The sequence below is a fragment of the Malaclemys terrapin genome, chromosome 12 (assembly GCF_027887155.1).
Source record: "Malaclemys terrapin pileata isolate rMalTer1 chromosome 12, rMalTer1.hap1, whole genome shotgun sequence".
NCBI lineage: Eukaryota > Metazoa > Chordata > Testudines > Emydidae > Malaclemys > Malaclemys terrapin.
Genome location: NC_071516.1, coordinates 5,139,070 through 5,200,017, shown reverse-complemented (window position 1 = coordinate 5,200,017; position 60,948 = coordinate 5,139,070). Strand labels below are relative to the sequence as shown.

The following is a 60,948-nucleotide window of genomic DNA, read 5'->3' as shown; positions in this document are numbered from 1 at the left end:
CAGCTGGTGTTAAAAGGTACATGACAAGAGCAAGCTATGCATAGGGCTTCTGATTTGAGCTTTTAGAACATCCCCGCTACAAAAAAATAATGGAAATTGGTGTTTATCCAATAATACTTGTAGCTAAGGGCTAGTCTGCACTCAGCTGTAATGTGGACTATGGGGGTGTGATTTCTAACACGCACTAATGTGTTGCACATCACTTGGTCCGGACACCTAAAGGCGGTGCACTAAACGTTCCCTAGTGTGCATTAATGCAACGCTGTTTGAACAGTACGACGGCAAAGTGCACTAGGGAACATTACTGTATATACGCCTCTCATGAATAATGTACATTCAAAATACACACAGCAAAGATAATATACATTATTCATTAGAGTATGCAAAGAGAAAGCCCCCCAAAAACCCAATTTTTGGACACCTCCATAAAACTCAAAAATTGCTAAAAATAACCCCCCCCCCAAATGAAATTAACAAACCCCCCCAAAACAGAAGCCCTAGATCTGGACTAACGCAGGCGCTGTTCTCAATGATGCTGCTGTAAATTCAGAGTAACTCTACTGACTTCCTGAGATCAGAATCCAGGCCTTGCTCTGCCCCACCACTACATACCACCAATGAGCCGTGTCCTGCACTTGATATCTGAGCAAAGCTTCCATTAACTCAGCTGCAATGTGGCCTATCTGGGTGCAAGATTTGGCTCAGGGTTTTTTGGTTCATGAGCTGATTAAGCACAAAATGTCATATGTTTAGGACTAGGAAGCGTCCCAAGGAAAACTGCAGTGTCAGGAAAACTGCCAGGGCATTTTTCACAGCCAGGATTCGGCCAACTGAGGTTTGAAGGCCGACCCCTTTCCTGATGGCACAGTGGGCTAACACACAACCCTACTGCCCAACAGAGAAGGAAGACCAAATTTCAGGGTATCTAACTAGATCTATGGTAAGCGGTGTAGCTTCTGGCCGGATGGTATCTCACGCAGTGCCCGTCCACCGAGTCCACATGACATTTGGGCAGGAAATGCGAAGTGCTGCAAGCAGCAAGTTCAAATAAAAGTCAGAAACTGGCAAAAAAAAAAAAAAAAAAAAAGTTTAATACTGTTATGAAAAAAATGACAATACTTATCTGGATGAGAAAATACAGCCAAAATGCATGGAGTGAACTCTCCTGCCAGTCTGTCTGCCCCCTGGATTCCAATCACAGCGGCTCCTCTCCACAGGTGCACAACCTGAGAGCCAGGCCTCCCCCCAAGATGATGCACTTAGTGTGTGACACAAAGGAAACTCACTTGGGATACAGTACACAATGGCTGGAGAAGTCAGAGAATACACGGTGTGGTCTGTCCAGGTTCGGCTGCTGCCGTCGGGCTCACAGACATCTCAACAGAACTGCAAGAGATTGAAGTTTAGACCCGGATTAGAAAACCCCGTTGCAAACAAGGGCCACGGGCAGCACTCGGGGCCATGGATCTAGCTGATAGTCTCCCTCCTCGTGGGGCTGGGGAATCTTGCACAAGCAGCATGTGCTTCTCCTGGAGTAGGGGGAACCTTCTCGTCTAAAGACAGGTGATCTCGCTAACTTCCAGCGTCGCCATTCAGCTCCCATGGCAGGGGAAGCTACAGGAGCAACCCTGTGTTAAAGAGGGTGACTAATATAAAGGAGGGGTAGAGAGCTGGGCATTAGGAGGTGCCACTCTCATCAGGGGGCAGGCGCCAGTGCTGTTGCTGTTCACCATTCACTCGCTAGCTAAGGTTTCTGCTCCAATCCAAGTCTGGGCACAGCACGAAGGGGCAAAAATGAGAGAGCTTTAAAAGCCTGAATAATTGTCACTGTTGCCTCCTTTCTATTGGCTGTGTGGCGGGAGGGGAGCTCCAGAGAAGTGTTGCGTGTCCGGCGACGGCATGGAAAGCAGTGCTGGTTCACTGGGGCTCTAACGGCACAATGGGGCCATGGAGGCTGACCTTGTTCTAAGAACGCCTGCACCACTGACCTTCCACCAGTGCCAGCATGTACGTCTGGCCAGGCCTGCAAAGTGACTGGCTGCAAAGACATCAGCCCGCTGTGTCCCAGAAGGAGATCTGTGCTCTATACAGCCAGCAGTCAAGTCCACCCAACAGTGACCAGAGCAGAAGTCCTGAGTGCTGGTCCCATCCCCACCGACTCGCTGGACATGTTACATTCTGTCTCTCCCTCTAGCCTGGTGTGACAGCATTTGCTAAAGTCAGTTGGGGCTTGGAAGGGGGCTAAGGATTTATTCCTAAAATGACAAACTACAGCTGTCGACACCACCTATCTTCATAAATTTCACACCCTCATTCAAACAAGTGTCATTCACGCCCTACCTTCCAGCGGTTCCCACACTCGTTACACACGACGAAGGTGGTCATGGGCTCGTCGGAGCTGCGGGTCTGCACCTGGGGGAAGGAGACAAGAAGGGAAATGGGAAGGAAAAGCCCCCATTTGGCCCTTCCAAAGAGATTCACGACAGGCTTTCCCTGGTAGTCCTCAAATAGCCTCTGGGTTCATCAGTCAGAACCCAGCCTGTGAGCCAGGGCAGCATGCACGGTCTGAGCAGGGAAAAGGAGCCTCACACTCCTATAAGTCTGATTAGTCACTGCCCTCCTCTCCCTGGGCTCCCATTCCATCACCACCGCTGAGTCCGGGCTGCAGAGCCTACTGAAAATGCTTCGTTCTTTAAGCAGTGAGTGCGATGAAGCAGGGTGGCCTTACGTCCCCTCAGTACCTGCTTCCATACTCAGGCCTCACACAGCACACCCGTACTGTGGGCACAGACCAGGAGAGCCCAACCCTGACAGCCCTGAAATCGCAGTGCTAGGAGCCTGAGAGCCTTCCCCAAATGCGCATGGAAATGGTGCTACCACGGCTACCCTGAACAAAGCCCTGATACCTCCCGGAGGCACAGAAATGGCTTCTCAGCTGAGTTTGGCAGCAATGCGGGCAGGGCATTCAATCGGCGTGAGGCTGCAGCCGACAGGGGAAGGGAGCCCACCAGCTGCCTTCCAAGAGTATGCAGACCCCGGAGAGACACTACGTTGCTGACATGTACAAGGAACACTGTGGCTGTGTGTCCACCCCAGATGCTTTTCAGCCACGTCCTCCCATCGCACTAGTCCCTGCTGACAGCAGGGACAGTGGAAGCTGTCATGGAGGCAGGGCACTGGGATTGTCACCATTGTGTTGGATGACTACCAACAGCAGGCGCTGGACAGGATGGTGGTGAAAACGCCATTTTACACTACAGTAGTGTGCCCACCATTGCTCTAGACTGGCACTAGCATGGCTTGGGCACACTTGGGGCTGGGCTAGTCCAAGGAGGGCATTTTCGTTCTGGTCATCACCATGGCAGCACTCTGCAGATGGGTCCCCAATGGTCTTTATGTGGCTGATATCTACTGCCATGAGGGATGGTCCATCTATCTCAATGTTTCTCAAACTGGGGTCGCTGCTTGTGTAGGGAAAGCCCCTGGCGGGCTGGGCGGGTTTGTTTACCTGCCCCGTCAGCAGGTCTGGCCAATCGCAGCTCCCACTGGCCGCGGTTCCCCGCTGCAGGCCAATGGGGGCTGCGGGAAGCGGCGGCCAGTAAGTCCCTCGGCCCTCGCCACTTCCTGCAGCTCCCATTGGCCTGGAGTAGCGAATCGCAGCCAGTGGGAGCCGCGATCGGCCGGACCTGTGGACAGGGAAGGTAAACAAACCGGCCCGGCCCGCCAGGGGCTTTCCCTACACAAGCGGCGGCCCCAGTTTGAGAAACACTGATCAATCTGCCCCCATCTGGCATGACACCCGCTGAAACTGATTAGTGTTAGTGCAGCAGGGCCTCCAAGCAGCAAGGGCTTCCGTTTTAGTGGTGAAAACACCAGTCTGATGCAGTCCGTTCCCAAAGCCAGTGGCGCTGGGTGCGCTCTAGCGAGGGTGACCAGACAGCAAGTGTGAAGAATCGAGGTGGGGGGTAATAGGGACAAAACCCCAAATATCGGGACATCTGGTCACCCTAGCTCACAGCTGATCCATTCCCATTCTAAAATCTGGAAAGAATCCAGGACATTCATGCTTTCAGTGCAGGCAAGTGCCTAAGGAAATTGCCTCTGCATCTCCCAACCCTCCAGCCACAGGTTTCAGAGGAAAACATAAAAAAGCACTCAAATCATTCTCTTTTACAGGCTAGCCCTAACTTCAGCTTTACAGTCTGCCAGGGCCATATTCTGTCACTGCTGCCTGCAAACTACCAATCTGGTTTGTATTTAAGCCTATAGGGAATCCTGGTATTTAACCCTATGAGCGCTGCCTCTGAACAGGCTTGTCAGACACAGGAACTTTACTAAACTCTAGAAACCAGATTTTCAAAGCATACAGGTGAAACTAGGTGCTTCCTTGCATGTCAAATCACCGCAACTACCTGCAAATCTCAGGTCACAGTACATGCTCCGGGATAATTACGGTGCTCTGTTGTGTAGTGACCCAACTGGCAGTCATGGTAACTACACACGCACATGAAGGGAGCACATTTTGCAAATACATTGTGGACTTAAACAACCCTGAAAAATCTGGTTCTCCTGGTGAGCTGCAGGATCCGTGCCACCTGACAGTGCCCAATCCCATGATGTGCCAAGGGCAGCTGGGGAGATGCTGAACATCATCAACTTCCACTGGTCTGACCGGAGTGGAGATTGCTCAGAACCTTGCAGGACGGTGCCCTTTATAAGCAAAGCTGGTGGCTAACCTGAGTGTAAGTGCAGTTCTTCTTCTTGCACTTCCCACAGGTGAAGAGGTCGGTCTGGGTCCCTCCCGTCCTAGCAATCTGGTGCTCCCGGATCGCTTCCTTCGTCATGGCTTTCCTGATTTCCTTCAGCTCGTTACTGGCCATTTCCTTTAGGACACAAACAAAGGCACCTCAGCTCAACTTCCCCACCACACTGCTGCCGGTCCCACTGAAGCAGAGGGAGAACACAGCCAGCAGGGCCGGATGGCTAAAGGGACAGATAATGGGCTATAGAGCCTCTCAACTATAGGTTACCAGTTCAAATCCAGCCTGTGTCGCCAATGGGAAGTGACTGGGATGTTCAGTCTAGCTTCCAGTAGACAATGTCCCCACCACTGCCTGGCCCCATTGAGTGGGATTCTCAGCTGAGAGGCCAAGTACAGAGCTGCCCATTTAATTGTAGCGGTGCTTTCTCCAGCCAGCATTGAGACCCAGTGCAGGGAAGCGCGTGCTATAATGCTCTGTGGATACACAGAAGGCTTCAATTTCCAGAGCTGTCCAGGACTAATCTCTGGCTCCAAACTCCTTTGAGTAACTAAAAAGCCCCCCCCCCCACAGATGGTTGGCCCTGAAATGCACATCAGTGGCTGCTGCTGCTCTGAACCTTAACAGAGCTGCCATCTTGAGAGCAGACCGGCTGCTACCTTGAAGTTAATCAACGGGACACGATCCCTTACGAATAATGCCTATGAAGGTTCCCCTGCCTCCCCCACTCCTCACCTCTGAGGTCATCACTGCGATCTGCTCCGGGGTGATTGCTCCACACAACACGTTCTTTCTCAGATCAGGGTTTTTGGAGTCCTTCAGGTTGGAGATGCGGCTCCTCACGCGGTTTTTGTACTTCATGTCGGTGTTCTTGACGTCTTGGTATATACGTACGAGGACAGTTAAGGAGCTACCAGGGGAATAATTAGCCCTGCCACCTACCTAGGGTGACCAGATGTCCCGATTTTATCGGGACAGACCCAATATTTGGGGCTTTTTCTTATATAGGCTCCTATTACCCCCATCCCGATTTTTCACACTTGCTATCTGGTCAGCCTACACCTCCCATTGCTCGGATCCACGGATCTCAAAGCACTTTCCAAGCATTAAGGAATTTCGCCTCAGTCCCCTGTGAGGTAGGGGTGTCGCTGCAGCCAGTGGACAGATGGGGACACAGGCATTGAGGGGGTGAAGTGACAGGCCCAGAGGCATACAGCAAGTCAGTGGCAGAGCTGTGAGTAGAAGCTGGAATCAGGCCTCCCAGGCCCACGCATTGACCAGCAGGCCACATATACTCACCAGGCCAAGGTTTTGTTTAATTTAACTGAACTCAAGCACTTGTAAAGGCCGGGTATTAATACTGGGAGACATGGGAGCTCCTTCCCTGCTCGCCCAGCAGGAGCTGTCAAATGTGGGCTGGGACCAGTGCTGAGCTGCCACCCTCCCCAGAAATAATTGCAAAGGGGTTCCCCCAAAGCCAGTTCAGGACAGGGAGGAGGGGAGAGGTCCCAGTGCTGCAGCTAATTCCCTTCTAACGAATGACTTCCCCCCAGCGCTGGAATGGCAGCGTGGTGGACTTAATCTCTAATTTCCACTATCCTCAAGTACCTCCACATGCTGTTATCTATTAGAGCAGCTAGAAAGCTGTGCAACCCTACACTAACAGCATGTAACTAACACCCACCCACCCACCCACACACACTGCTGGCACTCCATCTTCTCTGAAATTAGCAGGCTGCCTGACACCAACTGCTACATCTTGCCTGGCCCCTGCCCCATGGCCTGGTGGCAATGAGAGCCATCAAGGAGGTAAGTGCGGGGAAGTTGCCAGGGAACGTCTGTTGCACAGGAGGATGGGGCAATCAGGGCAGTACAAACAGGCGGCCATGCACAATCACGCCAGCGAGGGGGTCAGTTCTGAGTCGACCACAAATCCATCCAGGGGCTTCATCTTTACCCTGCAGCTCTGCTACTCCAGAACAACGCTGCGACCCATCATTACGCTCCATCATCCCAGAGCCCAGGCTGAGCGAGACCTTTGCACAAACAACGCCATTCGCCCCTATTTTCCTGCTGGCCTGTTAATGTCTCGCCCCCACCGGGGGTGCTGCTCAGGGAACCCTCAATAGCACAAGGATATATTCTTCAATCTGGGCAGAGAGGTGTTCACAGTCAGCACCAATGGCAACGTAGTCATCTGTAAAAGAACAACGAGCACAATTACTGATCCCTTTCGAACACCGAGGGAGACCCTGGGGACCAATACCGAGCTCTCTGCCTATCTCGACTTTCACATTCCCACTATCGCAGGCAGTGCCTTGGCACCGCTGGACACATTTTAAAATACAATGACAAAAACAGACAACCCCAGCTGACTTTCGCCCTCTGGTGCTCCACTGACTCCAATGGGGTGTCCAGAGCTAAAGCAATGTTTGGCACCCCGGTGCCGTAATACGCATTGTTTGCCAGTAACCCACACGATACCAGGAACTTATAACTTAGCCTAAACATGAATACACAGGGCCTGATTCGGATCTCACATTGCTGTAATCTGGCGATAACTCCACTCCGATCCACGGAGTTACACAGCAGTAAAGCTAGTATAATCAGAATCAGGCCTTCACTTTACTTATTCTTGGCCAAATGACCTGCAACCTCCCTCCAGCCACACCCTTATCTCCCCCCCGCTTCCTACTTGCTCTAATTGGAGCAAAGAGCTGGTGAAATCCAGTAAACAACCTTTACTGTATAAGGAACAGCCTGAGTGATGTAATGATTGTGTGGCTGGAGCCTGGACACGGCAAATGACCGATGAGCAGGAAGGGGATGGACAGCCATGGGTTGGGCTTCCTTGAAGCAGACAAGGGATGGGGTGAGGGGATGATGCAATGAAACTCTTGCAATTAACATAATAAATAATAATTAGTGGAGATATCCCATCTCCTAGAACTGGAAGGGACCTTGAAAGGCCATTGAGTCCAGCCCCCTGCCTTCACTAGCAGGACCAAGTACTGATTTTGCCCCAAATTGCCCCCCTCAAGGATTGAACTCACAACCCTGGGTTTAACAGGCCAATGTTCAAACCACTGAGCTATCCCTCCCCCTAGCTCCTGTGAGACATACAGGAGCGATTTGAGCAAAGCTTTGTGACTTGTGCATTTCTCCATCTGTCATTTACGCTCCATCATTCCAAGTTCATGCAGAGCCTCAACATGCAGCCAGGCCCTCATTTTCAAAGGCGACCTCTCCTTTTGGACATCCCAAGTATTAGGGGCCCAATGTGGGACACTCGGGGACTGCTTTTCTGAGGTGCCGAGCACCCACAGCTCCCATTGACTTCAACCGGGGCAGCACATGGGTAACTGATGGACAAACTTCAGCCCAAGCCGTTAGAGACGTACGACCTTCAAGAGGATCCGTTCTAATAGCTGCGTTCCCTAAGAGTCCAGTCCTAGCCGCAGAACACTACTGGCAGCAGTGTGGTTACGAACCTATCCAGCCCACTGCGTTCCAGCTCTGCTTTCTCCCAGCGGGGAAATGGGGATGTCAGCTGAGTTTTAAAGCAATCACACAAGACCGGGCGATGGGGAGTGAACCCAATGCCTACGGGACTCCCCTGGCTTGAGGTCACCCCAACTAGACACCCAGCAGAATACTCCCAGCAGAAGTGTCCGGGAGAAGTTGGCCACCCCTACACTCATCCCTTCTACGGCACAGAGAGGTCGATCCCCAGATCCCCTGGGTGAAATAAGCTTTGGCCAGGGGATTATGGGCTCCGGTCCTCTTGTTTGTGCCTGGAACTCCTCCCTACCGCAGCACTGGCCTCTACGCCCAGACGGTTCTGACGCTCAGGAGGAACGCATGGCAAAGGGGCCTCTGTGGGACTTTGCAGCCAGCCCAGTGGAGCCCGTTGCCCTACTTACTGTCGGTCTGCAGAGCAGAAGTCAGCATTTCTCTGCATTTGTTGCGGACAGCGTCGCAGGTGACGGGCACCGGCGGAAAGGTGGTGATTTTCGGCGTGGTTGGCGTCTTCGGCGGGTCCTGCCTTTTGTTGGAGCTAAAAGAGAAACTTCACCTCTCAGAATGATTCGGTTCAGGTCTCTGAGAGCAGCGCGGGGCGCAGCGGCAACGTGGTCACGTATCCTGTTCATTACGACGATGTAAAACCAATCGGGAAAAAGCAGAGCAAAGACCTGGGCCAATAGCCGCCCCCCAAATTCACAAAGATGACAATATGCCAACCAATAGGGCTATCCCTGGATACAAACACAGAGCTCCTAGGAGCTGGGGTGGCTCTGCACACATGTGGATGCTGACAAGTCCTTATAACCTATCAATGAAACCTCATACTACAGATGGAGAGATTCCAGAAGACTGGAAAAGGGCAAATCTAGTGCCCATCTATAAAAAGGGAAATAAGGACAACCCGGGGAATTACAGACCAGTCAGCTTAACTTCTGTACCTGGAAAGATAAGGGAGCAAATAATTAAGCAATCAATTTGCAAACATCTAGAAAATAATAAGGTGATAAACCGTCAGCATGGATTTGTCAAGAACAAATTGTGTCAAACCAACCTGATAGCTTTCTTTGACAGGGTAACAAGCCTTGTGGATGGGGGAAAGTGGTAGATGTGGTATAACTTGACTTTAGTAAAGCTTTTGATACTGTCTCACATGATCTTCTCATAAACAAACTAGGCAAATGCAACCTAGATGGAGCTACTATAAGGTGGGTGCAAAACTGGTTGGAAAAGCGTTCCCAGAGAGTAGTTATCAGTGGTTCACAGTCATGCTGGAAGGACATAACGAGTGGGGTCCTGCAGGGATTAGTTCTGAGTCCAGTTCTGTTCAATATCTTCATCAATGATTTAGATAATGGTATAGGGAGTACACGTATAAACTATGTGGACGATACCAAGGTGGGAAGGATTGCTAGTGCTTTGGAGGATAGGATTAAAATTCAAAATGATCTGGACAAACTGGAGAAATGGTCTGATGCAAATAGGATGAAATTCAGTAAGGTCAAATGCAAAGTACTTCAGTTAGGAAGGAACAATCAGTTGCACACATACAAACGTGTGCAATGACTGCCTAGAAGGAGTACTGTGGAAAGGGATCTGGGGGTCATAGTGGATCACAAGCTAAATGACAGTCAACAGTGTAAAGCTATTGCAAAAAAAGTGAACATCATTCTGGGATGTATTCGCAGGAGTGTTGTAAGCAAGACATGAGAAGTAATTATTCCGCTCTACTCTGTGCCGATTAGTCTTCAGCTGGAGTATTGTGTCCAGTTCTGGGTGCCACAGTTCAGGAAAGATGTGGACAAATTGGAGAGAGTACAGAGAAGAACAACAAAAATGATTAAAGGTCTAGAAAACATGACCTATGAGGGAAGATTGAAAAAATTGGGTTTGTTTAGTCTAGAAAAGAGAAGTCTGAGAGGGGACATGATAACAGTTTTCAAGTACGTAAAAGGTTGTTACGAGGAGGAAGAAAAATTGTTTTTCTTAAGCTCTGAGGATAAGACAAGAAGTAATGGACTTAAATTGCAGCAAGGGGGGGTTAGGTTGACATTAGGAAAAACTTCCTAACTGTCAGGGTGGTTAAGCAGTGGAATAAATTGCCTGGGGAGGTTGTGGAATCTCCATCATTGGAGATTTTTAAGAGCAGGTTAGACAAACACCTGCCAGGAATGGTCTAGATAATACTTAGTCCTGCCATGAGTGCAGGGGACTGGACTAGATGACTTCTCGAGGTCCCTTCCAGTCCTATGATTCTATGATATTGTTTATGCAAACTGATTTACTCCACTGAACCAAAAGGAAACGGTCATACCCTTGGAGGTGAATGAGAAGGGAGATTACACAGCTATTGGACACTGTCAATACTCCATGCTTGGGTTTTGACTTTCTGTTACCTGCCAACATGGGGCCTGAGGTGTTTGGCGCTGGTACTTTGGCACACAGCCATACAGGAATTTACAACTCCAAGAAAGAGCTCCCTGGAATGTGGAACCTTCTGGAATGATATGCCGAGACCCAAGGAAGAGCCTTACTCAGGCAAAACTCCCAGTGATGTTAATGCCAGTTAGTGATGATGGGATCCTCAAGGATTGCCCGACTCTTTTCACAGATGCCCCCTTTGTGGGGAGTTTAAAATTAATTTTGCTCTTGGGAGTGAATTCTGTTAGAACTGGGGTGGAGCGAAGGTGCCTGAGCTAGGACTGTGGGAGTAGGGTCGATGTTTTTATTCCTGGAGTGTTTTTGTATTTCATTTCCTTAGTGTAACAAAGAAAAGATAAAAAGAGACTTTTTTATTTGAAGCACTTTACGCACAACACAATGCATTGCGAAGCACTTCAGCGAGCAATCAGAATATCCAGTCAAATAAAGGAGTTTGTTCAAATAAACACCATGTGCTCCTCTGCACATTCTTAAAATGCAACAAGATCAAGGATGGTCCATTCCACACCATGAACTCCCACCATATGTGAAATGCTAGGGTCAGGAATGTCTAGCCATTCTAGTGAGCTGGTCCATCAGACCCCAGTACTTTACCATTCTGTGCATCACTTAACCTAAATTATGCCCTTATTCACCCCTTCAAAATGCAATAAATGTAAACATCACCCCTTCTGCTCCCCCCGTGAAACTGGTATTTGCTGAAGGAGTTGGGTGATCGCAGTCCAGTTCCTAAGTGACCACATCAGAAACTGCTCCTCTAACTAGCACCCTGGGAGGTAGGTTTATCAGAGAGCCCCAGAAGCAAATGGGCCATGGAGATTCATGCTCCCAGGGTAACAAGGGGAAGCTTGCGCAGCTACTGACCGTGCTGCAGATTCTCCAGAGATAGAAGTCTTTAGTCTCCAGGGCTGGCAGGCCCACACCTTTCACCAGGGCTATGGTCTCATGACCAAAATCACTGTATGGAAAACAAGGCTCTCGGCGGAGCCAAGTGGCTGAAATTAAATCTTCTAGAGCGAAATGCAGGCCAGAGAGGAAGATCAGATAAAGGCCCTTCACCCCATATCTGCACTGTGGTAGGGCTGTATATGGGGCCTCTTGAGGGATGCAGCAGGGCCTCTACACCCCCTGGATACAGCAATGAGAGGCCAGCACAAAGGACTATTAGGAAGTAGACCAGGAAAGAAGTAACAGGATCCATGACTACAAACCCCCATACGGGGGAGCAGTCCTTTCGTGCTGCAGTCTCACTTCCTGCCTAGAGGTAGAGGGGTCTGAATTCTACATCTCCAGCCCCCCACTCAGTTCCCTCCTACCCACAATTAGCGTGATTTGATTTCTGAGCATTGGTAACGGCGCACTGCTTAGCAAATTTCCTACTGATGAGGGGGTTTTCAATGAAGATGACTACAATCCAGCTGAAGACGTTCCCTGTTTCTGACCCCAGGAAGCCTGGCCCTGACCGAGAGAACTATCCAAAGGTAGGATAAAGGAAGAGAACCCCCTCTCTGTCCCATGACAGTTTCTCTCAGCACAAATTCTAACCTCTTTGGTTTCTATGTAAAGCCTCATCTCTTCAATGCAGCAACTCCTGCCATCAAAACAGTTCAAACAAGTCCTATGGATTTGAGTTGAAATATAGCTGTATTCAACTATATAGCTGTATGTATAGCAGGTATTTTCTATATCTCTAGAAAAGGTTAATGAGAAGTAGCTGGTGAGAGACCTGGGCTTTGTCTGTACTGTAGTCTCTACTTCCTGTATGGGTGATAGACCCTCACCGCTTATCGACTGTTTCCTGATCCCACCCACCGGTTACCCACCCCTCTTTGGGGACATTGCAGTCTGTATATACTATAAAAAGAAGAACAGGAGTACTTGTGGCACCTTAGAGACTAACAAATTTATTAGAGCATAAGCTTTCGTGGACTACAGCCCACTTCTTCGGATGCATATAGAATGGAACATATAATGAGGAGATATATATACACACATACAGAGAGCATAAACAGGTGGGAGTTGTCTTACTAACTCTGAGAGGCCAATTAATTAAGAGAAAAAAAAAAAAAAAAAAAAAAAAAAAAAACTTTTGAAGTGATAATCAAGCTAGCCGAGTACAGACAGTGTGATAAGAAGTGTGAGAGTACTTACAAGGGGAGATAGTCAACGTTTGTAATGGCTCAGCCATTCCCAGTCCTTATTCAAACCGGAGTTAATTGTGTCTAGTTTGCATATCAATTCTAGCTCTGCAGTCTCTCTTTGGAGTCTGTTTTTGAAGTTTTTCTGTTGTAATATAGCCACCCGCAGGTCTGTCACTGAATGACCAGACAGGTTAAAGTGTTCTCCCACTGGTTTTTGAGTATTTTGATTCCTGATGTCAGATTTGTGTCCATTAATTCTTTTGCGTAGAGACTGTCCGGTTTGGCCAATGTACATGGCAGAGGGGCATTGCTGGCACATGATGGCATAGATCACATTGGTAGATGTGCAGGTGAACGAGCCCCTGATGGTATGGCTGATGTGATTAGGTCCTATGATGATGTCACTTGAATAGATATGTGGACAGAGTTGGCATCGGGGTTTGTTACAAGGATAGGTTCCTGGGTTAGTGGTTTTGTTCAGTGATGTGTGGTTGCTGGTGAGTATTTGCTTTAGGTTGGGGGGTTGTCTGTAAGCGAGGACAGGTCTGTCTCCCAAGATCTGTGAGAGTAAAGGATCATCTTTCAGGATAGGTTGTAGATCTCTGATGATGCGCTGGAGAGGTTTTAGTTGGGGGCTGAAGGTGACAGCTAGTGGTGTTCTGTTATTTTCTTTGTTGGGCCTGTCTTGTAGGAGGTGACTTCTGGGTACTCGTCTGGCTCTGTCAATCTGTTTTTTCACTTCAGCAGGTGGGTATTGTAGTTTTAAGAATGCTTGATAGAGATCTTGTAGGTGCTTGTCTCTATCCGAGGGATTGGAGCAAATGCGGTTATATCTTAGAGCTTGGCTGTAGACAATGGATCGTGTGGTGTGTCCTGGATGGAAGCTGGAGGCATGTAGGTAAGTGTAGCGGTCAGTAGGTTTCCGGTATAGGGTGGTATTGATGTGACCATCGCTTATTAGCACAGTAGTGTCCAGGAAATGGACCGCTTGTGTGGATTGATCTAGGCTGAGGTTGATGGTGGGATGGAAATTATTGAAATCATGGTGAAATTCCTCAAGGGCTTCTTTTCCATGGGTCCAGATGATGAAGATGTCATCAATGTAGCGCAAGTAGAGTAGGGGCGTTAGGGGACGAGAGCTAAGGAAGCGTTGTTCTAAGTCAGCCATAAAAATGTTGGCATATTGTGGGGCCATGCGGGTACCCATAGCAGTGCCGCTGACTTGAAGGTATATATTGTCCCCAAATGTGAAATAGTTGTGGGTGAGGACAAAATCACAAAGTTCAGCCACCAGGTTAGCTGTGACATTATCAGGGATACTGTTCCTGATAGCTTGTAGTCCATCTTTGTGTGGAATATTGGTGTAGAGGGCTTCTACGTCCATAGTGGCCAGGATGGTGTTTTCTGGAAGATCACCGATGGATTGTAGTTTCCTCAGGAAGTCAGTGGTGTCTCGAAGATAGCTAGACACAATTAACTCCGGTTTGAATAAGGACTGGGAATGGCTGAGCCATTACAAACGTTGACTATCTCCCCTTGTAAGTACTCTCACACTTCTTATCACACTGTCTGTACTCGGCTAGCTTGATTATCACTTCAAAAGTTTTTTTTTTTTTTTTTTCTCTTAATTAATTGGCCTCTCAGAGTTAGTAAGACAACTCCCACCTGTTTATGCTCTCTGTATGTGTGTATATATATCTCCTCATTATATGTTCCATTCTATATGCATCCGAAGAAGTGGGCTGTAGTCCACGAAAGCTTATGCTCTAATAAATTTGTTAGTCTCTAAGGTGCCACAAGTACTCCTGTTCTTCTTTTTGCGGATACAGACTAACACGGCTGTTACTCTGAAACTTGTATATACTATGTGTGCTGCCCAACCCCAAAACACCAACATACCCCTATACTCTGTATGTTACCCCCAATGACCAATAACTGATGCTTCAAATTTTCTGTATCATTTATTTTTTTAAATATTCTCTAATAAAATTTAAATCACAATGGGTCATGCAACCAGAGCACCCCCTACCCTGAACCTTTCCTTAGAGCACACATTTGAGGCATTGGGAGCATGGACAATAGCTGTGAATTAACACGCTAACTGACTAACTGCACCTGTAATGGTGACTCACGGTCATTTTCATGTGCAGGCACAGTCATTTGCACACAGGGTTTCTAAAGTCCGGCCCCCTAGTGTTCACAATTTTTATTTACAGATGCACTTATGGCTGGTTTGACAGTCCTGGAGACTGGAGTCCTCTGTGTATTCACAGAGCAGGCACAGCCCAGACAGTAACAGTGAGAGCTTCTCTAGCCACATAGCTTAACCCTGCGGCGGGAAGGCCCACTACTCGGGCTGAAAGGGCAGGTGAGGGTCCGTTCACTCAGGATCAGCCCTGACCAACTGAGCTGCTAACAAGAGCGAGTGTAATGTGGACAAACCACCACTAGGAAACAGCCTGAAAACACTTACTCGCTCCCTCTAGGCCAGTGCTTCTCAAAGCCAGTCCGCTGTTTGTTCAGGGAAAGACCCTGGCGGGCCGGGCCGCAGTTCACCGCTCCAGGCCAATGGGGGCTGCGGGAAGGGCGGCCAGCACATCCCTCGGCCCACGCCGCTTCCCACAGCGCCCGTTGGCTTGGGACGGTGAACTGCGGCCAGTGGGAGCCGCGATCAGCCGAACCTGCGGACGCGGCAGGTAAACAAACCGGCCCGGCCCGGCCCACCAGGGGCTTTCCCTGAATAAGCGGCGGGCTGGCTTTGAGAAGCACTGCTCTAGGCCACTTAACAAGAGGGTAATATGGTCAGCTCCTCCTGACCTAGGCTGAACTTCAACTAGATGAAAGCCTCTGTATCGCATGCCCAGCCTCGCAGGATATTTGGTCCCCCACGTATACAGACAGGTTCTCTGTCCTCTTCTGCTCTCCTTGCACATTCAGGCACCACAAAGGGAGCAGAAACCATAGGCCTGCTGCTGAGGTTTCCCCCAGCTCTTATGCCTCCCTTTCCACAGCCCCCACGGCAGAGGGCATGGCAGCAGCAGAGAAGGGGAGTGGCCAAAGCCCATGCACTCCAACTAGCCTTTGCTGATATCTGATCCCTAGGGACCATATCCAGCTGTTTAACCTGTTCGGGGCAGGGGCACAGAATCAGGGATCTATAACCAGCTCCCCACCTGTGGGGGGCCACAGAGAACCCGACCCATTCGATGGAAGAGGGAGAGAATGACTCCCTTAGAGTTGACATTTATAACCACCGAAACAGACCCCACTCTACTCTACTAGGTCTGCTGGTTTACTTGCAAGGCAATGAAGCTGTCCTAAAACCTTGTGTGTTTATCCTCTAATCGTGAAGCTGCTACCACTGCTGTTCGACAGTGGGACTTGGACAACTCAAGGCATTGATACTGGAATAGTTCAGTAGGGCTAGTTCCCACCCGGCCCAGCATATCAGCGCCCAAACATCTTAAGCTGTCCATTGCTACATGAGAGGAGGAAGTGGTTTGACTCTAGTTCTAGATGTACCAATCCCTCGTTTAAAAACCCTACCCCAAATGGCACCCGGTGGGCACGGACAGCAACGTAGCCAAGGACGAAATGGGAATGGAAGCTGAACTACCAGCTCAGGCCTACTGGTGCTCCCTGCAGGGCAATGTTATAAGGGTTAGGGCACAGTGACGTGTAGGGAGTTTGAACCCTGGCAGTTGTTCAGGGGCTGAACAAAAGACTTTAGGTCCAGGTCCTCAAATTCTTTTAGGCATCTAACATCCATTGAGCTTTTTCAAGGGGAACTGGTTTAGGCATTTTTGCAAAATCTACTAGGCATTCATCTGCAGCTTCAGCTGTCTAAACATCTTTGTAGTAATTGAATGTGCAAAGGGGGTCTGCAGGGCCTATTTTTGTGAAAATGTAAGTCTTTGGGCCAGATTTATAATGGCCCAAATAATCACGGAGATGTACAACAGGTTCTCAGCACAAGTGAATTTGCGTGTGCATTTTTCTGAAAATGGAGGCTAAATGTAGAATAAAAAACTAACGTCACTAAGCTGAGTACATACAGCGTCACTTGCAAGAGATGTGTGTACTCAGCTGAGGGTTGCAAAAGATGGTGGTTTGCCAGTAAACAGCTGCTGTTTCGAAGGGAACAAGTACCACTAGTTACTGCAGTAAATATGAATTTATGCCTCTCTGTACAGACTACACATACATGGCTGAATGTATATTTCTGTGGATCACATGGGGCTCTAAGATGCTTCGCAATGAGACTGGTGCTTTCGTTGGGCAAAATTTACAAGTCCTTTGTCTCAGCCTGACAGAAACATTGAGCCACAAAAGTATCCCACAGCAAAATCTCCATTCTAGGACTCTGCTTCCATCAACTATCACATCTGTGCTAATTAAACATCTTTAAAAAGGAGTAAAATAAGCTCCAGGTGCTTTAAGAGCTAAAACATCAAATCTGGATGCCGAAAATTTGATTCCTAAATCACTATTTAGGGAACTAAGGAAAAGGGGCCTGATGGTTGAAAGGTGCGGAGTACCTGTTGATTTTCAGTGCAGTTTGCACATACCATTCCTGTCAACTCTTGAGTGCCCACGTGATTGCACACATGCAAATGGGGCCTATAGCAATTGATGTTTTAAACAGACCAAGAAAAACTCATCCAGGGAAATGTGCAACGCCTGCCATGCCTAGAAGCTGTTACATGAGCTTCGGGCTTTGGTAGAATTCAACAGCCCAAGAAGCAACCGTCCACCAAAGCTTTGAAAGACTCATTTGTGGACGTGTGAACAAAAAGCCGTTGCCAACCTCAAAGAGAATTTGATATTCTGCCCTACAGACCTCAGTAGGGGTTGTGTGTCTAAGTGCAGTTCTACCTCAGGAACAGAAGTCACCTAGGCCTGCCCCAGGAAGGTTATGGCTCAAAGTAACTCCAAAACCCTGTAGAGCAGCTGCCGGCTTGTGCAGTAGAATGAGAGGTAATTGAAGCACAGAGTAGGCAGTAGTCCAGTGGACCAGCAGGGAAGCAGAACAAGCTTTTCCTCACTCTTGCAGTTTAAAACCATAGCAAGCCTGAGAACAACCTCAGCTGATTGCTCTTGGATCAAACAAAACAGATTTCACAGCAGTCCAGACCACACTTACAAAGTCTGTGTAAGAGGAGGTTTGTCTGTCATGACAATAGTTGGCAAATAAGAACCCTCACCACAAAGAGCAGCTTTGCTTCAGGAAATCCTGGGGGTTTAGACTGCTCCTGTCAAACATGGGAATAAGGCGGTACGCTTTACCCAAGAGAAGAATAAAAAGTCCTCTGCATTACTAAAGAAGTGACCCAAGAACAAAACGGTGACACGTGTGATGGCCGGACTCAAATAGAATTTGGACTGCAGTGGAAAGGAAATTGCCATAAAAGTAATACACTGACATGCAACAAATCCAGACACTCCCAATAAGTGGCCTGATGAGAGTTCTGGCAAAAAAAGAAACCACAGTGCTGCCAGAGATGAAGACATTCTATATGCAACCTATTAAAAAAATACCGTAGTAATAGTCCACAATACTACACCATCCAGTAGTGAGATACAGTGCTTTGAACCATAACAATACAGAACTGCGGGATTTAATTTTATAAGGGATACCATCTACTAGTGTATCACGTAAATATCTCGCCTACCAGAACAAGCTCCACCTCCACATTGGAGGGCTGAGACTCTCTGGATACAGCTGTACGGATGTTAATTCCCTAGTCATTGCAAAAGAAATTCCCCATCTGCACCGTGGAATTGAGAAAAGTTATGGGCCAAGAAGCATCCCAAGTATTCTTCACTGACACAATGGTAAAGGCCCAGTCAAAATCTGTCAGACTCCATGGCTGAAGAAAGTACATTTCAACACTGGCTGGCCTCTCTACTGCTTTGATAGCAGCCTCATCAAACCAGCATAGGAGTGCACTCATCGCCCAGAGATCAGCCATACCGTCTGACTAATTTAGTCTCAGCCTGTCCTTCACAGAGACACCGGGGCAATGCTTGGCCAATAAGCTCTCTGAGTTTGTCAGGAAGCACTGGGAGGCTCTTTTGTACCATCAGAGGAACATATGCTCTTCTCTCTGTAACGAGACAGCATGATATATGGGACTGGCTACGGGCTGGGAGACAGGAACTAAATATCTCTAACACCTAACTTCTGCCTCAGTTTCCCCCTGTTAAAGGGAGAGGGTACTTCTACCTGACGGAGTGTTGGAGGTTTATTGTCTGCACCGCACTTTGAAATGAAAAAGAAGTAGTAGCCGTGCAGTGTCTCTTAGAGCCTTACTAGTGGAGGACAAAGAGTTTGGTGGGACTGACGGGTAAACCACTGGTCCTTGGCTGCTGAAAAAGCCGGTAGCACCATATTTCTGCCTCCATGACCACAACTGGTGTGTTATTCGGGCTGTGACAACACTAGGCCACTTCTTCCAAACTGCGAGTGTCCTAGCAGACTGGGTTTGTTTTACTCACACAATTCTCCCCCCTATTCACTCTCCCAGGTGCTTTGGGGACAGCTGAGGAACTCTGTTCAATGTGCCAGGAAAACCCCTTTACTTCAGACTCACAAGAATTTCCTGAGGAAAGTCTATTAGAGGCCAAGCCAGAGATTTCTCTAAGGTGTTATTTCCTGACTCTAGTATACCATCAGCCTAGCACAAACATAATACTTTCCCTTTTGCCGACACAAATGAACTAAGATTCACCAGATTCCTATATGGCTGGCAAGTATCGTTTCTATTTACAGATTGAGAAATGGGGGTAAGAATTGAAGATGCTTGCCCAAGGGCACAGAAGGATCCAGTGTCAGAAGCAGGATTTAGACGGCAGGCATTCCTGGGTCCCAATCCTGTGCTCACACCCCTCCTCTCCCAGCTTACAAAAGCACACCTTTCACTGAAAACACATGAAGCCCTGCCATCTCCCTCCCAGAGAAATCCTGCTCTTTGCACAATGCAAAGGGAAAACTTCAGCTGGGAGATTCCAGATTAACGTTAGTTGTAGAATTAGCACCTAGAAACGCCAGTCATGGACCAGGAGCTCACTGTGCTAGGCACTGAACACACACAGAACAAGAGACGGTCCCTGCTACGCTGCATTGCAGCTGGGCTTATGGCCTCAAACCAGAAGGCTCCATTACTATTAAAAACATGGCAAGGCACAGGCCAAATCATGATCTGCTGGAATGTTTATACGCAAAAGTGGAGGAGGAGATTTATGTAGCAAGTTAAACTGCTGCAGCTCAGCCACCGTGTCAGGAACTTTCACTGTACCAGCCCTGCTCAAAGGTACAGGGGCCGCAGCAGTGGTCATGTGACAGTTCTGAAACAAAAAGCAGACACGGTAAAGAGGCTAGTCGGATAGGGACTGACTGACTGGCATACGCAGGGACGGACTTTAATGAGCATGGGAAAACTCAAACCAGAGAGTTACCAATAAGAGAGTTATCAATAAACAGAAACTAGAATATGGTTATTAGCCAAGATGGTCAGGGATGGAATCCCATGCTCTAGGTGTCCCTAACTTCTTAGTGCCAGAAGCTAGGACTGGACAACAGGGGGTGGATTATTCGAAATTGCCCTGTTGTTCATTTCTTCTGAAGCATCTGGCACAAGCCACTGTCGGAAGTCAGGATACTGGGCTGGATGGACCATTGGTCTGACCCAGTGTGGCCATTCTTCCATTCTTAATATTAATCCTTAAGAAAGTGACTAATGCACAGGTGTTTTACACCTTATGAAATGGCCAGGTTCCTGGAGTCCGCACGGGATTCTTGGGAGCGCTCTGGCTAAAAGGAAGGATCAGTCTCTTGCTTCTGGGAGGCACAGCTGGGACTCTGGTGAAGCTGGTCCCACCTCATAACCTCCCTGACCTCCACCCGGACCCCACTTCCCCTTGCTGCCTGTTCTAACTACACTTGCCAGATGGGGAATAGGCTGCGGAGTACCCACTCCATAAAGAGGGGTAAGTCAGCAGCAGACCAGCTCGATGCCGACTGCAGGGCGGGTGGACTTCTTCCACCGCTTGTGGAGGGGAGCTCATTGTGCAGGGAGGAGAGGGGCGTGAGGCTCCTGCTAGGATCGTCTGTGAATACTTGGCTCCCATGCATCAGCAGAGAAGGCTAAAGCTGAGCATAGTCGCAGCCCTTCTAAAGGACTCCAAGGGTTTACAACAAGCAAGGGAAAAAATATAAAAATGCAACACAAACAAAATCCAACCCAAAGGAATGTTTTATTAACAGAGAAAGAAACCAGCATGAACAGAAGGAAATGGAAACGTGAAGGTAAAACAAATCATGTAGAACAGAAAGCAAAAAAACTCACTAAAGCCACTGTATTTTGTAGATGTTTATTCTTCCATTACAGTTGTAGTTTCTCTTTATTATAGAACACCACACGGATCTACAGGCAGCCTGTCCCCTTTGCTGGGTAGGCTGGACTCCTGGCAGGTCTGAGCAGAATGAGGCATTTGAGCAGACCAACTGCACAGCCCAACAGACACATTAAAGATCAAATGTTAACACAGAAAGCCCCAAGTGACGGAACAACATGTACAACAGCATCATCTTGGGCTAAAGGGAAGCGTTACCTTTGGTCTCTCGAGTCACCGCTCTCCTTTGAGGAGGATGCCGACAAGGAAGAATTCCTCTTCTTCTCCTCACTTTTGTCCTCCGAAGCATCTGCACCCAGTGAGAAGAGGGAAAAAACAAACACTCAGATACTACCGAGGATTCAGGGTTGATCATCACACCACAATCCTGACTACATTAAGCAGAGCACAAAGGACGGTTAAGAGCCTGGATATTTGGTCAGAGGCAAGTTACTAGCTCCAGAAGAGCAGCATGGAGGAATAGGTCTGTACAGCCTAAAGTACTCTGCAATGCACCCATGGTAATCTTTCTACTTGCCTTTGAGTGGCAAGGAGTCAAGCAACCTGGCAAACATACCACAAACCTTTCCCTAGCTAGCCAGTGTGAAAGGACCCATCCTTCATTCCCTGAGATTAGCTTCTTCATGAGGGAAGACCTATCCCAGCCAAAGTTTCTTTTCTAGTGAGGCCCCGGCTGCCGAATGTACAGACTGAGTAAAATTTTCAAAAATCACTTTTGAAAATGGGACTTAAACCCAATCCAATTTTCAAAAGCGCCTATGGGGGCCAGCCCCTCTCTCAAGGTAGGTGTTTGGAAGGCCAGGGATACAATTTATTCTTTTAAGAAGTGTATTTCTTTTCCAGTTAGTTCAGTGCCGTTGGAAGGTGATGGCTTTGCAGTCCTGGAGACAGAAGTTCTGGTTAAACGCAGATCAGATACAGGCCAGGAATAGGCAGTGAAGGCTTCCCCTCATGGTCCCACCATTATGTATCCACCCTGAGGTAGAAGGACCAGCCCCGGCAGCGGGTTGGAGGAAAAAATAGTTCAGTCTCCAATACCCGTTTAATCTTTGGCTTCTTTGCCAAGTTATTTGTAGGTGGTTTCTTTGAGATGCAGACTGGAACTAGCAGTTCATTTCACATACACCTTGAACAACCCGATGGTATTAAATATAGAAGATATTTGTTTCTACTGACTCAGACAGACTTGTTAGTTTTGATGACAGGACACTCTACCCTGAGCTTCACACACAGGTACTGCCATAGGCTCAGAAGCATGGTTTATGCTAAAGACAATTACATCAGTTCCCAATGACACAAATAACCCACTCAAGACATGTCCTCTCTTCTGATTTGAAATTAAAAGGGCTTAGTATTTCATGGTCTGTAATCAGAAAAAAAAAAGTTCAGTGGCACCATAAGCCCTGTAAAGTGTCTTTATTAGTACTCAGGTGGAGTATTTCCATTTATTCTTGGAAATTCCATAGGAAAGATTGTTTATAATGCACTTTTATTTCCAGGGTGGTCTAGAGGAATGAACACAGAAGTGGGAGAGAAACTCCTGAGCTCTAATCCCTGCCTGCTAACGACTCACTCAGTAATCTTAGACAAGTTGACTGACTTTTGGAAAAAATGAGGACCACACTAATTAGCTACGTTGAAAGGGGGCTGAATGGGTTAATGCTTTTGAGCAAGCAAAGGGCTACCCTTGTGCAAAGTACCGTCTTCAAAGAGCTTTAGGAACATTTGCTCATTAAGCATTACAATATCCCATTCCGGGAAGTATAGTCAAGCAATAAGATTTTAAATAAGACCTCACTCTTCAACCCATCACAACTGGAAATGTTTTCTAGCAGGTTTCTTACAATGTTACACTAGTTGGCTATTTATCTGTTGTGCTAGTTTACTGATATGTTAATATTGCATTTACTTTAAACTGCAGCACATCCTGAACATCTCAGTCAGCAAATGGAGAACTTTATACATAAGATCAGTGTATTACTATCATTGGCACGCTAACTATTCTTATTTCAAACCTCGCAAGCCTGAGCAAGTGCACATTAACTACATGCAGTCCTGGCCCTTAATTCCACTTCTTCTGCAGGGACCATTTTCTTTTAAAATAGGAACTCAATGTTATTAAATGGAATTCACTGTGTACTACTTGAAACCCTCCAGATGAGGTCTAATTTTAAGGTTCTAAGTTCTGTGGCCTGCTAGAACTTCCTATCTCTATTGATGCAGACAGAAGCTTGTAGGAGTAACACAGCCTACAGGATAGCAACGCAGCTAGAAGCAACGGAGAGTCCTGTGGCACCTTTAAGACTAACAGATGTTAGATGCTAGAGTTGGCTATTTGGTAAACTGAATCCAACAAACCCTGCTTATTCTCTTACCTAGAAGCTTTTTCCAGGACTTGATAAGTGATTTGGCAAGCGAGATCACTTCCTCATCAGTGCTCTGCTTCCTCAGCGCATTCACCGACATCCCAATCCGGGTGGACTGCAAATCAACATTCAAGAAGTGAACCACTCAAGAACTGACCAGTTAGCCAATGGCACTACAGTTAGAGAAAAACAGGTCTCCGCCACAAGACACAGCAGCATTGACCAAGGTGTACAAAACCCTGGAGACAGAGCCAGCTGCTTGATGCTTCTACAGAACAGCAGCTACCAACAAGTTGAGTCTTGAATATCTGGCTTACATAGCATATGGCTCTCTCTTGGAGGACTCCATCTCCCATGACACCTTTTCCCCTTCCTAACCAACTGCAAGCAATATATATATTACTCAAAACTGAACAGGATTTGAAAGAAAATCCCTCAGAGAGTCCTAGAAATTTAAAAACAGGGCCAAAATTATAAACAGATGCCTAGCTGTAACACACAATACTGCAAGCCTTTAAACCACAACCACTCTTCTAACAGGATTTTCTTTTAAAAGGATGTCAAGTATCAGAGGGGTAGCCGTGTTAGTCTGAATCTGTAAAAAGCAACAGAAGGTCCTGTGGCACCTTTAAGACTAACAGAAGTATTGGGAGCATAAGCTTTCGTGGGTAAGAACCTCACTTCTTCAGATGCAAGTACTTGTGATGCAAGTGAGGTTCTTCAGACTTGCATCTGAAGAAGTGAGGTTCTTACCCACGAAAGCTTATGCTCCCAATACTTCTGTTAGTCTTAAAGGTGCCACAGGACCCTCTGTTGCTTTTTAAAAGGATGTTCAGCACCTTAATTGTAACCGAAGCCCGTAAGGAGTGTTTTTAAGTTTCAGCATATTACTAAAGCCCTTAACTTTTATTAACTATTTAATTTAGTTCTAAAAACCAGATTGGAGTTGCCCCTCCTCCCCCGAGAATCTCATCCCGATGGAACATGCCCCCCAACTTTTATGGGGCTCCATCAACTTCATCAGTTTGGTGGGCTCTAGGTTGTGCTTCCCCTCGAGCTCTGCTTCAGTCTCTGTCTCACCACTTAAAACATACCTTGATGCTCTTTTTTGTTAGTAGTTTTACAAAAGCTTTTTAAAAAATATGGTTGCTGCTGGCCTCACATTTGCTGCTTTCCCAATCTATTTTCCCCTTCTTTATTCCGATCCCTCCACTGGTTTTGAAAAGCGTGGTCTTTTCACTTCATGTTTACAAATGGAATTTTGAATTTGTTCTGATACCCTAAGCACCTCTGTTGGTGAGGCTTTATAAATACAACATTGCATAGCTTTGTTTGATGTTTCTGAGAGGAGGGAACAAATAGCAGGGGAGACTGTCTTAATCTCATTCCAAAAAAAATCAGCATTTATTCCACCTACATCTGGATTTTAGTTTTCCTTGCCTTAGTTGCATGATTTACCTGTAACAGGTCCAGAGTGATAGGCATACTTTTCAGTTCCTTCAGCAAATCCATTGCACCATCCTGTGAAAGAAGGGTGGAGGGGGGAAAAAAAATCTACTAGTTACTAAAAAAAAGTTATTATGGGCCACTTCTTCCATAGCATCTAAGAAAGAACAGCTACTTCAACTCCACCTGCACGGGCCAATAAAGCAACAATTGTTCCTAGAACATGAGGGAGCCAACCAACCAATCTTGGGGCTAATATTTTAGATGACACTAGAAACAATCCTCATTATATTCCTGAAATTACAGTAGATAAGGCGGCCTTAGCTAAGGTATGGGAACCAAGCAAGACAGAGAAGCATTGTTATGTAACAGATCTGTCCTGGCACACAGCACATTTCTATTGTGCTTACTACTTACACAGTTAACTATTATCCTTATCCAGATAGTTTAATTAGAACTCCTAAACAATGCACCTCAGACAAGAACTGACACCTAAAAAACTACCCTCCCACAACATTTTTCCTTTAGGAATAATCCTATTAGCAAATCACCGTTTTAGGTGACCTGGTTGATGACGCAGATACCTTTGCCAAGGTATTGCATCAGAGGCTCTCAGAGCACTTCACAATCACCCCTGGGGGTAGTGGTTATTTTGCCTATGGTAGTAGACAGCTGCTGGCATTGTGTCCCTGGTAGGATTTGTGGCTAGAAGGAAAACTTGCTTTGCAAAAGTACTCAGGAGGTCCACCCACTGCTCTTTAGAAAAGCTTTGACCACTGTATCAAAATTGATAAGAAGCAAGGAAGTTAGGGAGCAGGTCACCTGGAATATGGTAGGTAAAATGTTCATCCATCTGCTTCATTGTATCCAGAAAACTCAATTGCTGCATGGCCCTAACTACACCATGTGTACATTTTAAAATATCAGGTACAATTGCAAACTCTGGACAGATGTTAGCAAATCCTCACTTCTGCAGTACTCTCCATGAAAACTAGAGCCTGGAATCTGTCAGCCTCCATTCAGACTGCAGTTTCTTCCTCTCTTCTCCTAACCGACAAGGCCTTCTAATAAAAAGAAGAACAGGAGTACTTGTGGCACCTTAGAGACTAACAAATTTATTAGAGCATAAGCTTTCGTGGACTACAGCCCACTTACTCTGAAAGGCCTTCTAATGTTCACATTTAACAGCTCATTTAAAATACTAACCACTCCAGGCCCATTTGGAACACAAAACCTACAGAGACTATAATTGCAGTGGTGTGAAGCAGCCTGAACTGACAGACATTTCAGCTTCAGATCCCTCCCCCTCCATGCAGAAAGGCTGTTTCCGATTCATCTCAGGAAGAGATCCAGCTGCCAGCATCATCCTGCAGGACACAGGCTGCGAGAGCTAAATCAAAGTGAAGTTGAAGATTTCAATATGCACACACACAGGCAATTCACTCCCTCAGGAGCCTTACAGCAACTTACCCAGAATGAATGAATGAATGACTTGCCAAATTTCTTTCTGACATTCCAAGATCGAGAGTCAAATAAATCCAGCCTTTACAGTAATGGCCCAATTCCTGTTCCCCTCAAAGGAAGTTTTGCCATTTACTTTAGTGAAAGCAGGATTGGGACCAGTGTGTGTTAAAGTTAACTTCCTCATTTGACAAGGCGGGGGCAGAGTGGGGCACCAGTACCCAAGATGAGGATCCAGTGACAAAGGACCATGACTGCAGTAACCAAAGGTTTGGATGCTGGTTCATGTATTGTACATGGTTTAGTAGCCAAAAATCACAAGATATAGTGACCCACCTGTTAAACTACCAACTGGACAGTCCGTTACCTTACACTCTAATGCCAACTAGGTCAAATCACTCAAGACATTGCTTCTCCTTGCTAATCACTGACACTTGGAAGCCAATTCAACAATAATGATCCTTTCATGCTTCCTTTTCTGAAGAACACTCCACCACTTTGAGGCTGAGGACCTCTTCAGTGATGTGATTTTAGCAGAGATTGTCATTTTATCTTCATAGTGAAGGGACAGAAGAGAATTAGGGAGGAAGAAGAGTACTGGGGAGCAAGCCTGCATGGCAGAGAAAGCATATTGGGGGGCAGTACAGGGGAAGAAGATTGGAGAAATAGCTATTGTATAAAGGGAAGGTTAAGAGGAGATATAGATCCGCCCCTGAGGAAGGAAGTTGGGGACTGAAATGAGAGAACTAGGACAATCACAGAAGTTGGGGAGAACTGCTAGGTGAGGAGGAGGCAAGAAAGGATCAGTCCCCAGGAAGGAGATGCAGGAAGAGCTGGGGGGAGAAAGGAAATGAAGGAATTCTCTCAGCTGTGAAGATTATGTGTTCTCCCACCAAAGTTTTCTAGTTTGGGAGGCAATTGGGATCCAGAAGTAGATAGGAGACAGCAAAAATCTTCCTGTAATACTAGGAGGAGACAATGGGCGTGCTTCCCCTCTTCTCTGGTCATTTGAGAGGAAGAAGGGAGCTCTTCACACCTCTGGCTACAGAGAGATGATGGGAGCTTCCTCCTTCTCTCATTACTGCAGCGGAATAGGATGGGGAAGCATGGGGAGGTGATGGTGTTCCCCTTCTGAGGCAGTGATGACCAAGTGATAGGAAATAATGGAGACCTCAGAAGGCTGAGGGGGCTGCAAGGTCTACCCTCCCCTGTACTGCAGGGGGCTGAGAGGAAGTGATGGTGGCTGCAAGTATACTGGTGGGAGGGGGCTGCAGGAGTCAGCGAAATTGCAATGGGAAGGTACAAGGGAGCTGAGGGAAGGATTTGGGGACAGCAAGAGGGGCTCCTCCTGACTCATCATGCTTTTCTGCAGAGGTCTGATGGTAAATGATAAGGCCACCAAAAGGCAAAGGAGGGTTCCCTGTATGCATGTGATTTCCGGCAGGGCACTGGTGAGGGGACTATAGGGGCAGAAAGGTGTAGATGAGGGCCCACCATGCATTTCCGCAAGGAAAGCACCAAGGAGGGGGGCTAACAGGGCTGGAGCAGAAAGCAACAGCTCTGAAGACAGCAGCGCAGAAGTAAGGGTGGTAATACCACGATCCCCCCCTAAAATAACCTTGCTACCCCCCTGCAACTCCCTTTTGGGTTAGGACTCCCAATTTGAGAAATCCTGATCTTTCCTTTGAAATCTGTATAGTATAGGGTAAAAGTGCACAAAAGACCAGACTTCATGGGGGGAGACCAGATTTCATGGTCCGTGATGCATTTTTCATGACCGTGAATTTGGTAGGGCCTTATTGATAGGGAACATGAGGGCGCTGGAGCTAGATCCACTTGACCGTAGGTGAAGGGTTGCTATGGGCACACACATAGAGGGGGACAGCAGGAGATAGGGGGCTGTATGGGATAACGCACTGGGGGCAGCAACAGGCTTTGGGGGGCTCTGTTGGGGAATACTAAGTGTTCTGGGGAGATATCGGGGGGTGCAGTAGTGGGGACATAACTGAAAACAAAGGAGGGGGTGTGTGGGGAACGCTCCATGAAGGCAGCAGGGAGAGAGGACCCAAGGGCTCAGAAGGGGACAGGGAAACCCCAGGGTAGGGCTGTAAGGAGAGGGGCATGGGGGGGCGGGGAAGGGGGTGTCACACACCAGGTCATGAGAGGGATGGAGGTACACTCAGGAGAGAAGGGGATAACCAGGGACAGTGGGGGGCACCCTTGTGGGCACATTCTGAGGGGAGATACACAATGGGAGACAGGGGAGCTCTCATGGGGGAGGGCACAGCCTGGGAGGGGGCACCCCGGGGGACACGAATGAAGTGCTGGTGGGGCTCTCTTCAGGGAGGGGGCACCCCAGTGGCAGGGCACTGAGGGGGGGAAGAGGGGCACTCTGGGGGGGGGGAACCCGGGAGCTGAGGAGGGAAATGGGGCACTCCAGGGAGAAGAGGGGACACAGAAGGTGCTGGGGGGCGGGGCGCTGAGGAGGGAAGTGGGGCACTCTGGGGGGGACCCCAGGAGCTGAAGAGGGGTGCTGTGGGGGGGGCACATCAGGGGTGGGCACAGGGAGCTGAGGAGGAAAGAGGGGCACTCTGGGGAGAGGCTGAGGGGGGAAGAGGGGCGCTCTGGGGGGAGCCTGGGAGCTGAGGGGGGAAGAGGGGCACTCCACGGGGGCACCCCAGGGAGCAGAGGGGGGAAGAGGGGCGTTCTGGGGGGGACCCCGGAGGCTGAGGGGGGAAGAGGGGCGTTCTGGGGGGACCCCGGGGGCTGAGGGGGGAAGAGGGGCGTTCTGGGGGGGACCCCGGGGGCTGAGGGGGGAAGAGGGGCGTTCTGGGGGGGACCCCGGGAGCTGAGGGGGGAAGAGGGGCGCTCTGGGGGGGAGGCTGAGGGGGGAAGAGGGGTGCTCTGGGGGCACCCCGGGAGCTGAGGGGGGAAGAGGGGCGCTCTGGGGGGAGCCTGGGAGCTGAGGGGGGAAGAGGGGCACTCCACGGGGGCACCCCAGGGAGCAGAGGGGGGAAGAGGGGCGTTCTGGGGGGGACCCCGGAGGCTGAGGGGGGAAGAGGGGCGTTCTGGGGGGACCCCGGGGGCTGAGGGGGGAAGAGGGGCGCTCTGGGGGGGAGGCTGAGGGGGGAAGAGGGGCGCTCTGGGGGGGAGGCTGAGGGGGGAAGAGGGGTGCTCTGGGGGCACCCCGGGAGCTGAGGGGGGAAGAGGGGCGCTCTGGGGGGGAGGCTGAGGGGGGAAGAGGGGCGCTCTGGGGGCACCCCGGGGGCTGAGGGGGGAAGAGGGGCGCTCTGGGGGGGACCCCGGGAGCTGAGGGGGGAAGAGGGGCGCTCTGGGGGGGAGGCTGAGGGGGGAAGAGGGGCGCTCTGGGGGGGAGGCTGAGGGGGGAAGAGGGGCGCTCTGGGGGGGACCCCGGGGGCTGAGGGGGGAAGAGGGGCGCTCTGGGGGGGAGGCTGAGGGGGGAAGAGGGGCGCTCTGGGGGGGACCCCGGGAGCTGAGGGGGGAAGAGGGGCGCTCTGGGGGGCACCCCGGGAGCTGAGGGGGGAAGAGGGGCGCTCTGGGGGGCACCCCGGGAGCTGAGGGGGGAAGAGGGGCGCTCTGGGGGGGAGGCTGAGAGGGGAAGAGGGGTGCTCTGGGGGCACCCCGGGAGCTGAGGGGGGAAGAGGGGCGCTCTGGGGGGGAGGCTGAGGGGGGAAGAGGGGCGCTCTGGGGGGAGGCTGAGGGGGGAAGAGGGGCGCTCTGGGGGGGACCCCGGGAGCTGAGGGGGGAAGAGGGGCGCTCTGGGGGGGACCCCGGGAGCTGAGGGGGGAAGAGGGGCGCTCTGGGGGGGACCCCGGGGGCTGAGGGGGGAAGAGGGGCGCTCTGGGGGGGACCCCGGGGGCTGAGGGGGGAAGAGGGGCGCTCTGGGGGGGAGGCTGAGGGGGGAAGAGGGGCGCTCTGGGGGGGAGGCTGAGGGGGGAAGAGGGGCGCTCCACGGGGGCACCCCAGGGAGCAGAGGGGGGGTGGGGCGCGGGCGCTCCGGGGCGCGAGCTGGGGGCACCCCTGGGTCTCCCCGCCCACCGGACTCACCGCGCTTTTCTTGGACACCATCTTGTCCAGCCGCTTGGCGATGCGCACGATCTCCTCCTCCCCGCCCATGGCTCCGCTCCCCGCAGCAGGGGGACGCGGCGGGGCCGAAGCGGGGGGGCTGCCGATGCACTCACTCACCCCGGTGTCCGCAGTCCGCCCGCCCCGCTCTCCAGCCCTGCGGCGCGCGGGGCACGATGGGACTCGTAGTTCTTTCGCACAGGCTCCCGCGGCGGGGCGCCTACAGCCCGCCAGAGGGCAGTGCGCCGGCAAGGTCCCCGCCCCCCTCCGCGGGGCATTGTGGGATTTGTAGTCCACGTTGGCCCTTTTCCCCACGCTCTTCGGGCGAGGCGAGGACTACAAGCCCCAGCAGTCACCGGAGAGCCAGGCTGAGAACGGACCGGCATGGGTGGCTGGGGCTCCAGCTGTTTTCAGGGGGGGGGGCAGTTTGGAGGGGGGAGGGACTACAGCGGGAGGGGCGGAGAGGGGGAATGAGTGATGGGCGAGGGGAGGAGAGGAAAAGAGGGGGAGATGGAGGAGGGAGGGAAGGATAATGGAGAGAGGGAGAGAATAAACGAGAGAATGGGGGAGAAGGAAGAAGGATCAAGAGAGAAAATCAAGTGGCCTTGAGGGGGGGGTGTAAAAGGAAGGACAAGACAAGAGAAGGGAAAATAAAGGGAAGGCGGTAAACTGAGCCTGAGGCCCAGTCTATACGACAGGCTTAGGTCCCCGTAAGCTGCCTTGCGGCGACCTAGCTGTGGGCATGTCTTACTTCACTTCTATTCCTCTGCTGCGGACGTGAGTGCCTCTCTGGGTCAATTTAGTACCACCATCTCCCCGATTGGCGCAGCGTCCCAGGCCATGCAATGTCGGAGTAGGTGCTGCATGGCTTATGTCAACCATGACTGGCCTCCAGGAGCCATCCCACAATGCCCCACACTCACACGACAATCAATACAAGCGCTCCTGATGAGGACGCCGACACACGGAGCCAACTGTGCACCCACACAAGCGACTTAATAACTGCAGTAGCTGTGTGCCGGCATAAGTGAGGTTAACCTCATTTTGTAGTGTAGACATGGTCTGGGAAAGCACCGCTGTTCCAGGCTGCCTGGCTCTCACTGGTACTGGGGAAGAGTCGGACCTCTCCGTCTTGGAAGGTGCTGGGTCTTTTCATTGACTGGTGTAGAACAAATACACAACGAGGACTGCAAAACAATTGCTAGCCCAGTGCCCTGGGGTTCCGCTGACCCCCCAGTGAGGAGAGCCCAGTGCCCGGTTTATGGAGAGGTCTGGGAGGGATGTTTTCATCATTCATCCACAGTCTGGTAGAACTTCTGGGCTCAACTCTGCATGATGCTAAGCACTGATTTCAATGGGAGTTGAGGGTCCTTAACACCTTGCAGGACTGTGCCCGTTGTCAGGGAGTTTTTTGTACTAGTACTTGCATCATGTTGTATCAGGCTTAAGTCTCACTGTATCACTAGTATGGGTTATCTTGGAGTTCCTTCCCCCACATGGGCTGGGAAGGGAGATAATGAGTTCTTCTCCCATATTCCAGCAGGCTAGAGAGGGATATGGGATCAACTTCTAGGAGATGGAGAACTGCTCAGCTGTCCTTTGGGCAGCTCATGTAGTGCCGAGTCAAGAATTTTGTAGAGCATGTGCACACGTAGAATCACAGAAATTTAGGACTGGAAGGGACCTTGATAGGTCATCTAGTCCAGTCTCCTGTACTGAGGCAGGATAAAGTATTATCCCTGACAGGTGTTCGTCTAACCTGTTCTTAAAAAACCTCCAATGACAGAGATTCCACAGCCTCCAGTGCTTAATTTAGCAAGTTTTTTCTAGCGTCCAACCTAAATCCCCCTTGCTGCAATTTAAGCCCATTACTTTCTTGTCCTGTCCTCAGTGAATAAGGAGAACAGTCTACCACTCTCCTCTTTGTAACAACCTTTTACATCTTTGAAAACTGGTATCATGTCCCCCCTCAGTCCTCTCTTCTCCGGACTAAACAAACCCAATTTCTCCAATCTTTCCCCACAGGTCATGTTTTCTAGACCTTTAATCATTTTTATTGCTTTCCTCTGGGTTTTCTCCAGTTTGTCCACATCTTCTGCAACATGTGGTGCCCAGAACTGGACACTGTACTCCACTTGAGGCCTCATCAGTGCTGAGTAGAATGGAAGAATTACTTCTCATGTCTTGCTTACAGCACTCCTGCTAATACATCCCAGAATGATGTTTGCTGCTTCTTTTTTTATTTTTTTTTTGCAACCATATTACGTAGATTGTTGACTCATATTATGTTTGTGATTCTCTATAACCCTGACTGTAGACAAGGGCACTTCTCCGGCCTTGCTTGTATTCAGAATTGCCCTGATTTAACTAAAGGTGTGTTTTTAAATTGCTTTAGTAAAACTGCTGTAAAACCCATCCGTGTGGATGGTCCTCATTTGATTTAACCCTAGTTTATGTTGATTACGCTTAATTCGGATATTACTATTCTCTAGGCTTTAATCAGTGTAAGAGTGACCATGCTGGGTTTGGCACCATTTTAACTAAATTGATTTAGAAACAAAACAATTTTAGGTAAGTCTGTGCGACTTTAGTATAGACAAGGCCTCAGGCAATCAAGCATTGGTGCAGAAACACCATACAACAAGCGCATGCTGGAAGTGGCCTTTTAAAGTGTGTGATTGGATGGGGCGCAGAGCTTAGGTGGGACAAAGGAACCAGCAGGCTGAGTAAGAAAGGGAGTCTGCTTAGCTCCTATACAGTACTGTCTCCTTCCTCCATACTTCAGCAACTCCACAGGAGGGGGTGTTGTGGCAATGGACCAACCAACCTGGCCTGCCTCCAGGAGAGTGACTGTAGCAGATTTATGAACCAGGGAGCCTAGAACTTTGGGGGAAAAGCTGAAAATCGTTTAATCAAAGCCATGTTAATAACCACGGTTCATGCTGGGACCCTGATGGAGCTTTGTTTAAAAAACGGGATTTGTGACGATATGCTTTGAGACTGCTCAAGGTTTTCTTGTTGTTGAGCGAAGATTGTTTGGGTTAGAAACGCAACTAGAAACGCTGGCAGGGTGGCTGTGAACAGCCTGGTCATTTGCCATGGATTAAGCAGTAGGAGACCCAGTGTAAACCAAAAGGGGTTTCACTGGCTGGGCTTTGGCTTTGTTTGGTGTCTCTTTTCTCTTTGTGCTCCCAGTAATTAGGGTGACCAGATGTCCCGATTTTATAGGGTCAGTCCCGATTTTTGGGTCTTTTTCTTATATAGGCTCTTATTACCCCCGACCCCATCCCAATTTTTAACACTTGCTGCCTGGTCACCCTACAAATAATGGTTGTCATGCTTCGAGAATCTCATGCCATGGGGTTTCTTGAATTTCAACAGCCTGGTCCTAGATTTGATTTTGTCTGTTCATCTGATGCTGCCTCCTGCTACTGGGAGAGATGGGGGAATGTCATCCAACAGTGGGACTATGCCTCCAATCCAGCCTTCCCATCCTGACCTCTAAAGGATCAGGGTTTCTGCCTGCATAAGGAAAGAGTAACGACCCTCACCTGAAACTGACAACAATCAATACTTGTCTTCCATCAGAAAAGGGGGGAGGGATCGCTCAGCGGTTTGAGCATTGGCCTGCTAAACCCAGGGTTGTGAGTTCAATCCTTGAGGGGGCCACTTAGGGATCTGGGGGGAAAATCAGTATTTGGTCCTGCTAGTGAAGGCAGGGGGCTGGGCTCACTGACCTTTCAGGGTCCCTTTCAGCTCTATGAGATAGGTTGGTCTCTCTCTATATATAAAAAACTATCTCTGATTTCCACCTCCCCCCACCACCTCTTTTTTAGCTACTCCTGAATGTTTACACCCTAGTCATCACTCTGTAGACATCTTCACTTGCCCCCTTTATAGTGCTACTAGTATCCATCATAGTCCATTGACGGCAATGAAGCATTAAGGTCTATCCACTATGTGGAGCCGTGTATGTGCAGCGGTGCTTGTGTTCTAACCGGCGTGTTTAGCAGTGTTCAGGTGGTTAACGCAGATAGCATTGCCATCATTCCCAACCCTTGTCCTACCCTCCATGGAACGACGGGGCAGGGTGACGGCTCTTTGATGTGGTAGGGAGGATACCACCGTGTTTCCGAGCAACAGATCAACAGAAAATATCCCAGACGCCAGCATACATGTAATATTGCACAGTAGCAAAGTGCTGCCGCAGCTTCTCATTGATATTCTACACCTGGAGCGTGTCTAAAACCTCTCCTTTCTGCCTCGCAGGCTGGCAGTGTGACTGCGCTGCCTTTACCAAAAACTGAAGCCATTCTGGCTAGGTGGTTTTACAAGGAAAACAAGATTTGTTGCCCCAAAAATGTTCCTATGGAGGTGAACAGAGCCGCAGGCAAGCTTGATTTATTCATGACATCATTTATAGGAATATCAACCAATGCTGCCGCTGCTTATCAGACCACAGTGGTCTTCTGAGCTATACAAATACAAGAAGCTGATGCCAATGGCTTCTGCTAACCCAAAATAGCAAAGAAAAGTCCATGGCGCGGAGCTTTGACGAAATAAAAACTGGATAATGACTCCAGAATTTGGCCTCATCTATTCTTGTCTTCATGTCATGTACAATATGTGAACCCTTTACTTGCTATTTCTGGGCATATCTATTTTCCTTACCTTGGCTATATTCTCTTTCCTTTCTTCTTTGCAAGGGTTAGTGAAATGGATGCAGGTCAAGTTAAAAATGGTCTCTCGGAAACAGGGGTTGTCATGGAGGAAGGGTCCCAGACATGTGGCTGGGACAGATTGCTTCTTTCTCACATAGTCACACAGATGTTCATTTCCTTTGGATCTCTTCCTTGTTTCTTCTCCCAGACAGAACTGATACATTTCGTTTCAAACACACAGGGCTTCACTGACAGAGCTGCAGAGCAATTGTATGCTTGGTTTGCAAGCAGTTACTGTGACTGTGCACGCAAATTGGATGTTTGCACCCTCAGATGTCCTTCATGGGGCTTTTGCACGAGCAATCTCCCAGTTTTCACACAACTGCAATAAATACACACATCAGTTAGGTATATGAGTGCACACACTTTTTGCATGTGTCTTTTGTGCAACTAATTTGGTGAAAAATCTGGTCCTTCGTTAAAAAAAAGTACCTACTTGCTTTTTAAAAAATAATAAAAAGAATTTGGTAAACTGATAAAGCAACAAAACATATTAGGGTTCATTTTTGTACCATCAGATGCATGCCGCAATGTGTGCACTATTGCACACGTAGTTTGACTATGTATTTATGACATCTGCAAAGACAAATGAGGTGTTTGTGGATGCAAAAAGTGTGGTAGGCGGCTAACTGGCCTTTTGCATATGCCAAAACCTGATTTGCATTGCATATGCATTAATTGCACCACCTTATTTTTTCCTATGGCTCTAATCTTCTGGTGCTTTGAAAATCAGGCTCAAGATGTCTGAAAGCAAGGTGTCTTTATGTACACTAATGTGTTAGGTTAGAGTGTTAAGGCCATCCATACAATGTAAATTCCCCTATGCATGCAGCAACATTTGTTTTTCAGATACCGAGCACGGAAGCACCTGAACCTCTAATAGTCAAGGCAATCTGATGGGAAGGACTTTTTCCAGTAGAATAATGCATCAAATGATCAGCTTAAGGTAAACCCACAGTTGACCCTTGTGCAAAGCTGGGCAGGAAACATTTTCCTGTCTCATGAAGATTTTCAAGATTTTGAAAATTATTCCTGCTCGGCATCGGGACGAAACTGAGATCTTTCGAAGGTTTTTGCAAAAAGAATGTGGCAGGGACAAGCTCTCTCTCCCTCTTTCTGATTTTGCCCAGAACTCTATCCTGGACTTAAGAAACCATTTCCCCACCAAAGGTTTTTCAAAACTGATTCAGTCCCATGACAAGTTTCTGTATCTACAAACGGACATTTTCCAATGAAAAAACACTGTCAAAAAATTCCCAACCAGCCATCTTGGGCCTTCCGCTCTAGGGTCTGCTGCTGTGAGTGTAGTGTTAATGTCTCCGAAATTCCTCTAGATGGGACTCTTGAGCCGTATAAAGACTATGTCTGGATGCATATTCACTAGTGAGTTGGTCCAGTGGGATCTACTCATTACGTGTAAAGCTCCTATTTATGGGACTTATTTTGGAAATGTTGCTTTCTTCAGCTGATACCCAGGAGGAGGAGAGCTTTACATTGCCTCTGCAGTTAAATAGGGCCAGCTGCATTTCTCTCCTTAAGGGTTGCATTGGGCCACTGTGTGCTGTTAGACTGCTACTGCGTTCTGCCCTAGAGGTGGTGGTGCTTCAGTGGGAGTTAAAACCTGCAGAGAGTTGATAATATAATCTGCTGCTGTGAGCTCTGGACCCCGAGTCAGGAACTAGTGCGTTCTAACCTCACCGTGACCCTGAATTCTGTGGCTTTGAATGAAGTCAGGCCAACAGCTCTGAACTTGGGTGTTTCAAGTTAGCTGCTAACATTCATATTTAGGCATCTAAATCTGTTATTCAGAATTGCTGGACACCTGCCGCTCCCACTGAAGTCAATGATCAACACTTTGGGATCATTTAGTAACAAATATGCTGTTACTGTAACTAAAGGGACAATCTTGAAAGTCCATAGATGAGCAGAGATGGGCCAAAGCCTCACTCCAAATTCTCTCATCTCTGTGGAAATGTAGATCCACCTTGGAACATCATGGCTCAGACCCATCTTTACAAATTAGGGCTCTGTCCAAACCAGGGTTTGGAGATTTCACAGCATCTGGGCTTGAAAGGGGGAAGGTCATTGCAGAGGGAGACTGTCTCTGACAGGGAGGAGAAGACGTCTCAAAGCAAGCAAAACCCAGTGGGAGTGGGATGGAGTCCCTCCAGGCAGGAGACCCTGAAAAGGGGGAGTTCCTGCCCCTGGGTGGGGAAATTGGGATACCCCAGGACTCTGCTTCAGCGGAGCACACAAGAGGCTCTGTTGACACTGGAAATATGGTTTGTATCATCTCAATTCAAACGTGATTCATAACCACAAATATGGACTGTGGCGTGTCTCAGATTCCAGAGAGCTCAGTCACTCGGCGCTGTTGTGGAGCACCGTTACCCCACTTCGTCCCCTACACGGAGCGACCTTCCAAACTTCAGCAAGTCTCGACTGACGCGCGCGCTGTAATCCACTTCCCCACTGCCTCCATACACCAGTGCACCATGACGCTGGCCAGTAGTGCTGGCTCCAGCGCCTTCCTCCTCACCTCCAGTGGCCAATGGGGGAGGGATCCAGGAGGGGCATCACCCAGGTCAAACAATGACACACTCTACCCCTGCGATCCTTTCAGTGGCTGCATCTAGCCTGATGTGGGCTGAAACCCTTCATCCCCCATCTCTCCCTAGCAGAGACAGGGTCAGATCCTGAGCCTGGATTTCTGATCTCACCCAGTACACAGTCCCTTCCACCCACAAGCTTCCTTTTAAAAAAGACAGGGAGGCTTGCAGGGTTTGCTGGTTTTTTTGGACGACCTCCGCTGTGAAGCAGCAGCGGTGGCGTCGCTCAGCCCAGCCTCCGGAGTCCAGAGCTGGTCGCCAGCATATTCTCCCCGAGCCTGGGTGGAGAACTGGAGGAAACTCCACCTCCGCGGGAGCCAACCTGCTGTAGCAGGAATTCCCAGAGAGATTCCCGCTTGGGCTGATCTGTCAACAGATCCATGAACTTTCCCTTACCTCTTGAAAAACCAGCCCATGAATGTGCTAAAAACAGACCCAGGTTGCTTCTACCCCTAGAGCAGAGTTTGGGGACTTTGGCCAAACACCGCATGCTGATAGCCACCCTTTGACATCTGTGTACACATGGACCCCAGCTTCTCATCTGCCCCTGGTGAAGGGGGCGCAGTGGAGCCATGAAAATTGTTCACCCCAAAACCTGAAACTCAGCTGGTCTCATGCCAAGCCTGGAGCTTGACTCAGGTTTGTTGGAAAGTTGTGAACCTCCGATGATTTCCAGCTTGGCAGGTGGGCCAGGTGAAAATGGGCAGAGTCAAGGGAGTTTCTCTGAGCTTTTGGATTTGTTTGAGCCCAGAACTTAAAGCCAGCCTCCAGGGTGCCAATGCCACACCGCGCGGAATCAGAAAAATCCCAAGAGATTCCCATGAACGAATGAATTCAGGAAATCTATGCGACTTTCAGCGCATGGGCAATCTCTGAAATGCGTCTCTCAGATTAACCAACAGATGGGCATGAGCCGCAAAGCCAGGGCCGCCCAGAGGGGGGGGCAAGTGGGGCAATTTGCCCCGGGCCCCGCAGGGGCCCCCATGAGAATATAGTATTCTATTAGTATTGCAACTTTTTTTTATGGAAGGGCCCCCCAAAATTGCTTTACCCCAGACCCCCTGAATCCTCTGGGCGGCCCTGCACAAAGCTAGTCTGATTGGCATCTGAACTCACCTAGAATTTGGGAATGTGGGGGTTGGATCCAGGCCATTATTAAGGGGGGGGTGGGTAACTGCAAAATTCTCTTTTCTATTTGAGATTGAGGGTATGTCTATCTATCTGCTACACGCATCCGGGTACTGTGCTGGGCTGATGTAACTAGAGCACTTCACCACTGCTTCCAAACACAGGGTCTGATTCTCCTCGGCCTTACACCAGCTGAGCAACCAGTTTGGTATCGATATAATGGATGAAATCTCTGGCTCAGACACCTTGACCTTTGTGGCGTTTTGGCTGTAGGCCTATAGGCCATCCAGCCAAAACTCTTGATCTAAGCACCCCTGCAACTCTGGGAAAGCTTGGACCCAAATTCAAACTTGAATTCTGCAGCCTGGGCTGGGATCATCATCTGGGATCATCTCGCTGTTGTAAGAGAGTCTAAACTCTCAGTGCATCAACACTTGGGAAAGACCCTGCAGAATTAAACAGGCTCTTCAACAGAATTCAATGGGGTTCTATAGAAATTTCACAAAATTCCATAAAAATGACTCTGCAGTTAATGGAGAGTGGCATCTTTCTGTAGGTTTGGTTGATGAGGAGGGATATAATTGAGGATGGAGCTTGGCTGTTCTCAATGGTGGCAGATGATAAAACAAGAAGCAATGGTCTCAAGTTGCAGTGGGGGAGGTTTAGGTTGGATATTAGGAAACACTATTGCACTAGGAGGATGGTGAAGCACTAGAATGGGTAACCTGGGGAGGTGGTGGAATCTCCATCCTTAGAGGTTTTTAAGACCTGGCATGACAAAGCCCTGGCTGGGATGATTTAGTTGGGGTATGTCTTCACTACCCGCCATATCGGCGGGTAGCAATTGATTTATCCGGGATCGATATATCGTGTCTCATTAAGATGCGATATATCAATCCCCGAACGTGCTCACCGTCGACTCTGGAACTCCACCAGAGTGAGCGGCGGTAGCGCAGTCGACGGGGGAGCCGCGGCCATCGATCCCGCGCCATGTGGACCCCAGGTAATTCGATCCAAGATACTTCGACTTCAGCTACGCTATTTGCGTAGCTGAAGTTGCGTATCTTGGATCAATTCTCCCCCCCCCCCCAGTGTAGACCAGCCCTTGGTGTTGATCCTGCTTTGAGCAGAGGGTTGGACTAGGTGACCTCCTGAGGTCTCTATGTTTCTATGATAATCTTCTATGTTTCTATGATAATTCTCCATTAATTCCATCGGATAGTTCAAAAAAGCAATAGGAAGTTGATCGTTTTCTGTTCAGTTCCAAAAGAGAAATAAATGCAGCGTTTGCCCTATCACGGCTCGCATTAACACTGGTGCGAGTTCTGCATGAGTGAGGACCGCCTGATTTGGCTGTGTCTGGAGGATTTATAGTCCAAGCGACCCCTTGTGAGCCGAAGAGCTACCGAAAGCCTGCCCCTGCTGCATGGAGGTGAGGCTAGGGATGAGATTATAAACTCCCATGGGCTTATGCCAGGGCGGCGTTTGGCCCGCTAGCTCTGCAGATGCTTTTCTGAGACACTGGGGCTGCTTCTTAGCTCTCTTCCCTTTCGCTATGTTAATTATTTTGGCTGCTACTCAACATAGCAACAGCCGAATGAGGAAGAAGTGCTAAGTGCCTGCCTTTAACTCTAAACGAGGCGCTCTTTGGGGACTGCGGAACCGCTCCTCAGCCGGCGTAAAACAGTGTCGCTCCACTGATGCCGACGAAGTGATACCTGTGGACACCGGCGGAGGATCTGGCTCTCTGGGTTGGGGTCTGGGTGGGCGGGCGGCTGTGTCGCTCTGTTTGCCTATGTGAAGCATAGGAAATCAAAGTCATTCATTTTGCTATTTGCGTTCCCTCTCTGGCTTCCCACAGCCTTTCTCCTCTCGGCCTGCCCTGCATCCTTGACCCTGAGAAGTCCGGTGTTAATACACTTCCCGTTTGGCCCGTGGAAAGCGCTGATCTGAAATGGGGCCTCGATAAAGGCGGCTGTGCGAAGGCAGGGGCTCCCGAACTCTCACACCGAGCTGTCTCACTGAGCACTTCCTATATTGTCCCTGCTCACTGGCGCGAGCTGCCAAGCGGGGATGGCGAGGAGGCTTTCCAGAACTGCTTTGCCCCTACCGTGCCGCAGGGTTGTCTCTGCCTGGGTCGCATGGCTTGCTCCATCCAGAGGCCAGCTCCAAGCCTGGAGAGTCATGTGCTCTGGAGATGTTTGGCAGAGCTGCTGCAGGGGAAAGCACCGCAATCTCTTGTGCCAACCCCAGCAGCTCCAGGCTCATCCGTGCTAAAGGGCTGAAGGCAAAGCCCTGGCTTCGGGTTGCAACCCGTTCACGTCCCCCAGCTGCACCGTTCCTTTGTAATCAGGACACTGGTGTTTTCTCCCCACCAGTGTGATTCGTGGGGCTGTGGGACCAAGAGGACGGTCTTTAAGAGGGCCTGACAGTGCAGCAGGGGGCTGGGAGAAAGCTGGGGATCCAGGGCTAAATTAGCAGGGGTTTTGGAGGGCAGAATTGCCATGGGTCGGCAGCTGGGGAGGAGGTATGCAGATGCAGAATGGTAGTGACACTGCAGGTCACAAAGAATGTGCATTGGCAAGGCTGTGTGTGGGACATGTCCATAACATTGGGCCATAATGTCTTGTTCTAGCTAGCACCGTCCAACTGCACAGTTCAAGACAGTGATAGCAGAGGTGTTGCTAGCCAGGAGCGACAGGCGCCGGAAGAGCTGGATGAGCAAAGCTTGCACTTGACGATGGTCTGTGCTAGTAGTCTCAGCTCAGGAGAGGACACCGAACGGGATGGTGGCAGTGACAGCTAGGGAGCACTGGGGGCAGAATTGTGGGGGTCCGAGGCAGGAATAAGACCGGTGTTGCAAATCAGTGTTGAGGGGCATCTGCAGAGTTCTATGGAGGTTGAGCATGGGGATACCAAGAACAGAGATTCATTGGCAGAGCTGTGTGTGAGGTGGGCCTCTGGACCGGCCTCTCAGGGCTGGTGCAGTTCTGGACTGGCCCGTAGGGGACGTGATGGTCTGGTGTATTTGGAGAGATCCAGGTCTGGATGGAGGAATGCTGGCAGAGGTATAGGGCCCTAGGGTTGGACTATCAGGAGTGTGGCTTGTCTGCATTGAGGAGCAGTGGCAGAGCTGTATGTTACGTGGGTCTATTCCCTTCCACGCTGCTTCTGGCTTTGCCCAGGTCTTTTGATCACTTTCTTAAAAGGGAGCGGGGCAGGAGAGTGGAGTTGGGGACATCTGGGTTTTAGGAGCCTGCATTCTGCTCCTCCGCTCTCATTGTACCAATGTGCCTGGATCTGCCCCAGATAAAATCCATCTCCAGCTTATCGCTTCATCAGCCACAGTGCAGACAGCTCCGCTGCTCCACCACCGAGCACCAAGCCCTGATCTCATCAGCGCACTGCACACTTGTAACTCAAACAATAACCTCCTTCCCTGACCTACACAATTCCCAGAAATGCACAGCCTCTGCTAAAGCCTCCCTGGGGAAAGCATGCCAGCCGGCCTGTCGGCACCAGCACAAACCGTCGCTGCCAGCCCCCGGCAACCGGAGTCCGCCACGTCCCTCAGCAAGGCTGGTGTGGAGATTTCTCAGAGCCCTCTGCAAAACAAGGGTGTGGGCGTGGGGTGGGGTGAGCGGAGGGGGGAGCCCTGGGAAAGGCTGAGATGGAATCTGGCAGTTGGCCCTTTAGTTATTGATTCTTGGGAAGATCTTCCTTGGGAGATACACACTGGTAGATGCATTGCGGGAGCCTCAGCCAGCAGATACCGATTTATTGACAGAGAGGTCAGGTCTTCTGTTTTCATAAATGTTTGCTAGGCATCATTACAGTGCTCAGAAAACTCAACGACTAACTAGCACCCCAGTCCTGCTCTGCAGCGGCCTCGGCACCTCTTCTAATAGCACGTAGATGCCCAGACCGCAGGGTGATGGGCACGGTATAACCAACCAGCCCCAGAGGTAGATGAGACTGGCTGCAGAGAGGCGGTGATTCGCTTTGAGGCTTCCCTCTTTGTGTTTTCCAAAGGCTTTCTGGGCATTAACTGGTTAGCCCGAACCACAGGAAGGTGGGGATCTGGGGCGAAAGGGACACAGACAGAGGTGAAGGTGACAGGCTCAGAGGCAGAGCTGGGGATAGAACGCAATAGCTCCTGCCTCCCAGTCTGCTGTTCTACCCCAGCCAGCATCGCTGTCTGACCATTAGCGGTTAAACGGGGTTTCCTTTTGGGTGGGAGCACTAGGCTTTCTTGCACATGCCCCTCCCCAGGGGCCAGGTGTGTACTCTGTCTCCCAGCACCGAGGAGTGCAGGAAGGGTAGAGGAGCTGGACTGGGAGAAGGTGGGGAGGGACCAAGCCATGCTAGAACAGCTGCACTGACAGGGATCGCTGGCTGCTACACCTGCCGAACAGCTGTAGCTAGGGGCATCCGTCCCCGTGCTCCCTCCAGGTCTCTCAAAGGCGTGGCGGGTGCCTTCGAGCACTGCTCCTCAAGGGGTACCACTCCCGGCTCCCCCGCCGCTCTACGGGAGCCCCAGATTTGTACACTGGAAGGCTGGATTCAGAGCCTTTCTCACATGCCCTGTTTCGAGAAGGGAGAAAGAGAGAAAATAAGGATGGGCCCAGCTGGCTGCAGGCTGGATGTCCACCGAGCCGTCCTCGGAGCTGGAGATAGAAAAGGGCCATTAGCTCCCATGAGGGGCCATTCCCTCCTGTACCATTCTAGTGCTTGGCCCAGCCCACACTAGTTTCAAGGTGTGTCTACATTGCAGTTGGGAGGGAGCAGCCCAGCCCGGGTCCACGGACTTGGCCTAACGGGGCTCACACTAACTTGCTAAAAATAGCTATGCAGAGGGTGCTTTGCCATGGCAGCTCAGGCTGGAGGGCTCAGACCCTGAGCTGCAACATCTACCCAGGTATTTTTAGCACCTGCTAACACAAGTCTGCGGACCCAGCCTGGGGGGCGAGCTGCAAGCTGCAGTGTAGACATCCCTTATAGGGCCCAAGCCATGAGCCTTCCGCCATGGCCCTGAGGAGATTATCCCTTAATCTTACAAAGAGCCTTTTCAATTGAGGGGAGCCAGGATCAGCCACAAGGAGGAAGCTCTGGACACCAGGCCCCTTCTCCAGAAATTGCTGCCTCCCATCATGTCCGCCGTGGGGACACATTGTTCATTGAAACATACAGGGAGAGCTGAGGAAGAGAGACTTGCTGGCTGCTTCAGGCTTCCTGCTTCCTCTGCTACAGCAGCGCGGGCGTTGTAATGACATCATTGTACTTGGGGGTGTCTCAGGCCCCCGGGGCCAGCTCATTTATCTGATGGGAATTGATGAATTTCTGACCTGGCGCCTGGTTTTACCCCTTCCTCCCCTGGTTCTTTCGTTAGCAGGTTTCTCTCTTTCGTTGTCTCTTTTTTTTTTTTTTTTTTTTGTGTGTGTGTCTTCATTAGACCTTCAGCAACCTTCCCTCTCCTTGTCAACGTGCAGGGCTGTGTTGAAGTTCTCCACACATGGGGGAGCCTCTGCCTGGTGGGGCACGAACTACAGGACTTCAAGTCCAAAAGCAGCAGCTCTGCATCTCATGCCATTGCACCCTCGGGGAGTGGCCAGTTTGCAGCCCACCGATGAGCTGCCGAGCTCTACCAGGGCAAGGCTGCTCAGTGTGCCCGAGGTGATGTGTGCCGTGGTGGGGAACTCGCTCCGATGTGTTGGCGAGGCAAGGCGGAGACAGGAATACGGATCCACTCGCGAGGCAGTCGTGGTCAGGCTCGGAAGCTCCTTCTCTGCACGCGTCACCCCAGGAAGAAGAGGGGAGCAGTGGGGATGTGGCCCCAGCCCACAGAAAGGAGAAGGGGAGTTCGGAATGGTTGAGCAGCCCTCTGCACTCCTGAGTGGGCGGGAAAGCTCCACTCCATCCCCCGCCCACTTAGGGCTGTGCCCGAAAGTCACGGCGCTGCCCTCACTAACATGACGAGGGTGGCTGTGAATCAGTGGCAGAGTCAGGCTGAGAACCCAGTGACCCTAGCTGCCCAGTCTAACTCTAGGAGGAAGATCTGGAGTCACGGAAGTACAGAAGTGATTACTACTGCTGGGAACAGCCCTGTGGGGTCCCAGGAAGTGGGTGGGTTGATGGAGGTGGAGGTCGGCAAAGTCTTCCTGCGGCTTCCCCTTGGTCTAAGGCAATGTCCAGCGAATTGCCAGAGCACAGGGAGAAAGCAAAGGCAACGGTGCTGGAGAATGAACCAGCCACAGGCCTGTGCTGTGAGAACCCAGCCCTGGAGAAGGGAGTAAAGGAGACCTCTCCCCTGTGACAGCCAGATGTTCTTCCAGAGCATGGACTCTTCAGAGCTGGGTTCATGACGTGAGGATGTCAGCCTCATTGCAGTGGGGTGAGAGGTCAGTGAACTCCACTAGTAAGCCCTGAACCTACGCACTTTGGGTTTGCACTTGTCATTTGAGAATGAGATCCCAGGACCTCAGGGCAGCCCTCGGAGCAAGAGCGGCTAGGCCCAGGGCAGCAGGAGGAGGTTCGCACAGGTAAAGATGCAGCTAGGCACCTCATGAGCGCTACAGAGCACCTCCATGAGTTATGTGCCCAACTCCTGTTGCCTTTCAATGGCAGTGAGACACCTGAACGGCGTAGGCGCTTTTGCACAATCTGCCGAAAGACCTTGCAAATCTGTGGCAGGGGCATTTAAAGGGTTAAGCAGTGTTGTGTTGTGTTTTTTTCTTGGTGGTGGGAGAGTTGGTTTCATAAACCACAAAAACTGCCCCCATCCGACAGATGACACCTTCGTTCTAGTACCAAACTGAACATGAAACTGTAGGGCAGTGGTTCTCAACCCGTGGCCCGCGGGCCACTCGCGGCCCAATCAGCACCCAGCAGCGGCCCATGTGACATCCTCAGGGCCCGACAGGTCGATTATATATATTGTGTGGATGCGGCCTACATAACGCATAGAGAGCTGCATATGCGTCCCACGGTGGTAAATAGGTTGAGAACCACTGCCGTATGGCGAAACCCTGCATCCACTTCTGCTCCAGAACTGGCTGAAAGAGCGCAAAACTACACAAGGTTGGTTTTATTCAGGCCCTATTAAAGTCATAAGCCAAATCTACCCCATCAGTGACTTCAGCAGGAGTCACCCTAGAGATGAGTTTGGATCAGGTCGTTGAAAGGCATGTCTCTGGGCAGTACGGACGTAGATTGCCTTCGCTGCGTGGAATCTGGAAGTCATTTGCCACCAGATTGGAAGACTCTGTAGGTATAATTTTGAGCTGAACTATTTGACCGTCTCCAACAATTTGGGCTGTGAAATGATCTTCCTTCTTCATCTGGTGCTGCTTCACCTCGACCTTTCACACACGCCTTCCCCCAGCCTCCTCTCCGCTCTGCTTTGTGTTTTCATGGCATAGTTTCAAGGCTTCACTGCAGCCTGAGCCCCAAAGCGCCACACAGAGGGAGCAAAGCACTTCCTTCCTGCTCCTCTCGCTGCTTCCTGCTCGGCGCTTATTGCTATGGAAACGCAGAGACCGCCACTAGGCCAACTCCTGGACAGTCTGCTGCCAGCTGCAGCTTCCCAGATGGGGAAAAGTAAAATCAAACTCAGGGGGGTGGGTTGGAAATTCATGGGGTTGGGCTGGGCGGGTGGGTGTTAAAATTTATCGGCAGCGACACTCGGGGCAAATGATGCCGTGCAAGGCTAAACGTCCAACATCTGTACAGGGAACGAACGTCCTGAAACGCAACGTCTGAATTTCACACAACGTCCGTCCAAGGCCAGGGCTGACTTTAAGCATTGCTCTAATTCAGTATAAAGACAAGAGCTGCCTTGGCCTCACTTACACAGAGGATGCCAGCTGTATAGGGGACGGATTGCAGCAGTCCTGCAGAAACGCACACTCACCTAACACAACGAGTAGCAACACACAAAACAAACTGATGCAAACCTGCATGGGGAGAATTCATAGATTCAAAGGCCATAAGGGACCATTGTGATCATCTAGTCTGACGTCCCGTATAACACAGGCCACAGGACTTCCCTGGATTAATTACTGCTTCAAGTCCAATAGCTGCAGTTGAAGTAGAGCAGATCTTTTAGAAAAACATCCCATCTTCATTTACAAATTACCAGGGATGGAAAATCCACCATAACCCTTCAAAAGTTGTTCCAATGGGTAATTAAAAACTTGTGCTTAATTTCTGGTCTGGAATTGTCTAGCTTCAACTTTCAGCCTTTAAATCTTATGACCTTGTTATTCCTTTAGCTGCTAGACTGAAGAGCCCTCTATTATCAAAGGTCTGTTCCATGTAGCTCCTTATAGACTGTGATCAAGTCACCCCTTAACCTTCTCTTTGATAAGCTAAGTAGATTGAACTCCTTGAGTCTTGCACTATCAGGCAAGTTTCCCAATCTTTTTGTGATTCTTTTCTGAACTCTCTCCAATTTATCAACACCCTTCTTGAGTTGTGGGCACCAGAACTGGACACAGGATTCCAACGGTAATCACACCAGTGCCAAATACAGAGGCAGTATAACCTCTCTGCTCCTACTCAAGATTCTCCTGTTTATACATCCAAGGATTGTATTAGCCCTTTTGCCCACAGCATTGCATTGGGAGCTCATGTTGGGGTGATTATCTATCGGGACCCCCAAGTCTTTTCAGTCACTGCTTCCCAGAACAGAGTCCCCCATCTTGTAAGTATGGTCGACATTCTTTGTTCTTCGATGTATGACCTTACATTTGGCTGTATTGAAATTGTCGTTTGCTTGAACCCAGTTTCCCAAGCAATCAAAATCGTTCTGGGTCAGTGACTTGTCCTCTTCATTATTTACCACTCTTTGTGTCATTTGCAAACTTTATCAGTGATGATTTGATGTTTTCTTCCAAATGATTGATAACAATGTTGAATGGAATAGGTCCAAGATCCGATCCCTGCAGGACCCCACTAGAAACACACCCACTTGAAGAGGATTCTCCATTTACAATTTCATTTTGAGTCAAGACCCTGCTCCAGTAAGGTATGTAAGCACATGACTAACCCAACTGACTTATGATGAATAAGGAATGAAATGGAGATTAATACAGATAATATTATAATGCCACTATATTAATCAGTGCTGCAGCCTCATGCACGGTACTGGTCAACCCTTGTCAAAAGGATATCACAGAATTAGAGGGAGCTTAGAGATGGGTGACAAGAATGATCAAGGGCCTGGAAAAACTCTTGTGTGAATAAAGATTGAAAAGATTATCTTACAAAGGAGACGGATAAGAGGGGACATGATAAAAGTATATCAAATACTGAATAGTCGAGGTAAGTTAGACTGGGAGGTTCTTTTCTCTCTGTCTCATAACACAAACCAAGGGGCCAGCCAACAAAATTAAAAGGTGGCAAATTGAAACCTAATAAAAGGAAATACTCTTCATGTAACATGCAATTAGACTGTGGAACTCATTGCCACAGTAAGTTATGGAGGATAAGAATTTAACAAGTGTCTCAAAGGGATTAGGATAAAATGGATAAAAGGTATATCCAGAGTTATCATTGTCATTGCTCACAAAAATTCTGGAAAGGATATTAAGCCTTGTGCTTCAGGGCATAAGCCAATTTCTAACTATCAAAGACCTGGATGAGACCTGATGGAGGGGCAGATTATCTCACATCTGCCTATCGTGAGGCTCTTATACCTTCCACTGAAGCATCTGGTGCCGGCCATCCTCAGAGACCGGATACTGGGTTAGATGAACCTGGGGTCTGATCCAGTCTGACAATTCCTATGTTCCCACGTCTGTACTGAACCAGTGGTATGACAAGAAGCTAGGCTGGTAGGACTGTCGTCACTTGGGAGACTTGTCATGTGGTTGGAAAAGAATTCATGGTATAGTCACAAGCAGATTTTCATAGAATCATAGAACTGGAAGGGACCTCGAGAGGTCATCTAGTCCAGTCCCCTACACTCACGGCAGGACTAAGTATTATGACCATCCCTGACAGGTGTTTGTCTAACCCGCTCTTTAAAATCTCCAATGATGGAGATTCCACAACCTCCCTAGGCAATTTATTCCAGGGCTTAACCACTCTGACAGTTAAGAAGTTTTTCCTAATGTCCAACCTAAACCTCCCTTGCTGCAATGTAAGCCCATTGCTTCTTGTCCTATCCTCAGAGGTTAAGAAGAACAATTTTTCTCCCTCCTCCTTGTAACAACCTTTTATGTACTTGAATGTGGGCACGCAATGGCACATGCAAAACACATAGTTAATATACACTAATTCTGTGTGCAAATAAGGTGATTGTATGCACAAATACCTAATTATTGATATTTTCATTGTAATTACCTAGTATATGCACCATCAGGGTAACTGCGTGCACAAATTAGATGCTTAATTGTACACACACACTTTGCACACATCCAGGTATTCTGAAAATCAGGGCCATGCACCGTATAAATGAGAGGATCTGGATATAAGGAAACAAATCCCCAGATTTCTGACTGTCACGGTTGTATCACTTCTTTCCTGGAAATCCCCCCATGTGTTATTCAGCAGCTTGGAGGATCTCTTTCTTCCTCCAAATCAACAACAGATTAACGTGGCCCCTGGCACATGGGCAAACCTGTCCTGTTTGTACACATTTCTCCAAAGACGCTGGAAATGCAGTTGATTTCAGTTCATTTCATGGCCTTTTACTAGGCAGCCAAAATCCCTCCGTTTCCTATTTCTGGCTCCGAGCCATTTTCAATGGCAGATTTCTCCTTTGAGAATACAAATATCATTGTAGTAATCTGCTTGCCCCTGCTGTTGATTTTGACTGCATCCTCCTCTCTTGAGCCTGCATGAAGTGTGCCTTTTACATTGGTTATAGCATGGCGCTCCTTCTCCCATCATTGTTGACTCCACAATGAAAACTGTTTGTATTATTCTGTCCCAGAGCCTTTGCCAATTGTACATGTGTCCTGAGCTGATAGCAGCAAGCTTTGGCAAGACTCGAGCTCCATCAGATAAGAGCGCTAACCTTATTTCTTCAGCTATAACGTGACCCGGGGAGGAAGAGGAGTTCTGGTGCTTGGTTTCTCTTGCTCCTCGCAAGTATTTTAGTCGCTGATGGGGTTCAAAGATTTAAGAAAGAGGAACTGTTATGGGGGGAAGTAGGAATTGAGGGATATAGAGAGGGTTCCTCGGGGAATGGCATCAAAATGGGTGTAATAAGATCCCTGGAGGGAGATATCAGGATAGAGACACCTTCCTGGGTAGCTGATGCCCTAAGCATTGGGCCATCAGCTGGTTCCTTTAGGAACTAACTCCACCCCAGCATCCTCCGGGGCAGCCAGTCTCAGGGCAAGGCACATACACGTAGGGGTCTTCAGGAGTGAAGTGAAAGAGCACCACTGTGAACTCCAGAGCCCATCACGCTCTCCCACCCCCGCTGGACCAGCAGCAAAGGACTGAGCCAAGATCTCGGATCCTTTACCTGGACAACCTTTTCTCGACACTGCTCTTAGCTAAGTGACGCAAGATCCCTTCCTGGCCTCACACTTCCCAACGCTCTTCTGACAGGCAGGATCCCTGAGCTCAACCCCCGTCCCAGTCTGAGCAGTGATTCTCCGTTGAGCATTGTTAAGGCTACGAGTTAGTCATGGGTATTTTTAGTAAAAGTCATGGACAGGTCATGGGCAATAAACACAAATTCATGGCCTGTGACCTGTAATTAAATCTTTTGGGGGGGCTGGGGAGCATGGGGGGGCTGCTGCTGAGGGGGGCGCCTGGGGCCAGGTGCACCCACTGCCCGGGCCGCGGCTGCTCTGACCGGCCACCCAGGGACCGCTGCCGGAGCAGCAGCTGATGTGGCTGTCCCCGAGGACACTCCAGCAGCAGCTGGTGTGGCTGTCCTGGGGACCACCTGAGCAGCTGGCCCCGGAGCCAGCTGCTTGGGCAGCCCTGGGGTCAGCCACACTGGCCCCTGCAGAAGTCACGGAGGTCACGGAAAGTCACAGAATCCATGACTTCCGCAACCTCCGTGACAGACACAGATGCCCTAATTATAGTAAGATCTCCACTGTGCCAGTCGATGACCCCCACCCACCAGTGACCTCCAACCCCTCGGGTCAATAACCTCCTGCTCCCTTCCTCTGCAGAAGAGAACCCTCTTGGCTTCCAGATCCCTGGTACTTCCTGTACAGCCACCCACACCTCCATCTATCACAAATAGCCTTCTCTCTGTCACACACACACACACCTGCAGCATTTCTCTGCAGCCGGTACACCCCTCCCACTAGCCCTACTTTTGGGCAAAGGTCCTGTGCTGTGCAGCGGTGTCTTTCTTCTGGCCTTTCTTCTCCCACCCACTGGTGCAGTGCAGCATCCGCTCACGATTGAGCGTGAGTTTGGCCCTTTTCGAAAAGCACGTTTCGTTTCTAGCCTTCATCCGTGCAACGGAAAAGCCTGAGCACGTGTCCTGAGTGCGGCCTGGAGCCTCGCAAGCCTGGAGGCAAAGAAAACAGAACCCAGCAGTTGTTACCTTTGACATTTTTTAAGCCAATACCATGATTTTTTGAGGCCTGGCGCAGAATTTGTGAGCGTTCACCCACGGTATTGCCAACCCCTGTCGCAGCTTACAGCATACCCAGTGAATGGGAATCGGTGCAGAGACTGGACCCTGAGTCCTTGCTGGGGTGCGGGGCAGGGGGGCAGTGGAGGACAAGTGCTAGCCAAGTACCAGTGAGAAATGCTTGAGGCAGTGACTGGGGCACTAGCCTATGGTTTACATGCATAGACCCAGGTTCATGTCATTGCTTTATCATAGACTTCCTGGGTGAGCCTCTCTGGGCCTCAGTTCCCATCTGTACATTGGGGAGAATAGCACTGCCTTGCCTCATGGGGGCACCGGGAGGGTAAATGCATTAAAGCTAGTGAGGTGTCGGATACTGCGGTGGTAGGGGCCAGATAAGAGCCACAGACAGGCTTGACTGGGAGCACCCACCCCACACGGGAGCGTCGCTTTTCTCGGGACTGAGCGTGGCAGTTGGTAGGAGGCCCGGGTTGAGCACGGGGCTGGCTTATCTTAGGAGGCCTCAGTGCTGACTCCGAAACCCAGTGCTGAAAGGGAAAAGCGTTTCTCCACTTGAACCTCTCAGCTAGAGCTTCAGCTGCCAAGGCCTGAAAAGAAAAGGAACCGTCATTTCACAGAAAACTCCTGGGCTTTTTTTTTTTTTTTTTTTCCTCCAGGAAAGAAGCACTTGGTCAAAATGACCCCGGCACATCCTGCCCCTCGGCTGGGAGACCTTTCGTTATGGAGAGAGGTGAGATCCAGGTTGTTCCCTCTCCTCCCAGCCCCTGGAACCGCGCTGACTAATCAGCCCAGCGACTCCACACGAGGCTCCAGAGCCACGTAATGCTGTCAGCTTCCTTCTGGCCCTTTCCTTTCCGCTGACTTCCCCTCCCAGCCCTCTGGTTATGGGAATAGCCAGGGGTCGTGGCAAAGGAAACTGGGAGGGACCACCAGCCTTTCCTTTTGCAGGCACCGCTGTCAGACAATAATAATCTGCTCTTTGCACTCCTAGTGGTTCCTTCCAAAGAGCTTTACTGACAATAGGACAGGCTTCACCCCTGGACAGTGGGCCACCACTTATCATTATTATTATTTGTATGACCGTAGCGCCTAGGTGCCCCAGTCCTGGGCCAGGACCCCACTGCGCTAGGCGCAGTACAGACACGGAACAAAAAGACAGTCCCTGCCCCAGGGAGCTGACAATCTAAGTATGAGGCAAGAAATAACAGTTAGATACAGAGCGACAGGGGAACACAAGGAAACAATGAGACAGTATTGGTCTGGGTGCCAGGCAGTGGTTTCAGCACAGCTGCAGCCTTGCTATTGTCAGATTCTCAAGTGGTGCGCCTGATCCTTGTGCTGGCTGAATTTCACCCAGTGAGGAATTCAACCTGCTGACCCCTGAAATTCTCTCCATTTCACAAATGGGGAAACTGAGGCACCGAGCTGGGACGTGAATTACCTGAGCAAGTCTGTGGCAAGGCCTGAAAGAGACACCATTTCTCTTTAGCCCCAAATGTATGCTCTAGCGATTGGACATTTCCTGCCCAGCCTTGGGTGAATAGGAGCTGAACGTCCATTGCACTCTGATATCTATAGGCTGCCTATAGATATCTGATATCTATGGGTCTGCAACCCATAAAGGAAATTAGCCCTATTTGAGTTTAAATCTACTGGGCATGATCATATATACATCATGCACTGAGAATATTACCTAGCTGGCCATATTTCAGGATATTTGCAATACTGTCTCATACGTAAAGAATAACCATGAGCTGTGGATGTTGCATATCACATAGCCATACAATCGTATGATTTGCCAGAGGAGACTGGACAAATGGCCCCTCAAATCCATCTTCCTCTCGCTGGCACGCGTTTAATTCCTGACGTTTCTGAGGACAGTGACTTTGCCTTCAGTACAGCAACCAGCCACGGCACGAAGCTGTGCTTTGGGAGAGGAGGTCCCTTCCTAGCCCAGAGTCAATCCACTGATTCTTGGAATCATGGGATTTGACGGCTGTGTCTAATCAGGAGTGACTCTAAATGTTAGCATTCGTCTGAACCCCCTGCTCATGTCTCTAGAAGGCAAGGTTTGCACATAGAGCCCTGCAAATCTGCGGATAGCCTCAGATCTTGTTTGCGGAACAGATGCGGGTACAAATTTTGTATCTGCGCAGGGCTCTATTATTGTAACATTCCTTCCCCCCCCAGACCTCCCCAGAATGGGTTCCTCCTGTTATCAAGCTGCTATTCATTTCTGTAATATTCTCTCTCTTTATGGTGAATATTCACCACCTCTGCACTGGGAATTCTGCTTCCTGGGCGCCACTCTGTGAGTAGTGACATCAGACGCAAGTCCAGGGTTCTTTCATTGCATGCTTAGGGTCAATCTCCAACCTCCCACTCCATAGTGAAGACTGTCTGTGCAAATCGAACTACAAGACATTTCCAGTATCCCCAGCCCCCAGCCTAGCACTATGCAAACAAAACAAGCACATGCCAATCCCAAGCCAGGTTACAATGAGGAAACCAGACAAAACTAGGAAACCAGACCGAAAACCTAAAGGAGCTCAGTTAAAGGGCTGCAGACTCAACTGGGAAAGCAAGAAAACTACTTAGTGCATTTTGCAGACAGCAGCCATCTGCAGAAGGCTGGTGAGGTAATGGTCTGTTATAACTTATAACATGTCAAGGAACACAACAGTTTGGAGGAGCAGAAAACCTTTCCCAGATGTACACATCCTACATTATTATATCAGATACTTCTAAGACGGGGGAATGTTCCTTTTCACTCTTAGCTGCGTTTCTGCAGGCTGACAGGCGGTGCTAGCTGGTGAAGTGTATGAACAGCAATCACCACTAGCCAACTCTGCGTTATGGACCTGCTCATGGAGACTGCTCTGTGATTGTGAGGTTGCTTCCTTCCCCAAACAATCAGAGGCCCGTATTTCTGGAGCTCAAGCTCTGGAGTGCCCACTTCCTTCTTTGTGGGTGTGCTTTACTGGAACTCACTGGGATGTCTTCTTGCATTGGGATTTGCTGGGTGAGGCCATATTTCTGCAGTGGGGTATAATAACTCAACGTAGAATCCTGTGTTGGGGATGCCCTTGCTTTCAAGTGCTTCTGAATTGTCATCACAGTATGTAGCTCATTTCCCTTATTTGAAAGGAGCATTGTTTTCTGGGAGCCTGCGTGGAACCTTTTATTATGACATCTTCAATCCAGGGCCGGCTCCAGGCACCAGCCTGGCAAGCAGGTGCTTGGGGCGGCCGCTCCGGAGAGGGGCGGCAGGTCCAGGTATTCAGCAGCAATTCGGTGGATGGTCCCTCACTCCCGCTGGGAGCAAAGGACCTCCCGCCGAATTGCCACTGCAGATCGCGATCGCGGCTTTTTTTTTTTTTGGCTGCTTGGGGCGGCCAAAACCCTGGAGCCGGCCCTGCTTCAATCAAATGAAGTTTTAGTAACAAGACATACAATAAATTTCAAGAAAGGAACCCTGGTGATTCGGAAACTCTCAGAGCACAGCCCAGGAGAGAAGGTTTTCCACACAAGAAGGGGGAGGGGTTCTTTTCCTGCAAATCACCTGATCTGACACTACCAGGCGTGAAAGAGACTTTGCTGTGAACAGAAAGGGAGGGGAGCTCTTTACGAGGTCAGTGTACTGGACTACAAAGTGCTCAGAAAAAACCACCTCACCAAGCTCATCATCAGAGGCAAGCTCCCCACAGACCAGGATACATCAAATCAGCCCCTGCCATAACAGATGCAAAACCTGCCGACATAGCTTCACTGCGTCACTGATCAATACCCACCCAACACACCTTTCAAGATCCATGGTGCCTATCACAACATGTGGTGTACCTCATCCGGTGCACTAAATGCCCCCAGGAACAACTATGTGGGTGAAACGAGACAATCACTGCGCTCTCCAGTGAACTCACACAGAAAAATGGTAAAGGACAAAAACACCCTATCGCCCGTAGGCGAGCACTTCACAAAACACTCACTGCATAGCTCACCTCCCAGTCCTCATCCGCAAAGGAAAACTGTGCAACTTCTTCAAAAGATGGCCCTGGGAATGTAAATTCACAACTCTGCTAGACACCAAAAATCATGGACTTAATAAAGATTCCGGACTTACGGTTCATTACAGCAATCGGTAACCTACTGACTCCTTTGTCCCAGCCTGTAGAGGTGTTAGCTGCCCACTTCACTTTGAATGGTCTCTTGGAACATGTGTTAACTCCTTCTCTGTTCCACCTTGTATTTTGCTGTGATACTCTGAGTACCTTTCCCAGACCTAAAGAGTTCTGTGTAAGCGTGAAAGCTTGTGTCTTTCCTCAACAGAAGTTGGTCCAATAAAAGATTTTGCCTCCCCCACCTTATCTCTCTATGGAAAAACAGTCCACAGCAAACCTTTGTCTTACTGTAGATTAGTGGCAGAAGGACTGTGTGTGGGGGGGCATCAGTCCATGTGTATTGCATGGACACAAGTGTGCAACATATTACAAAACGACACAAAGATTGATGGGAAACCACCTATTGTAAAAGTCTTAGCATGCAGAGGAGTGATATCAGGCACTTAAACTGGTCCTGCTTCCCTCTCCAGCAGCTTCACTTCTGTGTAAACAGTTTTAGGAAAAGATTTTATGAAAACAGATGTGTGCTTTTCTGTTCACGCTACTCCCAAAACCCACATGCAAGGTGGGCTTTGTACATACTGATGTGCATACATAATTCCCTTGGGTATGTCCATCAGAGGCTATGCATGCACAAGGCATTTGAACAGCTATTCCTGCAAGTGATCCACACAAAGATTTTCTTTCCCTTTGAGATTGCAGCAGATAAATATAATTAACTGAGCTCCTGTAACGTACGCAGTGGTGTTATAGCTGTATCGGTCCCAGGATATTAGAGAGACAAGGCGGGTGAGGTAATATCTTTTATTTGATGAACTTCTGTTGATGGGAGAGACAAGCTTTCGAGCTTACACAGATAAGAAGTACAGAAGCTCCTGTAAGACTGCTTGGGATTGTACAAACTCAACCGATTTTACAAACTCAGTTCTGCAAAAGTCTCAAGGATGATGGCACCATTGATTTGACAGGTCTTTTCCTGCATTTCTTGCACACCCAGAGCCACTTAACAGACTCAAAGCAGCCAAGTCAGCAGCGTCCTGGCTGTTCAAGGAACTCAGGATTGTGGGAATCTTTTGTACAAATACTAATGAATAATATTTTCTGCCAACAATTAAAAAAAAAAGTCAAGCATAGCAAATGAACATTTGAAAGGTTTCAGTGTAGACCAGATGCTTTCTCCTGCCTGTATGGGATGCTGTGCCTAGAACTGATTTTCGTGCTGTAATCAAGAAAATAAATTGTGTCGATCGGAGCTGTCGAATGACCGCCAGTTCTGTTTCTCAGTGGCTTTTCTGCAATCTGTGTCCACGTATTTGGCATGCGGCTGGCTATGCATTGAGGTAATTCATTAATGCTGAAACAAAAATGTGTTTATGGGAGTCTGGAAATGGTTGGGGGAAATGTAATACTTTCCTTGCTGAAATGCTGGGCTGGTTTGGGGATGAGCACTGAATACTAAAATAAACACAAACACAAATGGCTGTTCAAAAAAGCACACATGCACCCCAGTCAGACCCACACGTACCCTCCTATCATGTGCACTTGTGCATACATGATGCTGTCACACACAGTAGGACTTAGCACCTGAGTGGCACTATTCATAATCAGAGCACTTGACAAATGAACTAGTTATAAATATAATGGGTGGAATTTTCCAAAGTGCTCATTGCTGGCCATAACATACAGCAGTGGGCTCTCAAACTGTGGGTCGGGACCCCAAAGTGGGTAGTGACCCCGTTTTAATGGGGTTACCTGGACTGGCTTAGACTTGCTGGAGTCTGGGGCCAAAACCCAAGCCCAAGCCTCACCACCCAGTGCGATGGGGCTCGGGCTTTGGCTTTTCCCCACACCCCTTTGCTGAGGTGGCAGGGCTTGGGTAGGCTCAGGCTTCGGTCCCCCTGCCCCAGGGTCAGGTAGTCATTTTTGTTGTCAGAAGGGGGTCCCGGGGCAATGATGTTTGAGAACCCCTGACATACACCATTCAGTCACATATACACATACCTACATAGTCACCCCCCGACCCCCATTCTTAGTTCTGCACCATCCAGTTAAATACACAGGGCCATGCTTTCAAAGTACAGATTCTGTTTGTGCCTGTGCAACTTTGTATGGACCAGCATTTTTCGGCGTGTGCACTGGGGATAGAATTTGCACATGCAAAACCCTCTCTCGGCTTCTGTTCAATTCCAAGGCCTCCACATGCACACGGTTGTCTTTGCACGCAACACTGCTGGCTCACAAATCAAGGCCTTGAAAATACTGAGTCACGACATCACCCCCATATGCACTTCTGCTATGTCACTGAGAAATACCCAGAGCATTCAATCCCACACACACAGAGCAAGGGGTGTTTAGTACTATCTCAGCACTGAAACACAGGTCACAAGTGTGATGAGTTTCCCAGTTTCCAGCTTGGTGAGAGGGGCCTGTTTAAAGCGAGAGATTTTTGGCTGGCTGCACTCAGAGTTACAGCTGGACAGGCAGTTGGAGCAGCCATGGCAACGCCTTGCTTGAGGGCCTGATTTTAAGAAGTGCTGAATTCAGTGGGCACAGTGCCTCTGAAAATCACTGGAGTCTTTGTGGGTAGACTGCTGATGAGGTGGTGGAGAGGAGAGCAGCAGAGTCCGTGCCAGAAGAGAATTTCTAAAGGCAAATATCTCTGTGAATGTCCAATGGAAGCGAGACGGAAGTTTTCCTCAGGTGAGGGTTGAGGCTTCTCTGAGTGCAACAGAGGCGATCCTGAAATGCTAGCCATGCAAAACTTGATCCTCTGTTCCTGGGGCAATCGCTCGTTGTCTGGTGGGTGGAGCATGTGCCAAGCAACAGCTCTTTTGGGTTAGCTGTGGGTTTCGTCTGCTCAGACAATGGGGATTTTTGGTTACAGTGGGATTCCTGTATAAACGAGGATGACTTTGATTTCTTACATAGAAGGAGAAAACTTTCTCCACTTCCTTGCGACTGGTGCCTGGTTTCTGTGCTGCGAAGGCTCACTTTTACTGGGGGCAAGCCAGTGCTCAGGCAGTATCTTGGGACATGCTCTTCCTTGAGAGTTATGTATTTATTTGTATGTATGATCCTAGGACCTAGGAGCCCCCATTATGAAACAGGACTCCATTGCACTAAGCGCAGTACAGAACAAAAAGGCAGTCCCTGCCTCAGAGAGCTTACAATCGGAGTGGAAGATGAGAGCTTTGCTGTTTGTTTTATATATATAACAAATATACTATTAAAACAAACAGTATGTGTGTGTGTGTGTGGCGGATAGCTCAGCTCGGAGAGCGAAGAAGCCTTTCCCTAAATTACTGAGTCAAATCTGGCCCAGATTGGTAGTGACCAAAGTCATGACGTTTGGGGTCCGTCTACACTGCCGTTAAACACTTGGGGCTGGCCCGTGTCCGCTGACAGGCTCACAGGGCTCGGGCTGCAAAACTGCAGTGAAGACATTTGGGCTCAGGTTGGAGTCCAGGCTCTGGGATCCCACACCCCTCTTGGGGTCCCAGACCTAGGGCTCCAGCCCAAGCCCAAAGGTCTATGCCACAATTTTACAGCCCCACAGTCCAAGTCAGCTAACAAGGGCCAGCCGCGGGTCTTTAACTGTGGTGTGGACAGACCCTCAGTGACAGTTTGGTGGCCCATGCAAAATGTATTTGGGGGGGGGGTCTAACTGTGGTATGTGACCTATCGCTTAAATCAGCCTCTGTACCAGACGACTGGCAGATAGCTAATGTAACGCCGATTTTTAAAAAAGGTTCCAGAGGTGATCCTGGCAATTACCAGGCAAATTGATAGAAACTATAGTAAAGAACAGAATTCTCAGGCACAGATGACCACTATATGTTGGGGAAGAGTCACCATGACTTTTGTAAAGGGAAATCATGCCTCACCTGTCTATTAGAATTCTTTGAGGGGGCCAACAAACATGTGGACAAAGGTGATCCCGTGGATATAGTGTACTTGGAATTTCAGAAAGCCTTTGACAAGGTCTCTTGCCAAAGGCTCTTAAGCAAAGTAAGCTGTCATGGGCTAAGAGGGAAGGTTCTTTCATGGATCAGAAGCTGGTTAAAAGATAGGAAACAAAGGATAGGAATAAACGGTCTGTTTTCACAGTGGAGAGAGGTAAATAGTGGTGTCCCCTGGGGGTCTGTACTGGGACCAGTGCTGGTCAACATATTCATAAATGATCTGGAAAGAGTGGTAAAAAGTGAAGGGGCAAAATCTGCAGACCATACAAAATTACTCAAGGTAGTTAAGTCCAAAGCTGACTGTGAAAAGTTACAAAAGGATCTCACAAAACTGGGTGACTGGGCAACAAAATGGCGGATGAAATACAATGTTGATAAGTGCAAAGTAATGCACATTGGAAAACAAATCCCAGCTATACATACAAAATGATGGGGTCTAAATTAGCTGTTACCACTCAAGAAAGAGATCTGGGAGTCATTATGGATAGTTCTCTGAAAACATCTGCTCAATGTGCAGCGGCAGTCAAAAAAAGCGAACAGAATGTTAGGAACTGTTAGAAAAGGGATAGATAATAAGACAGAAAATAGCATAATGACACTATATAAATCCATGGTACGCCCACACCTTGAATACAGTGTGCAGTTCTGGGCGTCCCATCTCGAAAAGATATATTAGAATTGGAAAAAGTACAGAGAAGAGCAACAAAAATGATTAGGAATATGTAACAGCTTCCATATGAGGAGAGGTTAAAAAGACTGGTACAGTTCAGCTTAGAAAAGAGACGACTGAGCGGGGAAATGATAGAGATCTATAAAATCATGAATGGTGTAGAGAAAGTGAATAAGGAAGTGCTATTTACCCCTTCACAGAACTCACGAACCCAATGAAATTAATAGGCAGCAGGTTTCAAACAAATATAAGGAAGTACTTCACACAACGCACACTTGTTGCCTGTGGCACTTGTTGCCAAAAGATGTGATTGAAGGCCAAAAGTATAACTGGGTTCAAATAAGAATTAGATAAGTTCACAGAGGACAGGTCCATCAGTGGCTATTAGCCTAGATGGTCAGGGATGCAGCCCCATGCTCTGGGTGTCCCTAAGCCTCTGACTATCAGAAGCTGGGACTGGATGACAGGGGATGGATCATTTGATGATTCCCTGTTCTGTTTATTCTCTCTGAAGTTTCTGGCACTGG

General features: G+C 49.2%; 1 protein-coding gene across 1 annotated transcript; it reads right to left on the bottom strand.

Moving 5' to 3' along the window:
- Window positions 1-1,071: 1,071 nt before the first annotated feature.
- On the bottom strand, window positions 1,072-30,805 carry TCEA2 (transcription elongation factor A2). The gene is made up of 10 exons (XM_054046340.1): window positions 30,622-30,805; window positions 25,105-25,167; window positions 23,656-23,761; window positions 21,479-21,569; window positions 8,684-8,817; window positions 6,901-6,957; window positions 5,496-5,650; window positions 4,737-4,883; window positions 2,341-2,412; window positions 1,072-1,386 (listed from the first exon to the last, which is right to left on the bottom strand). Exons 1-10 carry the CDS (start codon window positions 30,688-30,690, stop codon window positions 1,378-1,380), a joined length of 903 nt encoding a protein of 300 aa, XP_053902315.1. The 5' UTR covers window positions 30,691-30,805; the 3' UTR covers window positions 1,072-1,377.
- Window positions 30,806-60,948: the final 30,143 nt, after the last annotated feature.

Coding starts and splice junctions, on each gene's coding strand:
- TCEA2 (XM_054046340.1), bottom strand. CDS start 30,690: ATGGGCGGGGAGGAGGAGATCGTGCGCATCGCCAAGCGGCTGGACAAG. Junction 5,651..6,900: donor CTCTGCCCAGATTGAAGAAT/ATATCCTTGTGC, acceptor CTGTCCTCGTAC/GTATATACCAAGACGTCAAG. Junction 2,413..4,736: donor AGAACTGCACTTACACTCAG/GTTAGCCACCAG, acceptor TCCTTCCCCCAG/GTGCAGACCCGCAGCTCCGA.